The 59,004-nt window shown below is 56.6% G+C and overlaps 1 protein-coding gene and 1 long non-coding RNA gene across 4 annotated transcripts; one reads left to right on the top strand and one right to left on the bottom strand.

Annotated features, from left to right (window-relative positions):
* Nucleotides 1-9,444: 9,444 nt before the first annotated feature.
* On the top strand, nt 9,445-27,569 carry TLR5 (toll like receptor 5). Of its 3 annotated transcripts, none has more exons than XM_048225212.2 (6): nt 9,445-9,834; nt 13,693-13,867; nt 15,799-15,975; nt 22,437-22,530; nt 23,379-23,676; nt 24,228-27,569. In XM_048225212.2, the coding sequence occupies exons 5-6, from the start codon at nt 23,606-23,608 to the stop codon at nt 26,806-26,808; spliced, it is 2,652 nt and encodes an 883-aa protein (XP_048081169.2). In that variant the 5' UTR covers nt 9,445-9,834; nt 13,693-13,867; nt 15,799-15,975; nt 22,437-22,530; nt 23,379-23,605; the 3' UTR covers nt 26,809-27,569. The 3 variants fall into 3 exon arrangements, with proteins under 3 accessions (XP_048081169.2, XP_026365261.3, XP_026365262.3); XM_026509476.4 differs by having other exon boundaries at nt 15,813-15,975; XM_026509477.4 differs by having other exon boundaries at nt 15,892-15,975.
* LOC125283470 (uncharacterized) lies at nt 13,358-22,774 on the bottom strand. Its single transcript, XR_007191369.2, has 3 exons — nt 22,266-22,774; nt 19,805-19,947; nt 13,358-13,573 (listed from the first exon to the last, which is right to left on the bottom strand). It is a non-coding gene; the product is annotated as an uncharacterized LOC125283470 (long non-coding RNA).
* Nucleotides 27,570-59,004: the final 31,435 nt, after the last annotated feature.

The raw sequence follows: 59,004 nt of genomic DNA on the forward strand, positions 1-59,004 counted from the left end.
CTGACCAGCCCTCTGTCTGTATGTATCTGCTCACAGACTCCGTGCCCAAAGCCGACGGGGCAGGCAGCCAGAGGTGGCAGGAGGGAGGGACACAGGTCAGGGAGCCCCCCCGGGAGCAGTGGCTCTGAGCATGGGACCTTCATACGTCACAGAATAGGCTGGGGAAGACACATGTCATCCAGGGAAATCGAGGCATGACAGCCGCTAGACGTGGGAATCTGGCTGGCAGCTCTGCCCCTGACCTGGTGCCCAGAGATGAATCTAGAAAGGGAAACTGACACATAGGTAAGTGAGCAGAGGAGCTACATGTCCCTCTGTGGACACATGCTGCAGCTGGACTGATCCCTGCCCCCTCGAGGAGGAGTAAAGCAAACCCCACACAGCAACTGTGAAGCCTGCTGTGGGACACAGGAAACCCGAAGACTCAGACAACGTCCCAATCTCTACCAGCGGTTTTCTATAGAAACCTAAAGGAAAGCTGAGAAAGCCTACTCGGTATTCTGTATGGGATAGGACCTCATAAAGCAGAGCTGAGGGAAAACTGTCTAGGATGAAGACAACAGGCCTTGTAGGGACGATGAGAAAATCCTACAGCAAAATGAAACATACCACGGGAATGTTAAAACTCACACTGGTGCCAAATATCACTCCATGGATGGCTCGTTAACCTCAGAGGGCCCGATGCTTCCCGCCCTGACACCGAGATCACACTGAACACCGTGGATAACGACGGTCGCCTGCAGACCTAGCTCCGCATTACAGCAAATACAGGGACAACGGAATAAGCTAAACACACCAAGAGGAGACATCAGACAAATCCCGAATGTGGGACAGTGTACATGTAACATCCTGGAAAAGAGTGGGGAGGGAGGGGCTGCTCTGGGTTAAAGACTAACGAGGCCCAACGTCGGAAAGTGATGTGCTAACTTTGACCACGCACGGAACTGGGGGGAAGGCACTGGGGAGACAGGCAGGGAAGTCTGAATATGGACTGGTTATTGAATACTGGGCAATTATTGTTAGTTTTCAGATGTGATGAAGTACTGAGATCATAAAAAGAGAATTTCCTTTTAAGAGATGCAAGGGGGCATGTTACAATAGTTGCAATTTGTTTTCAGACAGATCAACATTTGAAATACACACATATTACAAATAAATAAAACATTGATGATTACTGAATCTATGTGAGGACCGCTGTATTATTCTTGTAGCCTTTGAATTTGGTAACTCTTCACATTAAGAAGTGGGGGGAAGCCGCGTTGTGTGGGCAAAGGGCAGAGCTAACTGTGATCTACTAAGGAAGGTGAAGACGCCTTGAGGAGCACTTCGGAAAGCGGAGGGAAGAGCAAAGACACCATCGCTATGAGTTGGGGGCAGCAAGTGAGAGAGCCTCAGATATGAGTCAGCAGGCGGGACAAGGGGGAGTCTTTACCTTCCAAGGAGCAGAAATGAGAGGAGTACCTGGGTGGCTCAGTCGGCTGAGTGACTGTGGCTCAGATCATGGTCTCCGGGGCCTGGGATCCAGCCCTGCACTGAGCCCTGCATGGGACTCCACACTGGGCATGGAGTCGGCTTGAGATTTTCTCTCTCCCTCTGCCCCTTCCCCCGCCCCTGCTTGCTCGCTCTCCCTCTCTCATTAAAAGGAAGGAAGGAAGAGAAGAGAATGGAACCCCAGCATGGGAACGGAGGTATTCCCGAAAACGACGTTGCAGCAAACAGAAAGGACTGAGGGCAGAATTAACACAGCCCACATCCGAAGTACAAGACACAGTTTGGATTCCGGGCAAAAACAATGACGACACATTTCTAGAAAAATTCTGGAAGTAGTTTTCAATTATAAAGAAATGCAAGAAAATACTATATTCCAAGAAAAGGGAAAATTTTAAATTTGCATTATAAGCAAAGAAATAAAATCCATTTGTTACAGACTTCTCAGCAACACTATTTTCTAAAAGTTACCTCCAGCGCGCTTTGAGTGAAGAATTCAAGAATATTCCCAGCCAAATTACCTGTGATACGTGGTATAAAAATATTCTGTATAAAAATATTCTTATGTATGGGCATAGAAAACATAACTTTACCGGTAAAATTTACATAAACATATGTCCCATTCAACCAAGAGCTAAATCTGGAACACGGGACTGGTGAAGTCCCATACAAATGTATTTATGGGTCCTCTCTCGCTAGACCTGGATCCCAATTTTAGTAATGTAGTCAATAATGGCTTCCCGACGCAAAGCATAACGGCGCGGAGCCTCCTTACCTCTTCCTCCCCAGAGTCCGCGTCCTTCCCAGCGCCAGCCGGTGTGATGTGGGGTGCACACACAGTCCCCTGGTTGGAGGAACTTCTCCCCGTGTGCGGCGTGGAGCGCACGCACCGCCCGTGGCTGGAAGCACCTCTTCAGGTGTGGTGTAGCGTAGAGCGCACGCACCGCCCCTGGTTGTGAGAACCTCTAGCCACGGGAGGTTTGGAGCGCATGCACCGCGCGCCACCCGTGGTTGGAGGAACCTCTCCCTGTGTGCGTGGAGCGCACACGCCGCCCCTGATTGGAGGAACCATCTCCCCGTGTGCGTGGAGCGCATGCCCCGCGCGTGGTTGGAGGCACCTCTCCCTGTGCGTGGAGCGCATGCGCGCACCCGCCCCTGGTTGGAGGACCTCTCCCTTGCTCATGCGCCCTGAAGGAACGTTGTTGCTGTTTTCTCTAGCAGCCACGAGCAGCACTAAACCATTAGGATGGCGGAGGGCTCTGTCGGGGGATTACCTAAGAATCTATTTTGGCTTTTTCAGATACAGCTACACAATACCAAGGAAGTTTAGTAGTGATTTTTCTACATCGAAAGTGGTACAATATTTTTGTTTTATTTTTAAAAAATAATACCAGGAAGCAGATACTGTGATTAGTTTCTGTATCATCTTCTATCTAAAGTGTGTGGATGTTCTTTTATGTTAACTATTCCTTCAAAAGAGTATAAGCAGTGTGGCCCTGACAATGTAGTACACACATACACACACACGGCTCAGGAGAGGAGCGAGGAGACGAGACAAAGTTGAAGTTTATTCCCCAGGCCGCAGAGATCCCCTCCAGGGCGATATTCACGTGTCCGGGAAGTTTGCTCTGATGGTGATGTGCGCGCACGTGCACAAGTGCATACGCACGTGCACGCACACGGGCGCAGGTGCGCACGCACACACAGGCAGTTGCCATCACTGGTAGTTGTAAATTTCCCACCCATGTGGCCTTTGTTTGCTGAGTGGCAGATGCAAAACCAGGTGGTCGTTGCATTGTTCCAGAACACAGAAAGCATTCCGGGAGGCTAAATGGGAATAAAATGTGCTAAATCTTGTTATGCGCCAGGCGCCGTTCTAAGCATGTTAAGTACAAACAACTCTGTGAGGCGGGTACTATCATGACCCCCCTTCATAGGTGAGGCGCAGAGAGGTTAAATAACTCATCCGAGGCCCTTCAGCCAGGAAGTAGCAGAACGTGGGGCTTGAGCCAGGCTGCCCTGGCAGCAGGGTCTGCACCCCTGGCTTCACTGCTCTGCCCTTTGGACACCACTCCCTGTGGCGGGCAGAGGCACCTCGGACAGGAGTGCAGACACGTTTCTCACGGTGGCATTCTCTTTCCTGTCTTCCAATAAAGTGTTCCATAAAATAGTCCATTCTCCTTAATGAGTGGTAACGTTGAATTTGTTTTGTGGTTGCAAGGAGGTGCCACGTATGGCGTGTGTGTGCGGGTGTGTGTGTGCGTGCACATGCATGCATGTGCAGAAAGAATGTGGGCACGTAGGAGAATCTCAGTAAGTTTTCCTGCTTTACGTTGTCATTTTCTGTAATACTCTGCAGTGAATGTGTCCACTTTTACGATCGGGAGCAAAGGTTGTTTCTTAAAAATAAAGTTACCCAATTCTGCTGTTGCCACGTGATGACTGCATAGCCAGTAGCTTGGAAAGGAAATCATCTGTTAGCAGTGCTTATAACTGGATGGGTGACGAACCCCACGTGGTCCCTTCCTCACTGTACTGGAACTCCCAGCCTGACAGTAGCCAGGTGCCACTTTTGAAATGAAAACAATCATTTTAAATGAAATAAGAACAATTTCAGATGCAACGAGCCATGGGCTCTTATCGAAGAGGAGGGACGTGAAGACAGCAGGCTGGGGGTTTGCCTGTGGCTGGAGGCGAGAGGCCCGGATGGGGCTCGGGAGGGTCTGGCCACAGAGACCCCTCCACTTAGTCGTGTGCTCACGGCAGCCACGGGCTGGCCACGGCGAGGGGCTTGGGTGGAGTGGGGCGCTCCTGTGCTAAGCAAGTGCACAGCGGACACACAGCTAACTGTCCACAGTGACGGGCGTGTGCGGGAATGAGTGCACACTGACCAGGCAGTGTGGGAGGCAGGCAGGACGGAGTCCTCCAGGTGAGCAGCAGGCAGCGGGAAATGGAGGCACAAAGGCTGGGAAGAAGGACAGGAGAACAGCAGGAGAGGCAGGGGGACAGGAGTCGAATTTGGAGGCTACCAGGGGGACAGGGACAAGGAGAAGCCATTGGAAGACTTTAAGTAGTGGAACTCCCGAGTCTCTGACCAGCCCAGCAGAGTGACCTGGGCGGGGTCAGCCTCTGGTGGCAGTGACGGTGGCAGGCCTGACCACGGCAGGACCTGGCCGATGGAGAACCAGTCCAGCTGTGCCCCCAGGGCGGCCTGTGAACCCACATGCCCTATGCTCTCTTGTGCCGCATCTGTGGCATGCGTCCTGTGGCCTGCGTGCGTGGGCATCAGGGTCCTGTGACAGGCGGGGCTCCTCCGCTCCCGCGTCACCATGACAACAGCCACGTGGTCCCACCACCCGCCAGGCTGCGCGGTTTCAGGCCACATGCTGTTTTAATCCTGACAACAGCCTGGTAACATGGCTATTATCACCCTGCCACTTCACAGATAAGGAGCTGAGGCTTAGACAGAAATCCATCTCGGTCGCAGAGCTGGGCTTCGCTCGTGGGGCTGGCAGGCCTGGAGCCCGCAGCGCTGCCGAGTAGAGATTCGGTGAATGCCTGTCAAGGAGGGAATAGAGGAGAGGAGGGCCTGGCCCGGGGCAGTGCTGATGGGGACGACGACGGGGACCTGGCTGTCAGGAAACAGGACGACCCTCTCTGTGTGCGGGAGCCTCAGTGGCTGTGGGAGGAAGCCGGCGCTGCCTTGCCTGGTGCGGGAAGCTTGACCCGGCGGGCGGCTGGCAGCTCTGGGTCTGACCTGATCCAGGTGCTCTGCTGGTCGCAAAGCATGGCCTGGAGGCCGAATCGCTGCCTCTTCTGGGACAAAGGAAGTCAACAGAAACACCGTTCACTGCTGAGTGCCACCGAAGGATGTTCTCCAGCCTGCGTGTGGAGAAGAGAATCGAGTGTGGGTGAAGCGAGGACTCGGGGTCCATCTCTACCTGTCCCCCCGCCCAGAAGAGGAAGGGAAAAAGGAACAGCTCACCTTCCCACGTTCTCAGGACTGGAGCTGCCAGGAAAGCGTCTCCCCTGGACACACCCGTCGTGCCCCAGGAGCCGGGAGGTCAGAAGCCTGCACAACCCAGCACCCTCCCCGCCCCCCAGCCTGGCAGCCTAGCCTGAAACTGCAGTGTGTGTGGGCAGGTCACGGGGCCACCTGCTCAGGCCCCCTGCTGGACGCTCACTAGCCCCCCCCCCCATGGGGGGGAAGGCGTCCATTGTGATGGGGACCTGGGGGTGGGAGGGGGCGGGCAAGGAAACAGGGGCCCAGGAGGGAGCGACCACGTCTCCCCGGGACCAGAGGGCCCTGGGTCTAAAGCCCACGTCTGGGCCTCTGGTGGAGAGGAGAGAGGCTAGCCGCACAGGCTCCTCGAAATAAAAAACTCTGCTTTGGCAAAAAGAGGAAGGCGGTGAAGAAAAGGGGAAGGAGGAGGAGGGGAGGAAGGGCACTGCAGATCCAGCGGGGGTGTTCCCGAAGCCCCAGAGGCCGTGGTCCAGCACAGACGGACAGGCAATAGGCAATGTCCACTCGCATAGGGCAACTTCCTCTCCTAAGGGGGAGCTCCGGCCAGAGGCTCTTCTGTAGTTCAGGGCTAAACCAAGGAAGGCACAGGCTTCATGCGTCCCTGAGCTCTCCGGTAATGCCGGTCCCAGAGAGCCAAGAATAACCTCACCCCAGGGTCTGCTAAACACGCTTTACTCCTCAGACGTCTGAGTCCCGCAGCAGACAGGCCGTCCCAGCTGCCCTCCCTGTGCGTCCCCTCGACAGGGGACAACCCCAGATCCCCGTAGCGTCTTCCAGGACTTGGGGATTACGCGGCATGGCAGTGGCTCCGCCGAAGCCCAGAGGCCCTCGCGGGCTGCCGCAGAGAAAGTCCGCACCCTATAGTGGTCCCCAAGCGTGGCAGCCGAGGGCGCAGTGAGGCCATAGGGCTTTCCACCAGCCTCGGCTCGCTCTTCCCGCCAGCGGGGGCAGAGCATTCGCTGCGAGTGGTACCCAGAGCCAGGCCAGGGACAGAAAGGTGCAGATAAGGCTGTGTAACGATTGCCCACCTGCTGACTGAAAACAGCCCCTGCATGCTGTCCCACGGCTTCCACGGGTCAGAAATCCCTGCTCCAGGCCTCACAAACCTGAAACCGTGGTGTCCACCGGGCTGTGTCCATTTCCGGAGCTTGGAGCTGTTGGCAGGCTCGGTCTCCATCCTAGCGTGGAAGCCCCTGCGTTCTTGCTGACTGGTGGGACCACTCACGCTCTAGGGGCCGTCCTCAGGTCCTGGCCACGTGGCCCCTCCATGAGGCGGCTCACAACGAGGTGGTTTGCTTCTTCAAGGCCCGCGGGTGAACATCTGCACTGTCTGCTAGATGGAGTGTTGACCTGGTCTAGGGACAGACGACCCCCGGGGGCATCGCTGGCCTCCCACACACAAGGGAGGGTGCCCTGCGCGTGGACATCTTAGGGCCCGTCGGAGATCTGCCAGCACAGCGCACCTGCAGCGGGCCACATCCAGTGGGACACTTTGCTCTTTGTGGAATTTAATTTCCCGCCCACCTTCCTGGGATCCACACGATGGCGACCTTCCTAGCTCCTCTTTCTCGGTTTTCCTACTTTCCTGTTCACTTACTGTGACTCTTCCTTTTACAATTCTGTAATGAGAAATACCGTGCACACGCATAAAACACAGCAGCACGCTGCAATGAGCAATCATAACGCAAATCCCGTGGGACCCGCAGCCAGGTCAGGACGCAGAACGAGGCCCCGGCCTCTGAGACCGGTGGGGGCCCTTCCCAGCGGGGCTGCCTCCCTCCAGCCCCCCGACTTCCACCGTGATGCCGGCTTGGCCGTGTAAAGCACCCTGTCAGCTCTTTGCATGCAACTCGACAGCACGATGTGGTCTATTTTGCATCGCGTATAAATGAAATAATATCCATCTATTCTCTTGGGTCGTGATATCTATAGATGTGTATATCTTTTGCTCCACGTTTTATCCGTGTTGTTGGATATAGTTGTAGCTCATTCCTTTTCGATGCTGTTGAACACTCCGCTGTGTGATTGTCACTGATCTGCAGTTTATGTGTCCATTCTACTTTTGATGGACATTTGGGTGATTCCCAATGTGGTGACTGTATTGGTTACCTAGTTCTGTATAACAAACCCCCAAAACTTAGTGGCCTAAAACAACCAGGACTCTGGGCCTGGCTGCCTGGGTCCTCCGGCTCCGGCCCCTCCCACGGCTGCCATCCAGACGCTGACTGGGGCTGTGATCTCATGTCAGCGTTCACCTGGACTGAATTCATGTCCAAGTTTACTCGGGGGGGTTGTTAGCGGGAGTCACTTCTCACAGGCTGTTGGACTAAGGCTTCAGATCCTCACTGGAGATTGGCAAGCGGGCCCCCCTGCACCCCCTGCTATGGGGACATGGCCACGGGGCCACATTGAAGCTGGCCTCCTAAGAGACCCAGTGAGAGGGCCAGAGAGAAGGTGCGAACAGGTGGAAATCACATTATTTTGTGAGTTACTCTCAGGAGGGGCACCTGTGCCGCGTTCTGTTGGTGAGAAGCGAGTCGCTGGTCCAGCCCACACCTGAGCCCTGCCCCCACCTGTCTTCTGCTCCACATCTCCAGAGCCAGAAGGTAAGTTCTGTGACATGGGGATGTTGTCCAGCTTGTTTGTCACTGTGATGTCAGTACAGGACAGTGAAGGATTCTGGAGCCCAGTGACCCACGTTCAGATCCTGACTGTCACTGACCAGCTGTAGGAGCACCTGGAAGTAACAACCTCTTTTCCTTCAGTTGGCGCATTTGTAAAATGGGGATGGCAGTCATCCTGATTCGTAGGGTTTGGGTGAGGATTAAATCAGTTAATGCACATGTGGAACAGAGCAGAGCACATGGTAAGCACTCCGTAAACGTCAGCTATGGATATCCTATCCTACCCACCCTGCATGGTGCTTGGCTCATAAAAGCATAAAGACGCTTACTGGCTAACATGAATGAGCAGCACATCCCAGGAGGGTGTGGGGACGGGAGGAACACCCCAGGCAGTGTTAGGATGCCAAGCCCTCTCCTCAGCGCTGCTCCTGGCTCCAAGGGACGCAGGCCCTGCTCCGTGGCCCTGTCTTTGGACAGAGGAGGTCACTGGGGTGGCGAGAACTCACACGTGAATGGCCAGAACAGCTAGGGTCTTCTCATGTGTGCCCCTTGAGTGAGAGCTCCCATTCTCTCTCTTTGTGGCTCGGGAGAAGCTGGTGACCAAAATCTTTGCCGCTCCCAGCTGAGGACTGTCACTTGATTTGTCCATTAAAATCTAGAGTATTGGGACACCTGAGTGGCTCAATGGGCTAAGCATCTGCCTTCCACTCAGGTCATTATCTCAGGGTCCTGGGATGAGCCCCAGCCCCGCCCGCCCGTTGCTGCTCTAAGTCTCTCAAGATCTTGGAAACCAGCCTGGAGGTTTGGCCAAGGGGAGGGAGCGTTGCGCAGGGAGTCCGGGAGCGCCTCCTCTCCGGCTTGGCTGTGCCTTTGGGCGGTTACTTCAGGTCTCCTCTGCACCCAGCAGGAGGGGCGGCCGCGCTGGCCTGGATGACCCCAAGGACAGTCCCGGGGTGGCCTCTTCCCCTTGGCTCCCGGGCGCCTCAAGCACCCAGCACCTGCGCGTCCCACCCTCCCGCCCCCACGCCCACGGATTCCCCTACATTCTGCCTCGTCCCAGTAGCCGCAGAGCCTCCGGGGCGCGTCCAAAGGGCTCGGGGGTTGGAGCAGGAGGTCCCTCCAAGGGTCAATGAGCTGAAAGAGGTTACCCGGGCCGCGGGGCGGGGCCTGCCCGGGCCGGCAAGTAGGTGGGGCCTGGTCGTTGGCCTGGGTCGGGCCGATGGCGGGGGCAGGCGGGCAGGGCAGGATCTGTCCGGGGGCGGGGCTGGGGCAGGCTTGTGGGCGGGGCCTGGGGCCTTCCGGGAGGAGGGGTTGGGAGGAGCGCGTGGGGGAGCCGGCTGAGCTGGGAGCCTTCCCCAGAGGTGGGCGAGGACCCCGGGCAGTGGACCGGGCAGGGACCGAGCCGCTTGGGGCTGTCCTTCCTGGACCCGCGGTGGCCGGCTGGTGCCGGGCTGCTGTCCGGCGGGCGGCCCACCGCAAAGCCCCGGCTCTGACGAGGTCCCTCGCACCCCACCTTTGGAACGTTGTCAGACTTTGTCACTTTCTCTTTCGTCCCAACCTGGGAGGGGCAAGTGGCTTCACGGTCTTGGAAAAGGGAGACAGGCACGCCCGCAGGGCCGTGGAAACCCCAGAACGCTGCCCAGCGGCCCGACAGGCCTGAGCCCTGCCCACCCAGAGCACGGGAAAGCAGCCTCCACGGTAAATATTGTTTGCCTTTACGTTATCAACAATCTGCCGACCAACACAGGGGAAACCACGGCTGGAATGACATCCTCCCAGGCGTGAGGGTGGGTTTGGTTGATCTTAGAGGGGAGGGATGCGCTGCTCCGGGGAAGCCTACCCGCAGAGACCATGCTGGGTGGGATTCGTTGGCAGGGGCTTTCTCCTCCCCGTGGTTTAGCTGTGTAGTCACCTCGTGCTCGAACACGCCCGTCCTGCACAGTGACCCGCAAGCAATCACTTTTCCCTGCGTTTACTCAGCCTGGCTGAGCCTTGATAAATCTGTCCAGTACCCCTGGGTCCCTGACTTGCTTCACCCTTGTTCTCCTGGGTAGAAGATAGTAGCCAGCAACTTCCTGGTGAGCCCGGCACAGCCAGTTCCAGGGCACATGGTGGGGCAGGGCCCTGGGAGAAGGTCTGTGATGCTGCATACTAATCCCTTACTTGTGGGATTGCAAGCAGGTTCCAGGAGGTTCCAGGGGAAGGGCGCAGGCCAAAGCTAATTACTACGCACATTTTAACAGCCACCTGTGCCTCTCAGCCTCCGAGGTCCTCCCATGCTAAGTGCTGTCTCGGGATCATCCTGAGCATGTCAGCTCTCAGCAAAGCAGGGAGTGTTGAGTCCACGGTCTGAATGCAAAGCTGGCCCTGCCAGGTTTTTGGTTTTGTTTTCTTGGAAGAAAGACTTCTCAGGAAGTTGTGTCCAGCATCACAGAGCCTCCTTTGTTGGTCTGCGTGTGCACTGGGAAGTTCAGCTTTGCTGAGTGTGGAGATCAGAGTAGGCCTGGTTGTTTCTGCCCGCTCACATACTCAGCAGAAAGCCCTGGGATGTGCAGTTCCTGGGTCTGGATGTGTCTGTTTCGTGCTTCGTTTCGTGGAAAAGAATGCAGCTGGCGGGTCCAGACTTCAGTCCGGCTGCATTCTAGGGTGACCCCCAGTGACCCCCCGTGCTAGCTTTGCAGCCCCCCCCCCCCCCACTCTGCTCTGCTGGGCCCACTCCAGGCTGTGGCACTGTTCCTGCCCTCCAGAGGCTCCCGGGTTGGGGGGGGGGGAGGCAAACCAGCACCTGTGCAATTATGAGAGCCACTAAGTGTGAAATTGCGTGCTGTCATCTGCTAGTTCAAAGAAGACAGCCAGTGCAGGCTGGTAAAGACCTCAGGGCCTTGGGGAACTACTTGTCTTTCTTGGGATTTAGAAAGGGCAGTCAGGGACTGGGCCTGGCAGGGGAAGAAGGCCCAACGATAATATTCTAAGGCTTCGGATATGCAAAGGCACTCACTGCCTGCTAGATCCCCTGCCTCCCTTTCCAGCTCTGGCTACTGTCTTCGTGTCCCTTGACACGCTGATCTTCCAGAAGGTTCTGACTGGGTCTTTTTTGCGTGCCTCACTCTCCTTATGCTTGCTCTCCTACCCAGGATGCCCTGTTGGGGAATCTTCTGAGGGTTTTTTAAGAAGCATGTCAAAGGGCACCCTCTCCAATGAAGACCACAGGCAGAGCTGGAGAACAACGCCTCCGTTTTCCATTGCTCCTTGCATGGATCTCTGTCAGTGCTCTTGTCCCCTGGACGGCCTATTAGAGGGGAGGGGTCTTTGCCCCACTTCCTGGGCAGGGCTGCGTCTCCCTCATTTGGGGAATCTGAGCCAACGCTGGTGTCCTGCACAAAGCAGTAGTTTAGTAAATAATCCTTGGTTGCAGCCCAGCCACAAACGGGATGCGGGGAAGCCCCTCGCCTACTCGGTGCGGAAGGTGTGGGCTAAGCATTCTTATTGGCACTGTAAGACTGGATAAATTTGGTGGGGCCAAATCCCAGAGGGCTTGAGGCATTTGTGTTCAGTGCAGCGGCAGGAGTCCAAACCCCCAGCGGCCCCCACTGCCCCCAGGACGGAGCGCAGGTCCTTCTTGGCTGGAGAATATCCACCCCAGCCCCACCCATCCCACAAGCTCACACTTGCACCTTCCGGGCCACTCCACCCACGGGTCCTGGGGGCCTGGGCTCCCTCCCCACCCTTGACTGCGCTGCTTAGCAGCCTCTGCGGGGACTGCCCCCTGCTCTCCCTGGCTGACTGCTCCTGTCCCTCAGAACAGTGTCCATGCCCATGTCCCCTGCAGAGGTCCCCTCAGGCTGGGTGTGTGTCCTCATCTGCCCGGTGGCACCACGTATGGTCCTATAACCTCATCACGCCCTGCCTGACTGCCTCCGGGCTCAGGACCTTTGCTCCCTGAAGGCAGAGATTGGGTGTGTCTTGATGAACCCCCGGGGCTAACATCCTCCTTGGGAGCTGGGGCCTACCAGGGCGATGAACATGCAGAAGGAAGGATAATTCTAGAGACATTTGGAAGAGAAAAGGTGGGACTTAGTGATGAGTTAGACCGAGAGAGTAAAGCGGAAGGCCAACTTACCACCGCCAGGCAGGTGGAGGTGGTGTCATGAGAGTCGGGGACAGATCCACTGAGGTGCTTCTCACTCTGAGTCCAGGTGAGGCCAGGGTCCGAGAGAGATCCTGGGAGCGTGAGTCGTGGGGACAGTCCAACTTGTGAGAGCCTGCGAGCCAGAGGGTGGGGGAAGGAGAAGGAACGGCTGGAAAACAGGATGACAGAAAGACTGGAGGGAAGTCAAGGAGGACAAATCAGGAGGTATTTCAAGGAGAAACGGGCCCACGTATCAGTGCTACAGGAGAGAGTGGGCAGATCAGACCAGAATCGATGAGGAGGCGGCGAGCTCCAGCAGGAGCTGTGGGGAAGCCGTGGGGCCAGTGGAGGCCAGGCAATGGGCAGTGGAGGCACAGGGCGGTCCTTACGCTCCATGTCTGAGGGATTGGCCACGAAGGAAAGAGTGGTCGCATCAGGAGAAGATTTCATTTGTCTTAATGATAAGAGATCTGACCCCTGTTTAAGCCGGAACACCCTGCAAGCTACTCCCAGGCACACTCTGGCCACACACCTGGCTTCCAGGTCACCCTCATTATGATGCACATTCAGAAAGGGGACAAAGGAAATTAAACTCATCAAGGATGCCCAGATGGTGGCCAGAGGAGGACCAGAACCTGGCTTTCCCCTCTCCCAGCCCAGGGCTTTGGCCCTGGGCTCCTGCATCTTGGAAGTTACCACCCACAGCAAGTTACAGCCAAGTCTCTGGCCAAGTCTACCCCAACCGAAATGGAGCCCAGCCTCCTGGCACCCAGCCCAGGGCCGATCCCACCCTCACAACGTCCCTGGGGCCCGGGAGGCTGGGCACAGTGCAAGAGCACGCACTTCCAGCAGGGCCTGTTCCCCTGGCCCCCCTCCCCCCAGTCCCTGGGGAGCCACCAGTGAAATATTCCCTCCTCTGCCCGTGGGAGGGGAGACGTAGGACCCCTCCTCCTGGCCAGACTCCCTCCTCCCCTTGCCTTCTCAAGTGTGGTGTAATCTCTCCTCACATTTCCATTCCGTGAACGCATCATAGTTTAATAGGTTTTCCTTCCCTGTGCCTCCCCCCCCCCCCCCCCCCGCAACTGCCTCAGTTTACATCACAATCCCGATGATTTCCACAGCTCTGAGAGCAGATTGTCTGTCATTACTTCGGATGCGATGTGGGGCTTCCCAGCTTTCTACAGTTTCTGGCTCCCGACCTTGTTGCTTGCCCCTCTGTCCTGGCAATTTGCTTGGCCATCTGAGTTGCATTCGGGGAGGCTGTCAGAGCGTCTGATGTGAATGTTCTAACCGAGAGTACTGGTGAACCTGCAGACAGGTAGAGAGAATCAGTTCCTTGGCGAGCTCGCTTTTCGCAAAGTTTAAAGGCATCATGCTGGCTGTTGGTCTTTAAAAATCACTCAAATGGAATTACTTTTTTCCATCAGATGTTTTAAAACTGTGCTGAGGAATGTGCAATGAACAGACGGAAGAGAAGCCATTCTGTTGGGTTTTCCACATACTGTCTTCAGAATACCAGTGCCTCTGGATGCCGCTGTGGTTTGGGGAGACAGCCACCTGAAGATATTAAACGCAATGAGGCAAGATTTTACATAATTTCCGGTGAGTGCAGAAGAGGGAAGCAGCAGATTGCCCCAGCATAGGGAGAAACTCCCTTTCCTGCTCCGCGTTCCCCTTCAGTGGTTCCTAAAGGGAGGGCATTTCTGGCGAGGTGCACTTGGTTAAATGATGTTTCTGTACTTAAGCAAGAAATATTAGAGGCTTACGCATCAGTAACTGGTTTCTCTGGGTCGGGCACTGGAGTGGCCCCAAGGAAAGTAGGAACTGTTTCTGTCCCTAGTGTAGAGATGTTCGCGCTGGTGCTCAGAGGGGCTAGGCGCTTGCTCAAGGTCACACAGCCATTGAACTGGGAGCCAGGACTTGAATCCAGCCGCAAACTTGGTCCTCATTCTGATTTCCCCCCGGCCCATCAAAACTGATGCAGAGTTCGGAGCGCGCATGGGCCGGGTGGTTAATCCCTTCTGAGCCCCGCGCGCTCTGGAAGAAGACGTCCCCATCCTGGGCGAGCCCGCTCTCGGAGCGCGCCAGCACCTTGCACCCCTGGCGTCCACCCTCTGCCGCCCCCTGCCGGTCGGCGGGGGGAGCGCCCGCGCACCTGGGTCCGCAGCTGTGCTGCTTGTAAACCTGCGTGGCCTGTCCGGCCCCCGCCTCAGAGGCTTCAACTGATCCCCGTTAGCAACCATCTGGTGCTACACCTTCCAGGGCTGAGAAGACTTAGGGGTGAATGTAGTAACGTGGCCCGTTCTCAGAAGTGATCGGGCAGCATCTGTTCGAGCAGTGAGCGGTGACAGAGGACAGGTCAGTATTCTTGCCGCTCGGGCTGTGGTCAGTGAACCCGCCGCGTCCGGATCACCCGGAGGCTTGCTCCAGAGACAGAGTCTCACCTCCCAGCCCCGCCTGCGGACTAAATCTGCTTTTCAGCAGCATTTCCGGGTGATTCCCGTGCAGAGCACCCTCTCACCTCTGTACATATTTCCCGGTATATTCCATCCGGGTTTTTTTCGGAAGATCAAAATGAGGACTAAATTTACAGCTGGGTGTAAGCCCCGCCCTCAGTTTAACGGACGTGTGACCCCGAGCCAGCGCCTCGCCTCTCTGAGCACCAGTGCAGTCACCTCTGCAGTGATGCAAAGTGCCAGACATCAGTTCAACTGGCAAGACCCCTCGTCCTCCATCTGAGCCCTGATGATTTCCTAGTCAGTGTCCCCTCACTCAGACGGACTGCTTAGAAATGTCACAGTCTGGTGGTGACCTTAGCTGTTTGCCCCAGAAACCTCAAGTCCTGTGCTCCCCGTGGAGCAGTGAGCGTTGTCCACATCCTGTGCTTCGTTGAGCCTCGTGGCCAAATGCCCACGGCGAGGTCACGGAAGGGACGTTCAGGTCCCACGGAGACCCTTCCTCAGCACCACAGTGATTTGGTAAAGAATGCATTTGATTGTGAAAGGGTAGCGTTTCCCTCTCTAGAGTCACAAGGAAGCGAGTTGCCCGTCTGCCTGGCTCTGTCACCACCTTCTGAACCAGGGGCTGGGCCTGAGAGTTCCAAGGACCTTCAGCTCTGAAGTGCCACGTGCCTTGACTCACAAAATGGTCTTGGTCTTTTCCAATTAAAATTCCGCTCCATAAGAGACCCACCTGAGTTTCAAATTCTTCTACGAAGACAATTGCTGTATGGCACAGAAAAACAGGTGCACAGGGGCGTGGGGGTGGCTCTGTTGTTTAAGCTTCCGACTCTCGGTTTCCGCTCAGGTCATGATCTTGGGGTCGTGAGATCGAGCCCCACGTTGGACTCTGTGCTCAGCAGGGAGTCTGCTAGGGATTCTTTCTCTCCCTCGCCTTCTGCTCCTCCCCACTACTCATGCATGCTCTCTCTGTCTCTCTCAATAAATAAATAAACAAATAAATAAAATCTTTAAAAAACAAAAAAGAAAAGAAAAACACATGCGTAATGTTTTCTGTTTCTCCCCCTTAATTAGCTTCTCTCCTTTAGGAAAAGCAAAGCCTTTTCTCCTGATTCACCAAATTAACACTGACCACCATTGTCACTAATGAAGTTCCTATGGTCTCAGGAACGGAAGTCGTGGAACAGTCAGGGGCCTGGGCCCCTAGAGTGAAGAGGCCGTGTCAGGAGCTCCCTGTGTTAGGCCTGGGAGGTGAGTACTCCTGATGGAAATGAATCTTCAGAGTATTAGTGGGAAATATTGCGGGGGTGTTTAAACTGCATTACTTCAGAGATACAGCATGAATAAAAACCGGGTCCCTGCCCTCAAGAATTGTGCAGTCAAGGGGGGAAGGCATCACATAATAAATATGCTGTCGTGGGGGTGTGACCAGCACATCAGGGCGGGGAGAGAAAACATGCCCATGGGGTGTGAGGATTGTGTGCTTGCTGGGCTGGCTTCTCAGGCAGCCTGTGATGAGTCAGCTGGAGCTGACTGGCTGGGCCGTTGGGACAGACAGAAGCACTCCAAGCCCGGGGTCCAGCCCCAGCAGAGAACTCGGGTGGAGACCAGGTCCTGGGATGGCAGGCTAGGTCTGGAGCAGAGGCCCAGACTGCATGGTCGTACAGGAGGGCGGGTTGGCCTGAGTTCATCTACAGTCCACGGCGCCTGGACCCCAAGCCTTCTGCCCCAAAGAGTGTGACCTCCAGGGGCAGAAGGAGCCAGTGAGGGCTTCTGACCAGAGCTGTGCTCGCTGGCTCCCTTGGGTAGCTGAGTGAGGGGTGCACGTGTCAGTGGGGGACCAGCTGGGAAGTCCCCGCATTGCCCGGGCGGGGTGGGGGTGGCAGGGCCATGACCAGAAGGGAGGGGAGTCGATGCTGGCAGGGACTTGGGGTGAACCTCAAACGATTGGCCACCAGCTGCACTGAGGTCACACTGGAGGCTTCCTTGCCCACCTCGCTAGGTTTGAAGAATATGTACATTGAAGACAGAAATACACGACACAGGGCTGGGCCAGTTTGAAGGAGCTCAGAATTTGGTGCCACAGATGTCCAGAAGGATACTTCCAGCTGTGTCCAGATGAGCAGGAAGAAGGCACAGACTCACCGTCAGATGCTGGTGGTGTCGTGCTCACAGATCAGTGCTCCCTGCCAGGAGGGACGTGACCAGGACCCGGCTTCTGCCTAGACCAGGCCCTTCAGGGGACTCAGGGAATGCAGATCAGGCCCCAGCATGCGGGCAGCAGTGCCTGGGGGGACCACGGAGCAGGAGGGACGGCCCAGTGGCAGGATGTGGCAAATTCACTCACTCAGGGGACACCTGCCCACATGGTATATCCTGGCTGCAGGTGGCATGGCAGAGAGCCAGAGACAACGCCTGTCCACAGGAGCGGAATTCTGATTTACAGAAAGATGGCTTTTAGAAGGATGTGGCCCTCGCCACAGCATGGCCTCCCTGGTGCCCCCTGGCAGGCCTGTGTCCGCAGGATGCCGTGTTCTGCTCGTAAACACATGTGTCCTTCGACTCCACCCAGTGTCCTGGCCTCGAGGCTTCATCCAGCCCTCCACACTTGCCTTTGGATTCAGTTTGGAATTTTCACTGCCACATGGACTCTGGAGAAGCTCTCCCAATCCCCATTTGGAAATGAAGTCAGCGTTTTTCTCGGCGAGTCCTCCGCGCCTGCCTGCTGTGAGCCGTCACCCGCCAGAGGCAGCTGCAGCCCAGATCAGATGCCCAGGTGCTGCCCAGGGCCCAGGACCAGTGTTACCTGTGAAGGATCGAGGAGCCCCCTGCCCGGGGCTAAGTGTGGAGACACGTGCCCAGGACTCACCCAAGCGTAGGCCGGCTGGTCTGCTGTCCCGGTCATTAGCTCAAGAAAGGGTGTCCGCTCTGCTAACGGCTGGGATCAAAGCTAAGTGAATTCTCAAACGGGAGAGCTGCTGACCCTTTTCGCTCTGGTCTCATTATCGTAATTAACAGCGCTTGGCGGGAGTGTTGAGATGCATTGACTCTGCCGCTCTGGCTGCCCCCAGAGCCCAGACACCAGCTAGCTCCTAGTTGTGGAATCACGCTGTCTTTGGCCTCTGTGACTGGCTCATGTCACTGAGCAGGATGTCCTTGAGGTTCGCCAGGTCACACCAGGCGTCGGAGTCTCCTCCCTGTTAAGGCTGAATCATACGTGTGTGTGCCACGTTTTGTCCACCTACTCGTCTGTCATGGACGATGGCTTGCTTCCATCTCGGCGGTAGTGCACCATGCTGCTCTTCCTGCGTCCTGTCCCTGTGGGAACGGGCCCAGAGTGGGATCGTGTCGAGTGCCCGAGGCGGTTCTGGGGCGAGTGGGTGTGGCAGCTGCGAGGCTAGCCTAGCTGACATTCTGTGCTTGCAATCCCCTGGAGTGAGCGATGTAGCCCCTCCGGACGCCCCCACTGTCCCCAGACCGACTAAACCATCTCTCCGATGGGACCCAGGCACCTGTACTGTTCCCACGTCTCTGGTGATTCTGAAGTATGGCCAAGTTCAAGAACCATTCGTCTACACCAGGGAGTCTCTGGTTTGCATGTGCAGAAAGGTCACACATTTGTTGAGAGTCCAGAGGCCCATTGTAAGGCTGTGTCCTGTCCCTGGTCTACGGGAGGCCTGGGCTTCCTCGCCCCCAGTCTCCTGCGGCGACTCTGACCTATGGCCCCGGGTGAGATCTTCTCTGCTTGTCCCTCCCCGGTTGAAGCGTGAGCTCCCCAGGGCTGGGGAGTAAATCCACCCAGGTCCCTGACCCTCTGGGACCTGAGTCGGCCCACCGGCCCCAGCGGGTCCCCAAGCCTGTCCTGCAGGCTCTCCAGGCTCTGCCACGGCTCCCAGACAGAACGGCAGCTTCTGTCTTCAGAGTTGGAACCATTAGCCTTGACCTGGAGCACAGCCAGTGCTGCTCTAACGCGTGCTTTGAATAACGAGTTTGCTGGAGTCACATGCTAGGAAATGTGAATTTCACGCGGGCTTGTGGACAGTTTCTTAGGTTTAAATGGAGAAAACTGTGCCCCCCTGAGCCACCCCACATGTGAATAAAAAAGACACACTTGAGAACCTGTCAGGGACCCCGGTTCCCCACGTGTGTTTTGAACGAACACCCACCCACCTCTGCTGTCACTGCTGTCCACCTGCGCCCCCCACCTCGTGCAGCTCAGTGCAAGCCTGGGACGCGGCCTCGGGCGTCCATCAAGGTGAAGGAGGTCTCCTGCCCTGTAGCTTTCATCACCGCGTAACATCCAGACAACTGCGCTGCCTTCTCTTTATCAGGTTTTTTGGTGCCATTGGGGAAGCTTTTGAGTGTTGGACGCTAGCCCCTTTCCCCAGAAGCCCCTGTTTTTGTTGTGCGAATTTGCGTAGCACAGGATTTTGAGGAAGGAACGTGCATATTGCCTGATGCCGGAGCAGTTAGCAGGGTCAGCCGTTGGCCATCATCTGCTCAGTAACAGTTCAGCAACGCGTGTCCGCGTCCTGCACCCGCCGCTCCCTAACCACTAGGTGGCTGCTCTCTGCAGCAGAGCCTGGGGAGAAGCCAGTGCATCCTCCTCGCGTCCTCAGGGACTTGCTCCGCATGCACGCACCCTCCCCCTCCCTCCGCTCCACCCCAGATAGGGGCCCTTGGTCTTCTCTCTTGGACTCCCCGAAGTCCACACCTGCTCCCACGTGCTGCGTGCCGCCCATCTCGTGGAGGTCTGACGGCGTCTGGGGCAACTTAACAGCCTGGTTCTCATTGTTAGATTCGATGTGCCCTATGACACGACTGGTACATATTTACTTCAACCCATGTGGGCTTCTGGCTCACATTCCAGGCCGTTCCGCTTGGGGGGTCCCACCTCCCCGCGTCTGTCGGCTCACCTGTCCTGGAACTTGACCCCCGAAGCCCCCTTCAGAGGTAGAAATGTAGGGTTTCATACCTTTCTGTATTTCATATGAAAATCGGTCTACATGGTATCTTTGTAACACAACATAAGCCCAAATAATTTTCTTTAAAACCTACCCATTCAGCTGGCCTTACCCACCTCACTGTTTGTACCGCGGACTGGAGAACTCAGCATCTTGGAGCGTGTTGTTTGGGGCTCCCGTGTATCACTCGTTATCGCCACGAATTCAGGGCCGAGCCCCCTAGCCCAGGGTATGCATTTGGGGGCCAGCAAGGAGTCATCTGTAAAAGGCAAAACCGAAACTAGGAGATTCAGCTGTGTTATTCTGAGCTGGTGTTCTCGCTTGCGTGTCTCTGCGGGGATTATTCTGTCTGGTTACATAAGAGGAGAATTCATTCTAATGTTTGAACAAAACAGCAGCTGCAAGACTGTCAGCAGCTTGGGGGCCGAGTGAGTTCTTCCTGCAAATCCTGGTGGCTCAGTATCAGAACGTGTTTATCTTACACTCACTGAAAATCCTCATTGGTGAAATCAAAGTTTCTATTCTGTTCTAGAACAAAGCTTGGCAAACTGTGGTATTTGGACTGCAAAGCCTGAAATATTCACCATCCGGGCCTTTGCAGAACGTTTTCTGAGCCCTGTTCTGGAATATGAAATGTGCTGGTTGTCCCCGTGTGAGTGATGGGCTAGAAGGAGCAGACGTCGGGAGGTCCATGTACCCTCGAAGATGATGTGTATGTGCATTTTTTGGAGGTCAAGGAATCAGAGCTATCGGAGTCTCAAAGGGGTTCGTGACCTCAAAGTATTTAAGAACGACTGTAGAGTGTGGTCTGCGGCTGCTCAGGGAGGCTGGTGTTCGAGTGTCCCTGCGCATTGCCTTAGGGCCCTGTTCCTACCGTGAGACGGGAAGAAGGTTGCAGGACACAGAGTGTGGTCTTCCCCAACCACGTGTCTCCTGCATCCTCAGTGTTCTTCCTGCCTCCTTCAAAGCACATTTGAGAATCTGTGTGTGTCTCCAGGAGAATCTGCCTCCTGAGATCCTCTCCTCCCACCGTGTGGCTCAGCCCGGGCCGCCAGAGCCACACGAGATTCTGGAACCACAGCCCAGAGCCCGAGGTAGGGTCACCGCAGGAAACTGCCATCTCTCGTCTCGTCTCCGCGAAGGTGCCAGGCTGCCCTTCCCAGGCTGGTTTGCTCAGGAATCGGGATGACAGGGACGGTGTTGTCCCAGAGCCGGTGCCCACGCGGGGCTGGGGCTGCCAGGGGGCCGTCACACTGCACCTGTCCTGACCCATTTCTGCTTTCTGACCAGTCCCCACTTTCTCTACTGATATCACTCTTAACTTGGACCCCACTTCCCAGAACGCAGGTGTCTCTTCTGTAAATACAAGGTCACTGGCTCCAAGGCCCACCTGAATCCAAAAGAAGTTCACCGAGGAAGAAAGTGGCAGTTTTGCTTTTGTGAGTCAGTCTGATAATCCGAGAGAGAGAGAGAGAGAGAGAGAGAGCCACAAGCTATGTGCGTGGAAATCATACCTAAGATTATGTGGCTTTAATCACCATGGCACTTATAGTGAACATGGAAAGAAGGGACTGGAAGCTTTACCCGGGGCCACAGAGCTTATGAAAGCAGCTTTTTACAACAAACGTTTAAAGGACCAAACTTTTCCATTTTGAAATGGAATCACAGATCTAATCGAATCTACCATACACATCATTTTAAAGAAATCAATATGATGTCCCAGCAGGAATATCCAAAAGAAATTAAAGGGAAAGTCATTTTTGACGAATTAATATGAGCTCCACACGAGGAGACAAAATGAGTGATTTGGACTCTCACACTCACATACAAAGAATAAGTTTGGATTTAAGAGACGTAGGAAAATATTCAACGGACATTTCTTTAACTTTTGTAAAATTATATTTGACATTTAGAAATGAGGGCCGAATAAATTGGCTCACACACGTGTGTATGCACACGCACGTGCACACCCGCACACGTGTGCATGCACACACACACGCACAGGCACACACATGCGCACACATGCACGTGCACTCAGACGTGCGTGCACACACCTGCACACTGACGCACGCACACATACGCACAGGCGCACACGTGTGTGCACACACTCGCACACACATGCACACCCACATATGCACACACGTGCACTCACACGTGTGTGCACGCACACATATGCACATGCACGCACATGCACGTGTACACACACACACACACACACACACACACACACGGTTCCAGGCGCCCCCCTGGGGGCCCTGGGCACCATGAAGGGATTTTCTGAAATAGGCAGTAACTCCTCATCAAGCTGCAAACCAAACAAGGTCCGATCTTCCCCAGAGTTACAAGTGGTCACACGCCTGGAAAACTCAGTATATAGTAAAACAGTGCAGAAAGTACGTTGTTGGCCCCGAGAAGAGAGTCAGGCTCTGAGCTGGTTTTGAGCATGGTTTTCGCCCCCTGGGCTGCCTGGCAGCACATCTCCAGGCACGGGCGCCCAGTGAGCCTCCCCGCTCCTTGGGGGGCTCCCCTCGCCTCCTCTTCATGACCAAAACACCCCAAAACCCCCTGCGTGCTCACCGGATGTTCCTGCAGAGACAGCTTCCCCGTCGGGAGCCCCTGTGCTACACGGGATGTTTTGTGGATAAAATGCAGTTTTCTTCTTAACAGAGTCAGTTCCTCCAGCATCAAATACCCTGATGTTTCTTTGCCGGCGGGGTGACTCATTCCACTTTGTTTTTCCTTTTTTAGCAGCACGCATCCTTCCTAACGCTTGCTGCGCTGACGGTGAACGTAGCTGAGCAGGGAGACAGACAACAGATAAGGAAACCAGTGGTTGCATGAGGTAATTAAGGGCTTGGGATCGTGGCTTTCAAAGAAATATGCAAGGTGGTTACCAGAGAGTCAGGGGGCAGGGGAGTTACTGCGAATAGCGAGTGTGTGGGAAGGCTCTTGAGGAAGTGTCGACATGGGATCCAGCCATGTGAGCAGCAGAGAGGAAGCAGCATGTGCCAAGGCCCTGAGGTTGGACAGAGTTTGGGGTGGCAGACAGGACCCCATGTGGTGGAACTGCCACCCCAGACACTGGGCCTCTCCTTTTCCTGTTCTTCCCTTGGTTGGGTCTCTGCTCAAATAAAATGTCATCGGGGAGGGCTTTCCTGGCCACTGTACAAATAGCTGGTAGCCCCCCACCCTCACGGTCCTCGTCTCCATGTTCCCAGTTTATGTTCCTTCTGTTGGGTGTCACCCCTTCCCCGCTTCCCTGCACTGGAACATAAGCCCGCGAGGACAAGTGTGGCCGGGTTGTTCACCCCCTCCTGTGCCCCAAACAGCGCCCAGCACATGGTGGACGTGTGGCACACACTTGTCCAGATGATGCTGGGAAGACAGGCAGAGGTAGACCAAGGAAGTGGGGAGGAGGGGAGCCGCCTGGGGAGTGCAAGGAGAGGCCAGAAGTGAGCCAGGCAGGGGGATCTCCAGGCCGCTGGAGGCTGAGCAGCCCACGGGAGGTGCAGGGCCTCGGCTGCTGCCGCCCCAGCCTCAGCCTCGGGCAGGAATAGTGGAGAAATGAGCAGCCCCGATCAACATTCTCGGCGAGTTATTCCCCATGATTAGTAAATGCATGGTTCGGATGCTTGGGGTCAACTCTGGGTCCACACCTACTTCTGATTTGCCGTAATTTGTGTGTCTTAGCCTCAGGGTTTCCACGGAAACCCCACCACAAATCAGCCCCAAGGCCGAGCAAAGCCTCTGCAGAGCCGTGGTCCAGCCCCACGGGAAGCTGTCGCTGTGGCCACGGGTTAACGCTCTGTGCAGACCTGCACCTGCTTCCTGTTCCCCTCCTTCCTTCACCCCATTCTCTGTCCTCTGAGCCACGGGGTCTTCCCTTCCCTTCGGAGGTTCCACTGAGAGCAGGCTGAATGCGCCCCGGACACGAGAGGCAGGACCCCTCACCAGCAGGTGCAGGGCTGGGGACACAAGCCAGACGCAGGTATGGACACCCTATACTGACGCCCACTCATGCCATCACACAGGCCGTGGTAGACCCAGGGGGCGCTTTGGAGAGTGACGAGAAGGACCAGCGTTTGTGTGATGCGACGTGCCGTGTGTGTGTAGCGAGGGCAGAGGGGTGGACAGGCTCATGCCCTGGCCAGGGCAGCTGGGCAGCAGCTACGGAGCTGTCAGTGGGCGAGGAGGGGTCCCCGGCTTGGGGGGGGGGGAAGCACAAATGTGTCTCTACCTGCTGTTGTCTCCAACTTCCTCTGCAAATCTTGAATAAGCGATTGCATGAACTAATGAATGAGAAATGGACTTGTTGTAAAGGTCAAGTGTTTCTGAGGTACTTAGAACAGTGCTCACTCTGCAGCACTGCGGTGTAGGTCAGAGCAAGGAGCGCCATCTACACCGACAGGTTAGCCACGGCTACGCCCACAGGGCTTTGGGGAGTGGGTGTGTCATGGGGGAGCCCCTGAGTCCCAGGGACCCGGGTGAGTTGCCTTGAGCTGGGACGGCTGTGTTTTCATCCTCCCTCCTTCCCCGCAGGATCATGGGAGGCCACCTGGACCTTCTGTTCGGGGTGATTATTGCGGCCAGCCCTGTGCTTGCGATGCCTTCCTGCGCCTCTGACGGTCAGAGGGCCTTGTATCGCTCCTGCAACCTCACCCAGGTGCCGCCGGTCCCCAGCACCACCCAGGTCCTCCTGCTCAGCTTCAACTATATCCGGACTGTCACGGCCACGTCCTTCCCCTTCCTGGAGCAGCTGCAGCTGCTGGAGCTCGGGACTCAGTTTACCCCCTTCACCATCGGCAGAGAAGCCTTCAGAAACCTGCCCAACCTGAGGGTCTTGGACCTGGGCAATAGTCAGGTGGATTTCCTGCATCCCGATGCTTTTCAGGGGCTGCCCCACCTGCTTGAACTAAGACTCTTCTACTGTGGTCTGTCTGATACTATATTAAAAGATGGTTATTTCAGAAACTTAGAGTCTTTGTCTCGCCTGGACCTGTCCAAAAATGAGATTCGTAGCCTTAAGCTTCATCCTTCGTTCTGGGAATTGAATTCCCTGAAGTCCATTGATTTTTCCCTCAACCAGATCCCCATCGTGTGTGAACAGGAGCTCCAGCCGCTCCAAGGGAAAACCCTCTCCCTGTTCAACCTCGCTGCCAATCACCTGTACAGTAGGGTCTCCGTGGACTGGGGCGCGTGCATGAACCCGTTCACAGACATGGTCCTGGAAACCCTGGACGTTTCTGGCAATGGCTGGACGGCGGACATCACAGGGAACTTCAGCAGGGCCATCAGCGGGAGCCGGATCTCCTCGCTGGTTCTGGCCCACCACATCATGGGGCCCGGGTTTGGCTTCCAGAACATCAGGGACCCCGACCGGGACACGTTTGCCGGCCTGGCCGGGAGCGCGGTGCTGCAGCTGGATCTGTCCCATGGCTTTATCTTCTCCCTGAACTTCCGACTCTTTGAGGCCCTCAAGGCCTTGAAGCTCCTGAACCTGGCCCACAACAAGATAAACAGGATTGCAGGAGAAGCATTTTATGGCCTTGACAGCCTCCAGGTTCTTAACATGTCATATAACCTTCTGGGGGAGCTTTACAATTCCGATTTCTATGGACTCCCTCAGGTAGCCTATATTGATCTTCAAAACAATCATATTGGGATCATTCAGGACCAGACCTTCAGGTTCCTGAAAACATTACACACCTTGGATCTCCGGGACAATGCTCTTAAAACAATTTCTTTCCTGCCAAGCATAGACACTATCTTCTTGAGTAGCAATAAACTGGTGACCTTGCCGAACATGAGACTTAAAGCCAACTTCATCCACTTATCAGAGAACAGGCTAGAAGATCTGGACGATCTCTACTTCCTCCTCCAGGTCCCTGACCTCCAGGTCCTCATTCTGAATCAAAATCGCTTTTCCTCTTGCAGCCGAGCTCACGGCCCTACAGGCAGCCGCAGCTTAGAAAAGCTTTTCCTTGGAGGAAACATGTTGCAGCTTGCCTGGGAAACCGGCTTCTGCTGGGATGTGTTCAAGGGGCTCTCCCGGCTCCAGATCCTTTACCTGAACAACAACTACTTGATCTTCCTCCCGCCGGGGGCACTTAGTGATCTGACTGCGCTGAGGGGCCTCGACCTCAACTCCAACAGGCTGACAGCTCTTGCTCCTGGTGACTTGCCTGCGAACCTGGAGGTGCTGGACGTGTCCAGAAACCAGCTCCTGTCCCTGGACCCCGACTTGTTTGCATCCCTCAGAGCCGTGGACATAACGCACAACAGGTTCATCTGTGAGTGTGACCTCCGTCCTCTCATCACTTGGCTCAACCAGACCAACGTCACTGTATTTGGGTCTCGTGCAGACATCTACTGCATGTACCCCAACGAGCTCACGGGGACCCCCCTCTCCTCTGTGTCCATGGAGGGCTGCGATGAGGAGGAGGTCTTGAAGGTCATAAAGTTTTCCCTTTTCATCTCATCCACGGTCACTCTGACTCTGTTCCTCGTGACCATCCTTGTGGTCACCAAGCTCCAGGGCCTTTGTTTCATCTGTTACAGGGCGGCCCACAGACTGCTGCCCACGGTCTACGCTGAGCGCTGCGAGTCCGACACGTACAAATACGATGCCTACCTGTGCTTCAGCGGCAGAGACTTCGAGTGGGTGCAGAGGGCTCTGCTCAGACACCTGGATGCTCAGTACAGCGACCAGAACAGATTCAACCTGTGCTTTGAAGAAAGAGACTTCGTACCGGGGCGGGAGCACATCGCCAACATCCAGGATGCCGTGTGGGGCAGCAGGAAGGTGGTCTGCCTCGTGAGCAGACACTTCCTCCGAGACGGCTGGTGCCTGGAAGCCTTCACTTACGCCCAGAACAGGTGCGTGTCTGACCTGGACGGCGCCCTCATCCTGGTGATCGTCGGGTCCCTATCCCAGTATGAGCTGATGAAGCATCAGTGCATCAGAGGGTTCGTGCGGAAACGACAGTACTTGAGGTGGCCCGAGGATCTCCAGGATGTTGGCTGGTTCCTTCACACACTCTCTCAGCACATTCTGAAGAAAGGGAAGGACGCCAAGAGGGACGGTAGCATCCCATTGCAAACTGTGGCGGCCATCTCCTAGTCAAGGAGCATTTTCAGCTAATCCCAAACCACAGACAACACTTATCATTTTGAGGTCCTGTTTTGGAGTGGTTTTTTTCCTGCTAGGAACACAGCATAGCTCTTGATTCTCCTAGCCATGTGATACCTGTCTCACTGACCCCGAAATGGAAAGGAATCTTGTTCTCTCCGGTTGCACCAATCCCAGGACACGCCCTTGTTGTGGGAAGGGCACCCACTGGGAGAGGCGTCCGAGATGGCTGAGAGCCTTTCTCTGGCGCTCACTTGATCGGCAAGGGGTGCCCTGTGCTCTGCAGAACAACACTGAGGAGGAAGCTCAGGAAAGAGGGAGTGCTTCCTGCCTCCCCTACTGTCTGGGGGCAAGCGGTGGCCCCACGGAAGCCAGCGGGAGAGTACCTGGGTGTTGTGGCCATAGTGCACTCCGTGTTCCTTGTGAGCTCTTCTTTGCACACGGCCTGCGTTCCCCTTCGTTGTCTCCCACACCCTGCTCGCTCATCAGCTGTGCAGGCTGCTGCACGGAGAGCCTGGTTCCAGGCCTGATTCTGGGGCTCAGGGGCTGTGTGACCTCGAGCACATGACACACCCTCTCTGGGCCTGCTTTCTCATCTGCAGGCCTGGTGCTATCTACCAAGGACGTCAGGCTTCTCAGATCTTCCCTTAGTTGCCTTGCTGGTCACAAGGGTGTGCACACACAGAGGGGCCTTCTGGAGGCAGTTGAAACTTCCCTGAAGTTGTATTTTTTTATCTTAAAGGATATCTCTATATATTTTGCATTCTGTCTTTTTGCATGTTTATTTTAATACAGAAATGTTTTCCACAAAAGTATTAAGAAAATTTAAACCAGGGAAGGCGTGCCAGAATATTGCCCCGTGGCTTCACACACAGCCCCCCCTCAACCCAGCAGCCCCAGCTTGGCTGCCACATTTGAGGGGTGCCCCTAGGCCTGGGGCCCAGAGCTCCAAATGTCCCTCCTGTCCCTATGCCCCCGGCCCCGACTCCTCCAGAACACACATCCTCCCACTCCACCTCTTCCTTTTGGAACATTCTCCTGGCTCTGTGCATCCATTCTTTGTGTTCTTCAAAACCCAGCCCTCCCCGCCTCCTGGGAGGCCTCCAACCCAGCATCCTCTCTCTCTTTTGTGCACATTCTCGGCACCTTACCTGTTCTTCTAAAACAGGCACTTATGACTTCCTGTGAGAGCTGTGAGCCTGTCTGGCTGCTTGCCCCTCTGGACTACAAGCTCTGTGGGAAGACCTTTCTTCTATGTCCCACCCTCACTGGCCATCACAGACTGTGGTTTTGGGAAGGACTTCCTTCTCTCCGTCCTCATCCCCACCTGGCTGGAGAGATTCCTAGCACAGCTGCCCAGTCCTCTAACCCTACAGATTTTTGTCACCGGCCTACATGTGAGCCCCTGATGGCAGGGACGTTGTCTTATTCATCATTGTATCCTACAACCCATACAGTGTCTGGTCCATCGAACATGCTTAGTAAGGGCCTGGTGCATGCATGAAGTGTGCTGTAAGCCCAGCATCCCTGATGTCAATGCCCACTCCTGGGAGGGACAGGGCAGGCACGCCAGAGCACGTGCTGGGTGGGGAGCAGAAGGGCTAGGAGCCTGAGACCCCTTTCAAACCATGCAGCATGGTGTGGGCTCCTGGATGGGGGGATGGTCACAGCCTTGATGAGCAGCGAGGGATTCCACTTGAATGAGGAGACAGAGAGATTGGATGGGGAATGAAGGGGTGGAGGGGTGGGGTAGGGGGATTGGGGGGTTGAATGGGTGGGGGGATGGAGGGATGGAAGGATGGGGGATGGAGGGTTGGGGGATGGAGGGTTGGGGGATGGAGGAGTAGGGGATGGGGGATGGAGGGATGGGGGATGGAGGAGTGGGGGAATGGAGGGGATGGAGAGATGGGGTGATGAAGGGGTGGGGGGAGGGGGGCATAGGGGGATGGGGGTGAAGGGATAAAGAAGGAAGACAGCCAGAAGCAGCTTCTCGTGAGCACTGTACTAGGAAATGCAGCGAGAGAAAACAGCCACCACACTAAGGCACTGCTGTAGGAACACTTGTGACCAGGAATCAGAAAGACGGTAAAAGGCCACTGACTCAGGACAAACCTTCCTGCCCCCGTGGGGCAGCCATGCTTCTCCCATGCTGCAGGAAACTAGTCTCGCATCAGGACCACCGAGAAAGGCATTCCCTGGTCCTGGCGGGGTGGGAGGCTCCGAGGGCAGCGCTACCCCAGGTACCCCCTTGCTTTGAGTGACTGTCCCCATGACTGTTTTCCAAGCCCAACCCGGACCTGTAAAGGACAAATGTGAGCATATCTGTGGGAACAGTAGGTTGGGATATAAGGAGGGAGTCCATCCCACAACCCTTTGTAATCATCTTACTTAAAAAACCCGAATAGCAGTAATTTTCCTAATGAAACACATTTAAAAAGCACCTTTTGAGGTTTCTGTCCTAGTTTACGGGGAGCCGTTCGCAGCAGACGTCCTAGCCACCGTTGAACTGAACAGGCCACTCTAATTTATTCCTGAATTTCTCTTTTCCGGCAAAGACTCCAAGCTTTCTTAAATTCTTTTCACTTGCCTTCCATCCCAGCAGCAGACCCAACAGCTGGAATTCTGTTTCAGGCCATTTTTCCAAGTGTCACTTCATAAGAGCTGGTGGGAGGAAAAGCTGGCCGTGTCGCGTTGGGACTGTGACGTGGGCGCGGGGCAGTCGGCAGAGAAGCTCCTTGCCGAGCTGCTGCGCGTGCGTCCCATGTCACAGTATCACCGTCTGTAGAGAGGTCCCTTGGGTCACTCTCAAGCGGGAGGAACTACAGTCACTCTGTGACTGGCAAGAGCTTGCTGTATGTAAGACAGGCTATTCTGGAAAAATCTAGACTCTTCTTTGGGGCTTCTGGAAACTTCTAAGGGAATTTGACTCATTGCTCCAAATACACTTGACTTTGAAAGTTTCCTCTCAACCACGCGAATCTGTAGTGAAGAGTGTAGTCTCTGTGTGACATAACGTAGATGTGGCTGAACATTTGCGATCATGCAGTCTGTTGGGAGAACGGAAGCAGGGAGCACGAGGTTCCGACAGATCCATGCTCATCAACCACAATAAAAAATCGATACAAAACGTCTGGAACGTTCAGTCAAGAGCCAGCATTCTGCGTGTGTATTTAGAAATAGGGAAATGCCGGAAGAAAGACCTGCACAAGTGAGCAGTGATTGTCTGCAGGTGTCCTGCTGCTTCCACGGGGACACCGAGGGAAGCTGGACATGCCAGTGCTACGGGCCATTCGGGCCATTTGCAGGACCCGCTTGGCACCGTGGTCCGGGCCACCGAGACAAGGCGGCTTTATTCCTGACTTTGGGCTGGAGATTGTGTTTCTTTTCCGAGGGCAGGCACCTCGCCTCCCTAGAAAGGTGGCCTCCCTAAGACTCGATAAATCTCAGTGACATCATGTCTCTTCGGGGCCCCAGGCCCTGCAGGAAGCAGGTGTTTCGTCGGAGTTTTCCCGCTGCCCTAACCTGCACTTGCCACTCAAGCAGCCCTGAGGGCTTAACACTTGAGGCTGTGTTCGCGGTTTTTCTGAATGACCTTGGCCGTCATCGCTCCTGGCTCTCTCCCCGCGGCCGCTATGTTACAGGGCCAGCGTCATCCAGGCCTGTGGGCTGTGCCAAGCCTGGAGAGGTTTGCGAAAGTAAGTCACCAGGGTCTCTGTGTGCCAGTCCACTGAAAACAAGAGGACCTTTTTGGAGAGGACCTGGAGTCACCACGTGCTTCTAAGGAAGACCTTCAGGCACAGGGAGGGAGGCCAGTGTGGGGGCCAAGTCTCCAGCGAGCGTCCTCTGAGGACTTGGCCGCGGAAAGCACTCTGCACTTAGCATCCTAGCCGCTGTGCGTTGTTGAACTGCTTGGAGCACCAGGTTTGGGGGTTTTGTTGCTGACCCCCCACTTCCAAATTAAAAGCAAGGAGCAGGTTCCAGCACAAAATAACCGTGCATCAAGGCCGGGTGGAGCCCAGGGAGCACACGGGCCGCCAGCTTTCCGCAACTCCGTGCGGCTGGACACCCATCCCTGGGCTCTGGGGCAAAACCAGCCTGTTTTCTGAGATGGAAACCCGTGGGCTGTTCTCTTTCTAACATAAACACGGATCCCACCTGTACACTTCGATGTGTTTGCACGAACGTCGGCACCGATGTGAGCTCCTCCTCAGTCAAGACGGGGAGCATTTCCGTTGCCTCGAGAGCTCCCTCCTGCCCCCTCCCTGCAGAACCCACCCCTGCCCCAGTGCAGGCGGCCAGGGTCAGCGTTCCTGCCAACACAGGTGAGCTGAGCCTTGTAGAACTTCATGTAAACACAGTCATTCAGTTAACCCCCTGCATCTGGCTGGACATCAAGCAGTTTGTTCCTCTTCACGCATCTTATGGATTCACCAGCAGGCGCTTGTCGCGTCTCCCGCTGAGGCTCGTCCTCACGCACAGACCGGGGCTGCTGCACGCCGTTCCTTCGCAGCCTCCTTGCACCTGCTCCTATCGCTCCGGGGTAAATAACGGGGGTGAAGGGTCGCAGAGTAGTGTCCACCCAGCAGTTTCCAGAATGGCTGTGATGACTTTTCGGCTGCGGAGGGCGTGAGGCTCTGTTGGCCCCCAGCCTGTGGTGGCCGTCCTTCCACCTGTTTTCCTGCGGACCCTTGCAGTAGCACAAGGACAATCAGGAGCCGGGTGGCCGAAGGTGAAGGTGTGAAAGGCTGCCAGCGTCCACTCTGCGAGGTGCCTGGGCCGCGTCTGCTGCCTGTCTGCACCTGCTGCGTCCTGGCTCCTTGCTGGCGTCCCGGCTCCTTGCTGGCGGCCCTGAGAGCGGGCGGCGGGTGGACACACCCCCACGCATGGCCCCAAGCACCGCGCCATCTTCCACGCATCCACAGGAAGAAACACAGACCCGCGAGGGACAAGCAACCTGTTCAGCTAGTCAGTTGCCCACACCGGGGTTCTTCAGACCCTGCTTTTCAATCCCACGTGGGGCCTGGATTTCGTTTGTGACTTTGGGACAAATCAGAGAACTCCTCTGAGTTTGTTTCCTCATTTGTTTTATGGGACGAAGGGTAGGGTTGTATGGTGTTATCCCAGCCCGTCTGGGTACTCGGCGTCTTGCTCAGGCGTGGTGACCCTGGGTGTCTTCACTTGTTCTGCTGCTGCGTCTCCTAAGACAGACATTCCCTGAGGGGCGGTGTCTGCTGCCAGGGACAGCAGGGTCCTTTTCCTGAGCACGGTGGTCCCTTTGGGACTGTCGGGGACCAGCCCATGGGGCCGGCAACAAAACCAATGAGCCCTGCGTGCTCCCTCCTCCTGTCTGCAGTCTAAAACTTCCTTATGGTTACAGTAAGGAAGCTATGCTCTTTTCCTCCATTTCAGAACTTCCTACGTATCCAAGGATTGACTCTTGCGTGTATTATGTCCTTCAGTAAAAACAGTGGCATTTCGAAGGCGTTCGCAGCCACCCTGCTTCACCCTCACAGTGCAGAGCCCAGGGAAGCTAGGTCGATGAGCTGTACTGCTTTTCCACACCGGACACCCTGTGTGTGGCGAGTCCGGGTTGATGGAGGAAGCAGATGTGACCGCTAGATGGCAGCCGCGAGCAACATGCTGGATTGGGATGGTGCCTGGACCGGTTCCCCAGGAGGCTAAGCCCTGCACCAGCCGACCTTGCAGAGACAGTGGCTCGGGGCAGAGGGCCTTCACATCCAGGCTGGGTCTCTCGGCAGAGAGCTCCGAAGGGCAGCAGCGGTCTGGGGTCTCCTGTGGCCCCGGGGTCACAAGATCGATGGCCAGCAGCTGTTGGGTGCAGTTTTGTGAGTTACCCGTTATGCAAGGCAGGCAGACTTTAACTGGTTACATATATACTTAGCTGAACTGTGTTTAAAGCAGTTGATGTGTAAAAATTTGACTTTGGTGCTGGCAGGCTTGGTGCTAATGGTCCCAACCCGCCGAGAAGTAAACCACATGGGGGCCGCCTATAACCCGTCATTCAGGACACCCCTAAAGAAAATAGTAGGTGGGAGGCAGGACCTCCTTCGATCGCTCCATGTTCTCCGCCACTGCAGGGGCCAATGCAGAGAGCTGCAGGGTCGTCCCCAGACGGCTGCCCGACTGGCTTAGATCCCCCGTTCCGGCAGGAATAAAGCCCCCGCTTAGTGTCAGCCATAGCACGTGAGAGCCCGGGAGCAGGCTTGCCACCTGTCACCACCGGGGTCACTGCCTCCACACACACTTCCGACGTAAGAACAGACCGAAGCTTCAGAGCACCGTGAAGGTCCCCGCCACAACCTCAGCTCAGCTCAGTCAGCAGATCCTCCATCATCCCAGCGAAACCAGGTGACCGTGTACTTGGCCGCTGGACCATCCTTGTCAATGAAATTCTGAGCTGGTTATAAAAATAAAAGTGAAATAATGCCATCTCATCTGAGATGCCGCCAACTGTCATTTATCTGATGAACCACTAATACACAGGCCGATTGTATAACGCATCCTGGTTGTTCAGTGTTAACTATGAAAACATGCTTCAGAATGGACGATGCAACAGTAAATGCCTGCCTTGTGGCCGAGCCCACGCTCCTCCTGCCACACATGCCCCCGACCCCATGGTGACCAAAAGGTCTCCGAGGTCCCTTTCCGCTCCCATGTCCCTGGGCAAGCCTCAGAGTGCTTTCTCTGGGCCCAGACGCCCCCACGGGAACGAGGCCCCTGGGTCTCTCAGACATCAGGAGACTCGGCACCTGACATTCTTAGCAGCGGGACACACGGGGGCCCAGCTGGAAGCAGCGGTTCTCCGCCGCTGGGGCTGTGGGAAGCGGCAGCAGACAGAGGGTCAGGGCCAAGGCCGGGAGGTGGACCCCAGCCTAGAGGGGCCACACTTGCCCTCTAGGGAAGGAAAACTAATGTCCCTCCCCCCTTCTGAGTTCCCAGAGGAGACTCCTGTAATGAAAGACAAATGAGCACAATTGTCACGGAGACCTCACGCTTTCGTGGACAACGCCCAGGGCACCTGAGTCGCTCCCGAGGTGGCCCAGAGTTCTGGCCTAGATGTCACTCTGGGGAAAGGGGAGGGTGCAGGACTCCTGGGTGGGGGGCGGGGAACGTGATGTGTAGGAAAGGGACCGGGCCCTAGAAGCCTGGTGGCAGAATGACAGCTTGTGACAAGTCTGCCCAGGGTCGACGGCACCCCGTCCCCTGTCCTGTGGCCCAGCCAGTCCTCCCGGGACGCGGTCGTGAAACCTGAGATTGTTCAGAGGATCCATCCTCAGACAAGGAACCTCAGAGAAACCTCTCCCTGCACCTGCTGTCCTTCAAGTGCCTACAACTCAAAATAGCCAGCTGGCCACTGTGCTGGCCCTTGGGGTGGCGTGTCCTTGATCGCGTCAGGGAAGGAGGGTCCGTCTGGGCCCCAGACCCTCCCAAGCAGCCCGTCACCAGCTCTAAGAATACTGCTGCCTAAAAATCTGCAAGTCTACTTCCCATCCTCCCCACCCAGTTTTTGGTTCTGGTTCTCAGCCCGGGGCCCGGGGCCCAGTCACCATGGAACTTTCCAGAACCATTCACACCAGCCCCCATCCCCCACACACTCCATCAGGACCCCTGGAGGGCTTTGTCCGCAAGTCCCCCTGGTGGTTCTCACGGGAGGGTCACTGCTTCCACCCCAAGGATCCCAACCTCTCCTGGACAGTGGGATCAGCTGGAGAGCCATAGGGTGGGGCCCAGGCGTTGATGTGTATCAGCAGCCTGGGGCCCCAGCATGCCCCAGGGCTTGGCATCCTGGCTCTGGGTGCTCCTCCTGCCCCCTCAGCCTTCCGCACAGCAGCCAGTACCCTCCAGCCATAAGCCCCATCCTGTCACCCTCCAGCTTAAATCTCGAAATGGGACCTTACTGCATTTAGGATAAAACTCAGAATTCGTGCCTTGGCTTCTAAGGCTGTTCCTGAGATGCATCCAAGGCACCGCCAGCCTCCAGCAGGGGTGCCGGAAGGCATCCTGGAGGGGAGACCCACACCTGAGTGCCTTGGGTGCATAAAGACAGACCAGGAGGTGGGCAGAGGGGTCGGGTGCATCGGAGGCAAAGGGAGCAGACCAGCCCCCTGAGGAATCTTTGGGAGTGAACGGATGTGGAACTGGGAGGGCGTCCCCTTCACTGTGATGCTTGTCCCACTCTTGTACCTTGCTCTCCCCTCATGTCTGGAGCCCTTGAGAACAGGGGTCTTGCTGCTTGTCTGCTGGTTGGACTGTCTCATCTCTGCTCTCGAGTTGCCAGGTGCTGGTCTGGGACACACAAGAGATGCACGTAGAAGGAAGGAAAGAGGGGCATTGTGGGGGCCGGCCAGAGCAGAGGCACATGCGCCTCTGGGACTGCCTGGGGAGTGGGACAAACCGCCGTGACCTCGGACTCGTTGTAAGAACAAACAGACGTCACTGAAGGGTTTTAAGCTCGAAGGGACATGGCAGGATCAGTGCTTTAAGACATTCTCCTGCTGCATGAGGAGGACGCTCATGAGGTTGCAAAGACACTTCCTGAGGGCAGTGGATTTTAGTGAATAGACTTTAAAAAGTTTTAATTATATTTTAGGAACTCAGGCAGAAAGGGATGAGGACAAAAAAGATGAGGCCCCAGCAAGCGGGACCCCAAGATTCTGAGCTGGGCTGGGGCTCTGGGGGCACATGAGAACACAGCAGGCTGGGGAACACAGGAGGCCTCCCCCATGAAGGGCCCTGCCAAAACCACGTTGGGCCTCAGTGTTTCCATCTGTAGAATGAGGAAAATATTAGTGCCGAGCTCACAGGGCTCCTGAGGATTCAGTGAGGTGGCACCTATACGGGGCTTGTCTCAGCACCTGGCACACAGTAGGCACTCACTACATATTGGCCAGTATCGCTTCAAAGCAAAGGGGCTATACATGGGGTCAGTGAGAAGCAGGCAGGCTGGGATGAGTGGACTGGAAGTGGGGCTGGGGAAGCCCTTACATCCTTTCAAGGCTTTAGGGGTCCACTAGTGGAATCCTGCTGTTTCACCCAGAAGGGCAAGATTTGAAGTTGGGCGAGATTTGAAGTTGAGAGGAAGGTGTCAAGGATGCTCCCAGGATTCTGGGGCCATTCATTGATCACATAGTGAAGAGTGGTCTGCAGATAAGATGACAACTTAGAGTCAGAGGCTCTGATGCCAGAGTGCCTGGGGGGCTTCTGGATATTAGGAAAGAGACCCAGCTGGACATGCTGTTTTGGGCATCATCAATACCAAGGGAGAAGTTGAGGCAGAGTGGAAGAGCGTGGAGAATGAGCAACCCCGGGGTCAAGGAATGAGATCTGGAAAACACCCATATTTAAGCGGCAAGTAGAAGAAAGGGCACGGAGAGAGGACACTAAGGAGGAGGGATCAGAGATGTGGGTGTGGACCAGGATAGAGCAGCAGCATAGAAGCCAGGAGCCTGGTTCAAAAAATAGAGACATATTGGGCAACTGTGCGGTGGGGGGGCAGGTAGATGGATGGGTGGGTGGATGGAAGGATGGGTGGTTGGAAGGATAGACAGATGGAAGGTTGGGTGGGTGAATGAATGGATGGATAGATGGATCGACGGATGGAGGGATGGAAGGATGGGTGGATGGATGGATGAAGAATGGATGGAAGGGTGGGTGGATGGAAGGATGGACGGATGGATAGATGGAAGGGTACATGGATGGAAGGATGGGTGGATGAAAGGATGGATGGAAGGATAGGTGGATGGAAAGATAGATGGACAGACAGATGGAAGGATGGATGCATGGAAAGATGGGTGGATGGAAGGATGGATGGAAGGATGGATGGATGGAAGGATGGATGGAAAGATGGGTGGATGGAAAGATGGATGGGTGGGTGGGTGGATGGGCGGATGGATGGATGGATGGAAGGATGGGTGGACTGACGGATGGAAGGATGGATGGAAGGGTGGGTAGAAGGGTGGGTGGATGGAAGGATGGACAGGTGAATGGAAGGATGGGTGGATGGAAGGTTGGGTGGGTGGGTGGATGGAAGGTTGGGTGGGTGGATGGATGGATGGATGGAAGGATGGAAGGATGGATGGATGGAAAGATGGATGGAAAGATGGGTGGATGGAAGGATGGATGGGTGGATGGATGGGCGGATGGATGGACGGATGGGTGGATGGATGGATGGATGGATGGATGGATGGATGGATGGAAGGATGGATGGAAGGATGGGTGGATGGAAGGATGGATGGGTGGATGGATGGATGGAAGGATGGATGGATGGGTGGATGGATGGGTGGATGGATGGATGGATGGATGGAAAGATGGATGGAAAGATGGGTGGATGGAAGGATGGATGGGTGGATGGATGGGCGGATGGATGGACGGATGGGAGGATGGATGGATGGAAGGATGGATGGAAGGGTGGGTGGATGGAAGGATGGATGGATGAATGAATGGAAGGATGGGTGGATGGAAGGTTGGGTGGGTGGATAGGTGGATGGATGGATGGATGGATGGATGGATGGATGGATGGATGGAAGTATGGATGGAAGTATGGATGGATGGAAGGATGGGTGGATGCATGGATGGGTGGATGGATGCATGGATGGGTGGATGGACACACAGATGGTCACTGTCAAATGCTATGTAGAAATCCCATAAGAAAGGGCCTGGCTTTGGCTTGTGGAGGTCACTGATGTACTCAGAGCAGTGTCAGGAAGCAGAGGGCAGTTGTTTGGGGAATGACTAGTACTAGAGAGTGGAGACAACACGTGGAGACTGCTCTCGGAAACAACTTGGCTGTGGAGGGCAGAAAAGACAGGTGTTTAGGAGGGAGATGTGTTAAGAAAAGGTTTTGGCTTTGCTGTAAGACGGAAGAGTGTTGAGAGTGTTGATGTGCCCGTGGAGACCTAGTAGGAGGGGACAGCTGAGGACCAGGGATTAAGGGGAGGGCCCTGGTTGGGGGTGGGTACAAACAGGGGTGTGGACAAACGTGGAGCACAGGGCGGTGAGGGGAGGAGGGCAGGACATGGCTCAGGAGCCTCTCCAAGGCATCCAGGGCTGTGCCAAGAGCCTAGAGCAGGTGACGCGCCCGAACTCGGGAGAAACAGGATGAAGTGCAGTGTTTGTGGACCCAGCTGCTTCCCTGCGTCCGTAAAAAGCATGTGAGCTGTTCAGTGTGGATGCCTCTCATCCATCCCCTCCCAGCCCACAGCGGATGTGCTCCTGGCCGCGCTGGCTCCTTGGTCTACGTGTTTTTGGGAACTTTCTTCATCAGTCCCTTCAAACAACATGTGTGCACGTGTGCGATTTCGTCTGGCTTAAAATTTCAGTTGGGAAAATTAAGCCGCGTAGATTCGTCATGGAAAGAAACGTTCACTTCTCCTAATAATCTGGATGTGGAGGGAACAGGCATCTCAGCGAACACGGAGGAATTCTCTCTCCCATGAGCTCCCTCCTCGTTAATTGCACTTCACTTTCATGGAAAAATTTTTCCTTGAAGTCTTCCACAATCTGAGTCAGCCTTGAAGTGAATCTTTTTGGGGAAAAAGTGAGCTAAAATTGCTTCAACTGTTTTTGACTGACGGGATGTTGGAACACACACACACACACTTTCGCTCTTTAAAAGGGAGGGAAGAAAACACGCTGACCTATTTTTACACCGCGCGGCTGGCCGTCAGCGGCGCCGTAAACTCCAGACTTGGCGAGGCTGGGCTGCCATCTTTGAAGAGGCAGACTCAGCTGGCTCAAAGGGACGCGACCGCAGACATCACAAAAGTTTAAAACCCTGCATCTGAGCCTGGGGAGGAAACATTTCCTACCCAGAACTTAAGCAAACCTCATTATAGGATCCCCACTAAAAAGCTTTAGGGATGTTGCCAGCTGCCATTTCTTTTCATTAAAAACAAGCCTCAACGAGGAAGAAGCAGCAGAGAGAACGCTCCTGAGCTGCCTTCAAAGACCCGAGCTCCTGCAGACACCTTAGCTGACTCCGGAGACAATTGCGAGAGTTTTTCTGGACGGATGTGGGTATTTTAAGCCTGCATTTGAAGGCAGGAACAGTCAAACCCCAAGCGCCGGGAGGCTGGATCTCGAGGAGGCCAGCAGATCTGATTCCTGTCCCTAGACAGACTGTGATGACAACAAGCGAACAAGAAAAGCCAGGCTGGCCTGGGTTAGGGTGTGGGGTCTGGCGTGAGCCACCCCCAGGAGGGGAAGGGCCCAGAGGTACTGGGAACCTGGGGTTTGGAAGCAAGATACCCGTTGAGAGCGCAGCTCCGGGAATTATTGGACGCTCCCGCGGGGCCGATATGAGCCTGGGCACAGAGCTGGCATCCGGTCAGCCGGAGCTGCACACAACGGTGATGCGAGTGGGGCCCCCGGAGCCACACACCTGCCTCTGCCATTCACTGCTTGCTCCTCAGGCAGCCCCAGTGTCCTGGAGCCTCGGCCTCCCCGTCTAGGATGGGCGTGGCGACTGTGGTGAGAAGTACAGAGGTTGCTCTCTCCAGGTGTTAGGGACCAGCCGATGAACACACGATGTGTGGGATGGGCCTACTGGAAGATGTTAGCTTATTTTAGGAGCATTGTGTGCACGCGGGAACGTGCCACGTGGAACACACAGCAGCAGGTACGCATTGCCAATGGCCTCACCGGGCCGAGAGGAGAGCCGGCTCTCCTTCCCATCAGACCCTTGGCCGGGCCCCACCTCCTGCTCCCCACACAGGCACTGCGAGGCACAGGGCCTCGGAGGCCAGAGCCCTCAGCAGCGCCAGCTCCCTACATGGTGAGGCCATGCTCATCATCATGGTGCTCTGGCAGCAAGGGGCCGCCCAGACTTGATTTCCTGGAGCAGCCTCAGAGAGCATTCCCCCAGCCCCTCCCGGCCTCTGCAACGTCCCCTGGCTGCAGCCCCCCTTGTGTGTCCCTCAGCCCAAGGGGGTCCCTGCTCCAGCCACAGACTCTCACCCCCAAGTCGGCGGGTCTGGCTCACAGCCCGAGGCAGCTGGTTTGGGAGACGTGAGCCCCTTGTCCTCTGACCACTATGCTCCATCTCCAACACGCCGTCCCTGGAACCATTAGCATCCCTGTCAAACAGAATTTATTAAGTGGGAAGAGATTCTCAGACACTATCAGGCAAATTCCATTTTTTGGCGCCTGAAGAAAACAGCCGCCTGGTTTAGATCTGCCTCCAGCGCCAAATGCCTCGGCCACAATTCTCCTTTACCGAGCATGAGAGCGAGGGGAGCAGCGGCCACAGCCTTGTGGATGGACACGGGGCTCTTCCAGTGACTTCCAAACCCACCAGTTTCGGGAGGGGATTCTGCTGGGGACCGTAGGGGTCTGGCCTCTAGAAGTGGGCTTTGAGCACCTGCTGTGTGCAGTGGCATACTTAGTGCCACGGGATGGGGCAGAGGAGAAAGGCACCAGGTCCTGGCCGACCCGAGAGGCCGCAGACTGCTGGTGCGGATGGAGAGGGCACGGACCGGGTGCTCACGCAGCACCGCGGAGCCTGCTGGGACGACACACGCTAGGTGTGCAGGACAAGGGCCGGCGCTGGTCCCGGAGAGGCGAGGAGGATCTGGGTTTGCTGGGGCCTCTGGGCCCCCCAGCAGTGCTTGGTCTTGCCCTTGAGCCAAACTGGGCATCCTCATGTCGCTTCCCTGACACAAATCTAACTCCAACCTGGGGATAAACCAGGGAATCCTTGCTGAAGGGTTCCCAAGGAGATGGGGGAGAAGTGTCCTCACACCCCAAAAAGCAGAACTTCCCCCTGAGTCCCGTGTCAGTGTCTCCGTTCCCTCAGCAGCGGCTCGTCCTGCCCCCGCAGCCCCCACACCTGCACGCGGCTCCCCAAGCTTCCAAGCATCTTCTGCCCTGGAACGTTCCTTCCCTTGGGCTGTCAGATTCCAGATCGCAGAAGGACACGCGCAGGGGCCGCCAGAGCAGAACTATGCACTGCCGTAGGCCGAATCGTGTCCCCTGCAAAATCTACATGTTCCTCGGAGTGTGACCTTGACAGTTGTCCTTAGAAAAGGGGCCGTCTGCAGACAGGGACATGTACAGGTGTGCCGCAGGAAGGGACGCAGGCAGCTCAGGAGACAGGCCTGGAGCACCTTGTCCTTCTGAGCCTCAGAAGAAGCCACCCTGCGACACCAGTTGGCAGATGTGAGGCCTCAGCTCTTCCTGTCGCCATGCAGAGGGGCACAGGCGCTCGGTAAGGGGAAGCCGCCAAACCAAGTGCCTGGACACAGACATGGTGGTGGGAGGCCTGGCTGTGAGGAACACCAGACACCACGCAGGGCAGGCGGCGGATGGGGGGCGGCTGGGCCCAGGAAGGTTGGGGTGAGTCCACTGCAAGCTCGCACCCTCTGCCATCTACCAGGTTGGCAGGCAGCCTCTCTCCTGGACCAGGTGCCTCCAGCCCTGGTGTCCACCTCCCACTGCAGCCCCGTCCCCACATGCGTGCCGACCTCACTGTCCGGGCTCCCTGGGCCCCACGGGTGCCCAGCCTTGGCTCTGCAGACAGGCGGGGTCCCCACAAGCTGGAGGGCTGCCGGGCTGGCCGGGAAGACAGTCTGAGCCACGGGCTCCTCACCTATGACAAGACGAGACAGCCGACACCAGGTTTTCCCCTGTTCCAACGCTGGGGCTCTTCCAGTAATTGTCACCTCCTAACAGCACAGCTGTTCTGACAAAAACAGGGCGGGTGGGTGGGAATGGGGTCTTCTGGTCACTTGGGGGCCCCGTCTGGGCCAGGCGCAACCCCCACGGACCTCACAGAAGCCCTGGGCAGCCTCTGGCGGCTGCTCCCCTCACCGCTCCCAGGTGGCGCTGCAGGACCTCAGCCCAGGAAACGGGGAGGCTGGCGCTTCAGTCCAAGACCTGGCCTTCCGCTCTGCTCCACCGCCTTCCAGAGCATTCCACAGGAGCCGGCCCCAGGGCATCTCGCGGGTCCCTGCCACTGACGTCAGAGGACACAGTGCCCAGAGCCTGGAATTCCCACCTGGCGCCACCAAGTCCTGCCTGTCCCCGGGACACCGCCTCTCCTGCCGCCTCTCCCGCTGCCAGCAACCAAATGAATGCACACGCCTCCCTCACCACACACACACACACACACACACACACACACACAGCATTGTTGACGTGAGCTCCCAGACTGGCCCTGTGGGAAATCCACTCTGACTCAGGCTGGGCCAGGTGATGGTCTGTGGAGGAGGAGACCCCAGGCCCCAGGGGGAGCTGGCCAGCCTACAGTAGTCCCACCATAGCCCCACCATAGCCCCGCCGTAGCCCCGCCTGCTGCTGTGGGCAGCAAGGCTGCAGGCAGATAAAAACTTGGGAATATTCTGGTAACCCTGGCAGATCCCGTTTCCTCAGACCTCTGCCTTTTTTGTCAGGAGTTCTAGGCTACGGAGAGTGAAACACTGCTTACCAGTGAATGGAAAGGGAAGAGGAAAGTCGGAGCTGACTGACCCCAAATCACATCTCTGACATGTGAGGAGGGAGCCTCCCCGGTCCTTACTCTGGGGTCAGAGGGAAGGTGGCTTCTCTTGCAGAAGAAGGGCCTGTGGGGCCCCGTTCCTACCCCCACACCGGAGCTCGAGGCCAGAGACCCCAGACTGTGCTGCACGGTGGCCGGGTCGAGTCCAGATGGCCTGTCCTGTCTGCTGCTCAGTGGAGCGAGGCCGCCCTGGGTGTGGCCTTCTTGCAGGAGGGTGAGGCCCGAACCCAGTCCCTGTGGCTGGGACGAGAGTAAATGTGGGTGTGAGAGGCAACAGGTGCAGGACCCCGAGCTGTGTGCCCTTTCCACCCCGTCTCAGTGGGACGGCCATGCCAACGGTGTCCCATTCCATGGTGTGAGAATCGCAGCCAGGCACATCGAGCCATGTGCAACCAACTAACCAGCTGGCCATTAACTTGGTTAACTTGGCGCTGGAGCAGGTAGGGTTCACTCTGCCAGCCCACTTCTTAACAGTGCCCAGCAACCAACCCGCAAAACGAGGATGGTCAGGATATGCAAAATGCTAAGTGCCACTGAATAGGGTCTGGACAATGGGAAGGAGGCTCCAGGAAAGGTATTAAGATGCCCACCTCTCCTCTGAGGGGCTGCGTAGGTCCCGGCACCTGCCACGACCACGCTCCGTGGACTCAACAGGCCCACGGCTCGTGGGGCTGCACCCTCATGAGGAAGGGCAGACAAGTCCCATCCCGAGACAGGGCCTGATATGCAGACGGTCCCCAGAACAGCCCCTGACATCCACTCCCCGACCCACACACCGAGCCCTCTGCATCCCCCTCTTCTGGCCCCACTGAGACCCCCTTTCCCTGCGGCCCTGACGGAGAAGCTGGCAGCTGACACAGGCAGGCGGCTGAGTGAGGTCACAGACCGGGCTGGATGGACAGAGCCCAGGCTTCCTGAAGGCCTCGTAAACACCCCTCCTGCTCCCTCTCTGCCCCTCGAAATTCTGCAGAACTTCAGGGAGGGAGACAGTGGTGTGCGGGGGTGGTGGGGACCGCCTGCTGGGCACACGGCCCTGCGTGCCCCGTCTCCACGGGAGAGCAGCTGCAGACATTACCTCATCTCACAGACACTGGCCTCCAGGTCTCCAGTTTGGGGGGAACGTGACTCCCTCCTTCCCTCCCTCCTCCCCGCATCCCATCCCTGTGTGGACCCGGGAGGCCACCAGTACTCGAAAGAGCAGAGGGGGCACCCGAATGCTCATGAGGGGAAGAGAGTCTCCCCGGACCCCTTCCCTGCAGCCCCACAGAGGGTCCCCTTGAGCCGGAGCTGGTTCCTGATGCTTGGGGTGTGGGGTGTGGGGTGGCCCCTGGGGCTGTCCAGCACCACCTCGGGCCTAGAGATTTGTGGGTTTGGCTCCTCTTCCTCCCTGTGCCCTGGCCTTTGTGTCCACCTTAGCTCTGTATCGACGTGGTCCTCCCCGCCACATGTCTGCTCTCCTCCGCACCATGTGTCCATTGTCCTCCTGAGGACAAGGACTTACATTCACTTTAGTCTCAGAGACCCTTCTGTGGGGCTGGCTTTTGTGTAATAGTTGCTCAGCAAGTGAGAAGTTAAATAAAATGAATTAGTTTCATGATGTGTGGATAATGCGGAAGGACCTCGACCTCCCCTGGAACCCGGAAGGTGGATGCCAGGCAGCAGGCCTCCTCTGCGCCAGCCGCTCGTCCGTCACTGTGGCCAGCAGCCCCCACGCGAGGCCCATGTGCCGACAGGACCCTCATCTCCCACCACCCCCAGGCCGGGCTGTGCACTTGGCGTGAGGCTGCGCCCTTGCCCGTGGGACCAGCGCAGCAGGACGGAAGGGAGGACTTTCTGGGACAGCGTCTATCCCAGGCTTGCCCGCTCTGGATTTCCTTCCTTTCTTGGGGGCCGTTATGGGATTTTCCCACTCATCTTCAAGACTCTAAAGCAATCTCGGAAAACCAAAGGCGGGAGGAGGGATGGGGAGGAATTCCGCCAGCTGCTTCTGATGGCCGCCCAGCTCCAAACAGGAAGGCTGCACTTTCCCGTGTGGACGTGGCCTCTGGTAAGAGGAAATCAGGACCCAAGTAACAATAACAGCCCCACGCACCCACATGCATCGGCTCCCTCAGGTCCATGGCTGCCTGTGCAGGGTAGAGCTTGGCTCTGGGAGGCTGTGAGTGGCTGCAGCGAGGGAAGGCTTGGCCAGGGGAGGGATTGCTCAGGGACGCCTGTGGGCCCAAGGCACGCCGCAGGCCTGGGGCAGGGGAGAGGCAAGGGGGAGCTCTCAGCCACAGTTCAGCCTCAGCCCCTGCCAGCTGGCTGGCCTTGGGCTCAGCATCCGTAATACCAAAAGGGAGATTGTATCACGCTCATGCATGCACGTGGCACACTTTGCCATGCCCCCGAACATTTGTGTCCTCTTGAAGAAACATGTGGGCTAGAGGCTCAAGCTTGACTTACTCTTGGGAAGACTGTGGTCGCACTCCTGAGGGATAAAGGGATGGAGAAGATCTCACACCTCGCCCTGGGGTGGCCTGCTGCAGTGCTCGTCCTCCGGCGGCCCTGAGGCCCCACGCCAGGCAGTGAGCCGGGCCGGGTCTGCACCTGCCAGAGGAACCAGGAGAAGAGAGTGTGCATGGTTCTGGAATCCAGCACACTGGGGGACGGCCTCCCCGCTCTTGTGTAGGACAGAGGGGCCTGTCGCTGGGGCATCAGCGTCCAGACTACGAGGGGGAGTTCTCATTGTCAGGAGGCGATTCCAGAGCCTGAAGGTCAGCACGTGGGTTTTGTGGGTGTGATTGCTTTGTTTCAATCTTTGAGGATATTTCAACTCCAACCGTGTGTCTGTGTTGGACTAACAAGGAGAGAAACTGAGGCACATGGCAGGAAGTATGGGCCGCAAGCCCACACGGTGATTTTCAAAATCCCAGAGCGAATGTGGGAGCTGGTCAAGGCCTAGCGGATTCGAGTCAGTGTTTCCCGTCCGCTCGCAGTGAGCAAATTGGTTCTGCAGGCCTGTCTTGTTTTTTAATCTAATGCTTGTTTTTATCTAACGGTGCCTGATACCTTCATGAGAGATGATGAACGCATCACCAATAGCCTTCACTCGACCCGACAAATTGTGAGCAGAGAATATATGCATGTAAGGGCTCATCGTTGAGCTATAAATTTTTAACACGCTGCTGATGAACTAAGAGCCTCTTACTGAGGACGGTGGGTGAATGAACTGTTGTGTTCAGAACAGAGACGCCAACCCAGGCATGTGTCTCTCGCTGCCCGCTGTATGGACACGCAGCACCCACGCCCCGGCCTGTGGGACAGACGTGTCACTGGGCCCTGCACAGCCCACAGCCACATTGTCATTTGCTCCTGCCCAAGACCACAGAAAGCAAACTGTCTCTTGCTAAAGAAAGAAGTGACCACCCACAGGGGTGTGGGGCTCTTGCCGCTCCCAGGGCCCTGGGCCGTGGTCACCTGCGGTCACTCGGGCCCCTCCACCCGCCCACCCTCACACCCCCTCCCGCACCCAACAGTCCATTCAGCAGCCCTGGGGCCCCTCCAAAGCCAGGAAGTTTGCTCTCCGTCCATTCTATTTTGGGAGCTTGGACTTGGCCCTGGAATTTTACAAGCCTGGGAGGAATTGGCCAAGTCTTGGCGCTTTCCTCTGCCCCCACAAGTCCCCTGTCTTCTGTATCCCCGGACTTGGCGGGGCCACTTCCCCAGGCTGGCAGTGGGACAAGGCTGGGACGCTTTCCCGAGGACTCCCAGAACAGGGAAGCTAAAAATCTGTGATTTTTGTAGCAAAAGTGTATGGTCTAGGGGGCTCCTGGGTAGCGCAGTCGTTAAGCGTCTGCCTTCGGCTCAGGGCGTGATCCCGGCGTTCCGGGATCGAGTCCCACATCGGGCTCCTCGGCTGGGAACCTGCTTCTTCCTCTCCCACTCCCCCTGCTTGTGTTCCCTCTCTCGCTGGCTGTCTCTCTGTCACATAAATAAATAAAAAATCTAAAAAAAAAAAAAAGTGTATGGTCTATGATCCCTCAACTAGACCATCTGAAAGGATTCTCTTCACTGACATTGGGGCAAAATACACTGAGTTCCATCGCGAGGGCTCCTGATTGTGAAGATAAACTGCCCGTAACGATATGTTTATGTTCTCAAGACGGCAGCATAATTGTCTGAGCCCCTGTCCCCACGGCCAGCGCGTGGGACAGAGCCTGGCCTGTAGCAGGTGCTCGGTAAAGGTGAAGGGCCAGAGGGAGGGAGGCGTAGGCGTCTGTGTCACAGCTGTGTGGTCTCAGACCCAGGGGACACGGGGAGGAATGTTTGGGGGGGGTGCTCTGAGCAAACCATCCCTCCCACCAACACTTGGGGACAAAAGTCTAAATTCCACGGTGGAAAACCAGCACACCGTCTTCACGTTCCTGCTTCAGTTCTCAGTCCTTTCGAGGGAAGGACGCAGCAGGGAACTCGGGCTCGGTCCCGAAACACAGCCGCTGTGGTGACATGCTGGTGTCGGGTCCCAGGAGCTACTTGAGGGATGGCCAATGGCAGAACCCTTTAGCGCACCAAACGCACAGAAATCACATGTCTCAAGCAACCCCAGATTCGTGCAGGCTAATCTCTGCGGGGCAGGAACCAGGCGTTCTCGACCTCAGCACAAGTGACCGCGGGCCGGACCGTCCCGTGTGGGGCTGCCCCGTGCGTGCAGGATGTCAGTGGCCAGTGTGACAACCAAAACTGTCTCCAGACCTTGCCAATGTCCCCTCGGGGGACGAAAGTGCCCCAGGTCAACAACTGTTGAGCCAGAGGGACTTCAAAGAAGAACCTGTACTTTACTGCTGGAAAGGCCAGGGCTCGTGGAGGCCGGGGAAGCCAGGGCTCACAGGGGCCGGGGAGGCCGGGGCTCACAGGGGCTGAGGGGGCTGCCTCTTTCCTTGAGGTGAAGGGGCCTGGACAGGGGAGAAGCCCACAGTTGCCCCTGGCTGACCTAACGTAGCTCCTCAGGGAAGTGGGTGAGGCCTCCTGTACTGGGAGGCCGTGGGGCGACAAGGAGAGCAGAGGAGCCGCGTTCCCCGAGGGCTCCCCTGCTTGCAGTGACAGGCGAGGCTGGGAGCACGTGGCACAGCAGCTCTGGGCCCACGTGCCCTCCTGCTCAGGCCCAAAGACCTAGCTTCAGCTGGGCCACGCCAGGCAGCCCCACCCCAGAAGGGGGATTCTTCGAAGGGACCTTCCCCAGCCTCCCTCCTAGGCGCCTTCCTCCCGTTCTCTGCCCCACGCAGGTGTTTCCGTGGGGCCCACCTGGCGCCTTGGCAAGGCCACGTGCGTGTTCTCAGCACGGCAGTAACAGGTCTTCCTTGTCTGTCTCCACCCACAGGCTGAATGCAGAGCACACGGGGGACTTGCAGGATGGAGGCCTGGGTCCCTGAATGTTCTCGGGGAGGGGACTTCCAGACCAGGAACATCCTCACCAGGCCGCGGAATGAACGAGAAATCATGGCTGTTAAAGACTGGGCGTTCAGGCGCGTCTGTCCCGCAGATAGCATTCCTAGGAGAGCACACGTCACGGGTGACTGAGGTCTCCAGTGGTCTCGACGGGGACAGAAGCCATCGCGGCACCTGGTGAGGCGGCCGTGGGCCTGGCAAAGAGTTACAGCAGCTCCGCTGGCCGGCAAGGCTCCCGCGGGGGTGCCGGGTCCCTTCCTGGGCATGTGATACTGAGCCGGGGGCTTGCAGACAAGCCACCTAACGCATGGCCCATTTTCAGGAAACAAAGCCCAGGCTTGACAATCTTACCTCCAATACACATCCTCTTGTAGAGACTGGAAGCCTCTGATTTTTTCACCGTAAAATCTTCCCATGGAGACATATAGCCTTGAGTCATGAAACAAACAACGATCCAGGCCTCAGGGCTCATCCTGTTCATTTCACCGTTTGCCCCCAGAACAAAGAGCGGGTGCCGCAGAGTCACTTGCTCCCAGAGCAGGGAATGAACCAACCAGCCCCGAGGTGCAGCCTCAGATCCACACAGAGAACATTTTAACTACTTCCAGAATAACCCTTTGCCTCTGCTTCCAAGGGCTCAGAAATACTGAGGCTCGATCTCAGAGCACCCAGCTGCTTGATAAAGGACATATTCTAACGATCAGCAAAGACACATCCATCTTTGGAACGGTCATTTGCAGGAAGACAGGAAGCTCCGGTCTCAGCTGGGGCGGCTGGTCAGACACTTGATGAACGGGGCCCGGGCACTGTGGGCTGGCCGGCCAGGAAGTCCGAGGTCCACCCAGCCTGGAGATATCGCCTTGGGGCAGACAGGCCAATAGCCCACGGGAACGTAGGGTCCTCTGCACGTGGGGTCCCCCTTATGGAGACCATGCCCCTGTGCGCTGCGTGTTGCCCAGCCCTCGCCGCAAGCCTGCGGGTCTGATGTTTGTCACTCGGTGACAGCCCACCTTAGCTGCACTGCTTTCTTTCAAGCCAGTGACCACCAGCATTATCCGGGCTCGGGACAAGCCGTCTTCTGTACCTTAGGCCCCAGCTCCTCCTAAGTTTACCATCTTTTGGGGACCACGCATATGGCCACTTAACAGCCCGGCCAGCCCACATGTCTGGTTCCAAAACATCTATCCAGGACTAATTTTTCATGACCTCTCGAGACCTCTCCTATCAGCCACCTCACAAGTTTTTGGGCTAAGGAAGCCAGGCTCCACAGCCTTCACCCGCAGTGCCCACTTTCTCAACATGGTCCTCCCTAAGCATGCCCAGAACACACAGCCATTCCCTCAGCTGTTGGGACCTGGATCAGCCTTTTGGGACATATTCATTGATTCAACAAACGTTTACTGAGCACCCACTATGTGCTAAGTGCTAGAGATGAAGAATAAATAAATCAAATGGCCCTACCTTCTTGGGGGGACCTGCCAAACATCACCCATGATCCAAGCTTTTTCCCTCTTTCCCTGGGTCTCAGCCTGATCCTGGTAACTCTGCTTCCAAGCTTAAAGACCACCTTGTAATTCTCACTCAGCTCCCCAAGCAGCCCAGCCCCAGGGAGAGAACTCAGCAGACCCCTGAGGTTAAGGGCTTAATCCTGGTCTATACATCAGCCTCTATGAGTTTGGTGAATATGAGTCTGCCCCAAGAAACAGAGCCACTCTTGCTGTGCTGACAGCATGTCTCTGGGCTTGTGAGACTGGCAGCCAGACGGTGAAGCTGTCACATTCACTGAGAGGAGACCCCTGTGAGCCTTTCCTAAGCTCGTCCCTCCTTGTTACTCTATGTCCATAAACTGGTCGCAGTCGTGTCATGACTGTGAGGAACAGAGAGCACGCACAGGTCCCTGTGGGTGATACTCATTGATGTGCGCAGACAGAGCCGAGCAGTCACCCCTGATGGACTGGACCTGCTCATATACCGTCGGCCTCTGCCCTGCGGGGACTCGGGAGGTGTTTGCTCATGAGCAGAGCACCGATAAATCCTGGCTTAGAGCTTCGACAAAGCCCAGAAGGTTAATTAAAAGGAGAATGTGCTTTCCATGACTAGAAAACAGTGAGTACAAGACGATCGAGTTAATCAGTCTCACTGTGTCTCAGGGAAAGTGTTTTAATTCAATTACTTCCGATTCTGTCTGTTAACTCAACAGAAAGAGGATTCTACAATAATTAACTGGTTCTAAGAAAAAACTTTTAGCCAAAAGCCTGGGCTGGAAGCAGGTAAATCTGGGGAGCTGTACACAGAGTTTCTGTGTCGGCCGCTTGGCGCTGGCTCCCGTGAGCGTCTGTTAGTTCCAGCAAGTCTGCTCATTTACCTGCGAATGTGGGTTTTAGCCAGACGCTAAGGATAAATGATCCTTTAAGAAGTCATCGTTATGGCGATCCCATTTCCTATGCAAAGTCTGCACGGCTCCTTCCGGTGTTAGGTGTTGTCCCCAGAGCCCTGTCTTCCACCCGAGCCCCGTCTCCTGCCGGCCCTCCGTGGTTCAGGTCACAGGTCCCTGCACACTGTCCCCCAGCAGGAGGTGAATGATGCAGAAGAGGGGGCAGGGCTGTGTTCTACTGCGTCTTCCCGAGGGTGAGGCTGATGGTCTCCTCCATCCCAGCCTCTCCCCGTCTCAGAGGCCTCCAAGAAGGTGACGTGGAAACCTAGCAGGGCCGTCGGGCCGCGTGAGAGTGCGTGACCCAGGACTGGGCTGTTCCCACCCCGGACAGCAGGTGCCGCTGCTCCTACTGGAACGGAGGCCCAGGCGGGGCAGAGGTGACCTTTGGTCGAGACTCAGGGTCTGGGGGTGAGGGGTGCAGGACCCGAGAACCGACTTTGGCTCAAGTTCCAGTGTTGAGAGTGGTAGCCTCAGGGTGAAGCCAGAGTCAGGGTGAAGGTCTACACCGTGCAAGCCAGCTGTGTAGATGCACTGCGCTGGGAGCAGGGGCATGAGTCAGAAGCGCAGGTGCTCATGGGGCACTTGGTGGAATGATGCGAAGGATGGACCCTGTCCCCATCCCACTACCTCCCTATCCAGGTCACAGGTAGCCTCGGGCCTGGGCTTGTGAGGACGTAAGCCGGGGCCTCGGTCCCCACCTTTGGCCCCAAGCAACCACCTGTTCCAAGGATGGAACAGCATCTGCCTCCCTTCTCGTCTTCTGAAGGCCAGTGTGCACACCTTTCCCCGACAGACCGTGAGCCTCCGAGGAGCACAGAACACGTCCGGTCGGTTCAAACAGCAAACATCTGCTGGGCGGTAATAATTCCATCAGTCGTAGAGATGAACAACTTCCCAGATGCCTGGCCAGGTGCTACCCCGCAGGTCACACAGACTTCTCAGAATGTTCGGATGCAGGAATCCACGTCTCCACTTCGAAGGTGAGAAAACTGAGGGTCAAGGAGGTTGAAGTGAGTCGCCCGAGTCCTCCTGATTTAAGTGGAGACTCAGGCTCCAAGCCAAACACCTTCGACACTGAAAACGCCACTATGGAGGCTGGTGTCCAAGTCTGGGCCAAAGGGCGAGAGCGGGCTGTCTGGGGGGCGGAGGGGCAGTTACGGGGGCTGTGGTGCTGAGATGCCCCTGACAAGATGGCCGCTGGCCCTTTTGGGCTGAAGTGGGGAAGGTGTGGACTCAGTGTTGGATCCAGAACGGTCCCATGTAGCTGTCCGACCCACACCCCACCCCCTGCGCACAGGGTCCGGAGGTGTCGCCGGCTCTCCTTATGTGTCCCGAGCCCACACAACTGTCCGCGTTCGGGAGCACCCGTCCTGATGACGCTTGTCCCCACCTATTCATCCTGAGCAGGGGCTCCTCTGGAGTCTCAGCAACTGAGTCAGAGCCCAGGCCTGTTTGCAGAGCTCCAGGACGATGGGGGGCAGGCTTCCGAGGACCCCGCCAAGCGGGCCATGTTGCCTCTCTGGAGACTCCTGATGAGGGCAGGCCCACTGGCTGCTTTCCAATCAAGGGCGCTGCTGCCTGGTGTCTTTGCGGCTGTAGGCAGCCCACAAAACTGGTATTGCTGGGAAACGCCAGCCACTCCTTCAGCCCATCATGTATTCATCCAGGAAACTCTAATGGGGTGCACCCTCCGCGGCAGGCCCCGTACTCAGTGCTGAGGTCTCTAAGGTGAATGGAACACAGGCTTGTGCCCCTGAGTCGGATGCACAGCTAGGCCAACACCGCGGGAGTGGCCTCCCCGAGCAGACTGGCTGACCGTCCTGGGGTCTGCTGCCCATCCCCCAGGACAGCCGCTGCTTCCTCCCTCTCTCCGTGCTCCAACAAGGCCCAGGAACTACCGGGCCCGGGCATCATCCCGACTCCTCGTCTGCTCATTCAACACTTACTGCATGTGCACCTGCCACGTGCCCTGTTCGGGACACAGTGTCGCAGACCCTGACCTGAGGAACTTTACAGCGATCACCATGACAGACACATTTCTGTGATGAGTAGACTCAGGCAAGGGGGCGCACGGGTGGTTTGAGGGGCCCACTCCAATAGGTGACGGCTGTGGAGCTGGAGTGAGAACACCCGGGGTCACCCTGCTGCAGGGGCCGTTGCCTCCCAGTGTTGGACGTGGAGCCACAGGTACTCCAGGTGGGGTGTGGGTGGGGCAGGTGGGGGCGGCGGAGCCGGGGCAGCATCGCTACGAGGGGACGGCTGGTCCGGCGAGGGACGGCTATGGTAAAGGGTCTCACACTGCCCTCTGTGAGTCATGGGAAACTGTCACAGGGTCTTGAGTATGATCCCCACACCGGCTGACGGGGGGAAGGACAGCACAGGTCGGGGAGGCACAGGCAGCCCGGGGGGGGGGGGGCTGGGAAGGGAGGGGAGGCTGGCACGTGGGTCCTGGCGGGCTCGTGACCGGTGAGCAGATCGGAGGCTTAGAAGATAGAGCCGACCGCTGACAAGCCCCATCCCGCTCTCCGTTTAGTCCAGGAAGGGACAGAGACGTGCCAACAGGGCCAGTGTCTCTCAGGTCAGCCACCACCATCATCACGATCGGGGCCACTGGCGATGCTTTGGAAAGACACCAACCATGTGAGGTTTGATTTTCCCTGAATGTCATACTCGAACGGTTTAAGCCCCTCAGAGCCGGAAGCACACACTCTCCTTCAGCACGAATGCACTGACTCTGCGTTCAGCCCTCCTGTGTATCCACAGACCCCGGCCATGGACTGAGGTCTGCATCCTACAGACTGGGTCAGAGCAGCAGAGTGGTGCCTGTGTTCTTCCTAGGGCTGCTGGGAGAAACATGCACATTTCAGCTCCAAAGTTCAGCTCATAAGACCACACACAAGCCCAGCTTTGCCCCACATGTGGTCTTGGGACAGCCTGGCCTGGGGGGCCAGGCAGCAGGCAGACATGTCAGCTCTGATTCTAGTTCTGCTTCCCTTTACTGCTGAGCCCAGTGTCCCCATTTCCAAGGTAGTGACGCTGTCTTCCCTTCCTTCCATGCAAGAGGCAAAGGCCAGTGCTGGGAAGACACGGCTGCAGTGTCTGTAGGACCCGCAAGGCGAGGCACACCCTGTCTCAGAGCAGGAGAGACGGGTGGTGAGTGGCTGTTACCTTGCACCCAAGAAGTGCCCTCATGGGCAAAGCCCCTGTCGCTGTTGTTGAGAGACAAGGACACGCTCTCACCATGTCTCTAACATCGTCCTTGAAGACAAAGAAAGTGTAGAGACTGTATGGAGCAGAGAAGCTGTCCCTGTGAGCAGATGGCGGGATTGCGTGTGCACCAAGTCCGAAAGAATCTACAAGCGATCAGGATTAATACGGTCATTGGACAGAAGGCCAAAGTTCAAAAATGAAGTGTATTTCTATATACGAGCAAAAAATGAGAACCGGAAAACTTCTCAGTGTCATTTACAAAAACATCAGAAAGAATCAGATATCCAGGAAGGAGCCCAACAAAACGTGTGCAAGACTCTACACGAGGTCTCTCCCAAGGATGGCAGGAAGGGACTGCAAACGTCTAAGTAAATGGAGACACATCACGTTCACGAACTGGAAGTCTCAGGATTTTTAAGATGTCGATGCTCCCTAAATAGATCTATCGTCACAGTCAAAATCCCAGGAGTGTTTTTTTGTGTTTTTTTTTTTGAGAACATTGAGAAGCCTGGCGGTCGCTCTGGTGGATGGGCCCTCGGTAGGGCCCCGAGTAGGACAGAAGGAGCCGCCCTGGGCGGGCTAGCTGCTGCTGGCCGGGGTGACCCCGAGCGCCTTGCTGCCGATGGGCACATCAGTCCTGGAAGGAGGGGCCAGTGCCATCCTTGCATGGCGGTCACAGGACATCTGTGCGTGCTGCAGGAAGGACGAGGTGGCCCACATGTACACAACAGGACAACGGGGTCGGGGGAACTGCAGCAGGTGCAGGAGAACCCGGGGCATCACCTCGGGGCTTCGCGCGGCACTTGTATTCAGGTGTCTGACCCACCTCGCCGAGAACCCTGTTGGCTGGGCCATGGGCTCTAAACACAGCCCTCGAAATCCACTTGGAAAATGCTGTTTTTCCCTCAAGTGCCCCTGTGCGCACACAGCCACACAGGGTCTGGAGCTGACACCGGCGTCCCTGCACCATCGCTGGGGGCAGGTCAGTGCACGGGGCCTCGTGGGGTCTCCAACCCTGCCCAACCTCCAGAGAGCCCAGGATACCCCCCCACGTGAGCTCCTCCAGCGTCCAGAGTCCAGCCCATGGGGTCCACCCTCCATGGGACAAAACTGCCCCTTCCCTGGGGATGCTGTCTCCCTGCTACCCTCTCCCATGTCCTCGTGTCCCAGGACCATCGTTCCTCCAGGTAGCATTTGTGCTCTGTGTGGAATGGGACCGGATGTGGGATCGAGTGGCTGGGACACCAAGGCTTGCTGCCACGTCGTCTCTAACATTTATGTAAAGGAGGGACGGGTTGAAGCCCCTGATGGCCAGAGAGGATCGGGAGCTGGGAGAGAGCAGAACTTCTGTGAGACTCCGAAGATTGGAGATTCACACAGCTGCAGACAGAGACATCATAGCAAGGACGGCGTGGTGGCGCCTTGGGCCCGCTGGCACATGCGCAGGTCCCATCAGACCCCACAGACATGGCAGGAAGATGGGGATGGGGAGAACCACAGCAGGTGTGGGTCAAGTCAGAGGGTGCTGCGAAAGGGTGGTGAGGAGTGCCCCCGCCGTGGGGCTGCCTGTGGGACGCTGGCTCCTGGAGCCTGCGCTGCAAAAGCCCGTTGAGACTCTTCCATGATTTTCCAGTCTCTTCTGCATTTGGGCAAAAACTGTGGACTGTGTCGTGAAGGGGTCACCCGCCTCAAACCTCGAACCAGTCCTGCTTCCAGAAGACCTCCTCCACCACTGTCCTCCGTTTTGGCCACATTTCCCCAGTGGATGGATAGAAACATCTGTGGAGACCCAGCTGTTTGCTCCCCCAGAGCATATTCACACCTGTGGAAGCTTCCAGAACACAGAATTTACTCTGCTCTATGGAAGCACGCAACCAAACCAGAAGAAAAGGAATTTTGCCGAAGTCCAGGAAAGACCCTGGACTGGATGGGCCTGGAAGTGCTGGCAGGAATGGACAAGACTCGGCGCACGAGGACACGGATGCGCGTAGTTCCAGGACTTCACGGGGAGGCGGCATCCCCTGCGGGCGTTCAGAACGAGAGCCAACAATGATGAGACGTTCTCCACAGAAACCACACGTGGGGGATGCTGCCTCGGTGGCTCAGTCAGTTACGCATCTGCCTTCGGCTCAGGTCATGATCCCAGGGTCCTGGGAGTCAAGCCCCACGTCGGGCTCCCTGCTCAGCACAGAGCCTGCTTCTCTCTCTCCCTCTCCTCCCTGCTTATGCTCTCCCTCTCTCTCTGACAAATAAACAAATAAAATCTTAAAAAAAAAAAAAAAAAAGAAGCTACAGACTTCCCTCCTGACTGGACGCAGCATCTTCAAATGATTTTGCCCCCAGAATTGAATACCTGCCAGCAGACCGTTCTTGTGCAAAATGGAAGCATCATTAGGCAAACACTCAGAAAGTTTTACAGTGGGAAGGTAACGTTTCTGGAAGATATTATGAGAGAATGTCTGTCAAAATACCGACGAGTGGACACCAAGCAGAGCAATGAGATCCAGGAGTGGCCTGCGGTGAAGACGTGGTGGCTCGGGCACAGCTTATGGGGACAAGGGAGTAGGACATGTAACACGACTGGTGACGGAGACTCCAGGTACAAGGAGAAGCATAAAGTAAAAACAAAAGGGTGAAAACAAAGAGGGAAATACGTAAATAACTGACACATGAGAAGAGCCTCTGGAACGGGGACTTGTCCGCTGAGCGGAACACGCTTGAGGACAGGGAGGCATGCGGAAGTCTCACGGGGACCTGCTCCGTTAAGTGTGGATCTGGAGGACCAACAATCAAATAGCATATGTTTTTCGATTCAGCACCGAATTTCCTAATACAGCCCCAAACAGTATGGTTTGCTTATTAGATTTCAAGGATTAATCCAAGCGAGGCCTGCAGCTGCACATTCTGGAAACACTGAATTTTTTTTTTTAAGGATTTTATTTATTTATTCGACAGAGATAGAGACAGCCAGCGAGAGAGGGAACACAAGCAGGGGAGTGGGAGAAGAAGAAGCAGGCTCATAGCGGAAGAGCCTGATGTGGGGCTCGATCCCATAACGCCGGGATCATGCCCTGAGCCGAAGGCAGACGCTTAACCGCTGTGCCACCCAGGCACCCCTAGAAACACTGAATTTTAAGGAAAACCGAATAAGCTGTGTTCTTGCCGTGGTGGCAGGGACACAGACCCACCTGCGGGGGGCCCAGAGGCAGAGGCTCCGCCGGAGACTCATACTGCTGTCCTCCTCCTGGGGCGCCTTCAGAGCGCACAGGGGCACGGCGCACACACCTGCGGCCTCGCCACGATTCCCCGGGCACCTCCTCCTCTCTGTGAAAATGCCCAAGCTGCGGGTGAGTGGTCGCCCCGCAAAGACAGCCGCTGACCACTGGCTGCTGCCCCTGTCCCCGGAGGGTTAGCCGGAGCCCCGAAGCACTCTCCTCTGCAGGCGGAGCAGACACCGGCTGGCTTCAGCGGGGGTGACATTTCAACACGTCATGGAGCTCTACTCGAGATTCATGCACTTGACGTGCGTGAACGTCTCCAAAAAGAGGTCAGAAAATGAAGGAAAAGGACTGGGAGATTCTGTCACAGGAAGCGAAGAAATGGGTTCGTGGCTGGAGGCAGATGTAGGGTCAAGGCCAGATGTTTATGGCGTGTCTTCTGCGACGGGGGGGGGGCCTCGGCAGGGAGGGGGTGTTGATGCGCAGGAGCAGGGCGGGCTCAGCTGCTGAGTGGGGGGACCAGAGAGGGTCTGGCCTGGAGGGAGCAGGACATTCCAGGCACCCGGGGGGCACCCAATACTGGGGCCTCAACCTGACCCTACCCTCCACACCTCTGCGCTGTCCCTAAAGCTCTGGGGGTCCGTGCCAGCCCCCCTCCCCCCGGGCCCTCAGAGGAGGCCGGCAATGATGATGAGCCCCGTCAGCCGCTGGAGAAGCAGTCTCCATCACCTGACCCCTCAGGTGTTTGGCATCAAGACATCAGAACACCGGCATTAGAACCTTGCTTGGAGTTCGGCCCTGGGTGCTCACTGCCCTCCCCGTGGCCCCTCCGCATGGCAAGGGGCATGGCCCCAGCAATGCCCAGTTCCTGCGTTCCATGTTGGCGAGCGGAGCACAAGGATGCTAGGGTTCGGTCAGGCTCCCAGCCGGGGCATCTCTGTGGGGTGTGCCACTCAGGGCAGGCCACCAACGCCCCTCAGAGCCCTCCTGGGCCTCCGGCTCTCAGCCCACACACGCCACGTGTAATAACTAGTTGGTAAATTAAGAGCAGGGAACAAACTATGGACAGAGCGAGATGCTGGCTGATGGGTCAGCTGACGTGTCGGGGCCTAAGCTGTCGGAGAGGGAGGCTGGTGGCACTTGGGAACAGGGGGGCCAGGGTGCCTGGGCTGCCAGGCAGGGAGGAAGGGTGGGGAGAAACTGCATGGGGGCTTTCTTGGGCGTTGGGCTGTTTTTGTTTGGGATGTCGTCATAACTTAACCCCACATGGAGGTGTTCCCAAAGACAGAACCGAGGGAAAATACTTCAATTTTCAGAGATGGAATCAACGTTCTCAAGGTTCCCAGGCCCCATGAGCTCTCCTCACCAGGCTACCCAGATGCTCAGACCCAGAGCCGCCAAGCCCTGCACAGGATGGGCGGCAGGAGTGCAGAGGGACGCTGCCTGATGGGCCAGGACAAGCTCCGGGCCTGCAGCCCCTCCCAGACTTTCAGCCCCCAACCAGGCTTGCTCGGGGTTGGTGACACAGTCTCCAGCCGGCTGCTGCGTCTGCCCCCATGGAAACCCTCTGTAGGGACGTCAGCCACTGCTTACATGACAGCCACATTCTCCTTGTACCAGACGAGGCCCAGAGATCCCATAACAGCCCTGACACCCACGTTTCAGGGGGCCCTTTGGACGCAGGCCTTCCCAGGGGGCAGGGTCCACATGATCAGCCTGCACCCTGCCTTATAGGATCTGGAGCATGCTCAGCAGACCCTGGACCCCAGACTCCCTCCTCGATGGCCCTGAGCTGCTTGCGGGACTTGCATGGGAACCCTCCCCAGGACAGTCTCTCCCAGCAGACGGCCACCACGCAGCTCTCTGCAGGAAGTGGGCCAGAGAGAAGGCCTGTGGGCTGCGGGTCCACATGGTGTACGCAAGGCCTGGGCAAGCCCACTGGCAGGGGAGGGGACCGCAGCCAGCTCTCCCTGCATCTCCACCTTCTGCAGCACAGAATTCAAAATTCCAAATTCAACCTGGCCTTCCAGGTGCTGTGAGGGTGCATTTGTCAAGGCTGGAGAGTAGAACACGTCATACTTATGGCTTATTTATGGCTTCTTGCAACAAATACTTAGACGTGGGCTCTTGCCCCGGGTCCCACATGTGTCAGGGCAAGTCTGCCCAGAACTGGGGAAGGAGGCTACTCCTGGAGCCCCCGCCCCAGCGCTGGGTGCCGCTCGAGCTCATTTAAAGTGTTGGATTCGAGGAAGTACGTGGTTCTTGCATTGGTTTGTGCCGGCCACGTGTGCTGTGGTGCCCTCAGCCTTCCAGTGCCCTCACGCCCCGATGAAATGCTCTGGTGTGACCCTCGGACCCTCCATGGCCCCCACTGTCCTCTTCCTTCT

Source organism: Ursus arctos, unplaced genomic scaffold (genome assembly GCF_023065955.2).
Source record: "Ursus arctos isolate Adak ecotype North America unplaced genomic scaffold, UrsArc2.0 scaffold_2, whole genome shotgun sequence".
In the NCBI taxonomy this organism is placed as follows: Eukaryota; Metazoa; Chordata; class Mammalia; order Carnivora; family Ursidae; genus Ursus; species Ursus arctos.

What these genes read in the sequence shown, in the direction of transcription:
- TLR5 (XM_048225212.2), top strand. Translation starts at nt 23,606, where the DNA reads ATGCGCCCCGGACACGAGAGGCAGGACCCCTCACCAGCAGGTGCAGGG. An exon ending in GGGACACAAGCCAGACGCAG is followed by an intron (nt 23,677 to 24,227) that starts GTATGGACACCC and finishes CCTTCCCCGCAG; the next exon opens with GATCATGGGAGGCCACCTGG.